Below are 72,089 nucleotides of genomic sequence, written 5' to 3' on the forward strand. Positions count from 1 at the left end.
AGTTTGGAATTGTTATAAAAGCACACATAACCCAACCTAACCTAACCTAAAGATCGATAGGTAGCTTAAATATATGATTTGGCCACCGGGCTAAATAGGACTATACATATACACTAAACTAAGTGACCACCGTGCGGAGTTGAACTGGACCCTTCGTGGGCCATAAAACTATTCCTCATCTAAAATATGACCGTCGCGAGGAGTTAGGCTATCCGGCAGTCAATTTTAAATATGATACCTTAAATTTTTTGGGACGAAGTGTTACTAGTGAACAGGTAGAGAGTTGGACCGCAGGCCACATGCGAGGATTTTGGGCCGATGTGTTACGACACGGTACAATAATAGACATCAGCACACTTTTAATCTTCACTGGGCTTAAAATACACATTAAAATAGCTGTGAAGTATGAAGTAAGCTGATTATTATACTTTTAGTATCCAAATTCACGCTACTTACTGTACTGTACTGTTGATGAACCTCTGCATTTGGCTACATCCCCTCCAAGTCTTCTTTTACATTCCAAAACCACGCATAGCCTACTATTGCAGACCTGCCAAAAGTCCTCAGACCGAATTTCAAAATGTCCCACAATATCTGTGTTGCACCACTACGATTTAAGATTTCACCAAAGATCGTTCCAGGTCAACTTCCATCTCTGCCCACTCCTAACTGTTCACAGCCCCTTGTATAATGAATGTTCCAATCTACTTGTTGGGCCAGCCACTCGCATCGGTGGAGCCTACATAGCCAGAACACTTCATTGTCATGCTGATCGAACCCTACATCTTCAGTTATTTTGTTTTCTTTGTCCAAAGATTGCACACTTTCCCCTCAGGGTTTTGGTTGCGTCAGGTTTGTCATTCGAAACGCTAGTGTTGCCACTTAGCGGCACTTCGGGTTACTGATGAAGGTTGCTTCTTAGTACGTTTGGGTGGCTTTGCAGAATTTTACCAAAGTGTCAACGCTACACGAGAATGATTCGTTTATGGCCGATCAGTAATATTTACTTTGGATACTGGATTCGAAATCCTTTGTGTCTTTCGCTCAAAATAGTATATTTTGTATGATGCTATCATAGAATGTGCTGCTGTTGATAAATTCAAGTTCCTTTTATTCCTTTTTAATGTTCTGCTGGTTCCTCAAAAGATTTTAGGTATACGATGATGCCATGACTTGGTGGTTTGAAGCCCTTCTTTGCCCGTAGGTCCACTGGTATATGTAAAAATGATAGTTCTTTCTGCAGCAGAGGACTTTTTTGCGTATTAGCGAACACATCCCGATAACAGCTACGCAATTGTCTTCTTACGTAACGTTATCTGAGTAAATCTGTACCGTTATTTTTCATGGCAATCAACAGAATCAAAGTCGAGCTACAAAAGTACAAAACTTGAAATCAATTTGTCCCGTAACCCTAGTCAGGGCTGCATGTTACAGTGGCGTGCCGTCCCTTGTACCTAACCGACTTGTTAACCATTCACGGCAAATTCCCATCCATAACGTTCCACCCTCTCCTCTCTACTAGTAGTAATCGATTTATCATCCAAGGTTGTGCCTTGTAATCTTTGTGTTAAGGGTCGAGCTGAGAAAATTGATCTTTGATTAAAGATTTTCTCTAGCTTTTGATTTGAAATGAAGCATTGAAAATAAACATGTTTTTGTGTAGCTTAAATATATTTGTATAAGAATGTTTCATATTTCTTTGTGATATGATGGATAACCATTTTACAAAAAAAGGAATCTCCTCAAATGAAAAAAGGATGCAAATGTGTGACACTTTGATAGATGCTTTAAAAATAAATTAAAATACAAACTATTTAGGTGATCATGTAATTTTATATTCGAATTATCTTGGATTCTGTTTGTTTTTACTTTCTAGGTTCAGACACAATATCTTATATACAGGGTGTTGAAAATGTCTGGAACCATCATTATATCTCGTGAGTGGTTAAAGAAAAACAACTGATATTTTGTGTACGGATATACTATGGTTTTACCTATCTTTTAGTGCCTTATGAAAATTTTTACCACTTATAGGGAACGTCCTGTGGAGGATGCAGTAAACTTTTAACTTTTAGTATTTAAACTTTTTACTGCATCCTCCACAGGACGTTCCCTATAAGTGGTAAAAATTTTCATAAGGCACTAAAAGATAGGTAAAACCATAGTATATCCGTACACAAAATATCAGTTGTTTTTCTTTAACCACTCACGAGATATAATGTTGGTTCCAGACATTTTCAACACCCTGTATAATAAATTTAGTTTCAATTGTAAATTTGGATGAAAAATTGTGTTGTTCAATTACTCAATTCGTAACTATTTTCTTCCAAGTATATGGCTGTTGGCTGCTATGTTGTCGAGTAAGTAAGTGTATCAATATTTTGACTTGTCCCGATTCTTTATTTTAAGATTTTTCAGTTAATAATAGTTAGATTGTTTCTATTAAGTATAGCTTATTCATATCATTTATACATGTTGGTACTTTTAAACGCATAAATACATGGGTCTTGGGAATTCTTGTCTGAAAATCAGTCTTATTTATAAGAACTTATTTTAGTACAATACGATGTCAACATATCGGTTATAGTTGAAAGGCGTCTAAATACTACCTATATGAGCTGAAACTGAAACACACAATGTACCTCCTAATATTTTTTCATAAATAATCCCCATAACTTGATCCACTACTGTAAACACTGACAATAAAACGGGCCAGAAACAGTTGTTTCCAACCTACATAAACCGCCCAGTGTATATGAACAGTTGCGATAGACCTGGCGCCGTGTACCGTCTTATCTGCGGCTTAATGAGCGACAAAGTCCATCCGATACTCGGTGCGATATCGTAGCGAGGTGTTAAACTTGCCTTATTCATATAGCCTTCAGTGCAGTATAAACCGTTGGCAGTACTGCACTTGGGTAAAGTAAGTGGGACGGGAAGGAGAATATATGGAATGGAAAAGATGCAATTTCGTTGGAGCTGAATATCTATGCTGAATTGTCTGGTTACGAAATTGACAACATTGCTGATTTAGGGAATCGTCTGGATTAGTAATCCCTGGACATGTTTTGATATCCTTTTTGAGAAGAGGGACACGATTGATCAGTGATCACTAACTCGAGTATATTGCTCTTTAAATTAACCTAACTTATCGCTTAATTGGACACTGAGATGTCAAAAGTATAGCTGAAATCGTTCAACCCTGCTTGTATCCTAGCAAAAGTATTGAGAAGTTGAAACAGTGTACAAGTAGACTTAATCAACCTCAAATTACTGGAAACCCAAAAATTTATGATTTGAGAACGTTTGTAAGCGTGTAAGAAACTGGCAACTAAAAAGTCCAAACGTTTGACGTTTGACCACAACAGACCTGATCTTCTTTAAAAATGCTCCTTTCTCTAAGGGTTTCTTTTATATATCCGTATACAGTAATACACATAGCAGGCATACTTTACACTATCTGCAAATTGCATCTATGTTACACTCTTGCATTCTTTGTTTCCTAACATTTCCAATGGTGTAAGTTGTTTGGTTAGTTTCAGTTAAATTTTTCGTCACACCCTTTACGATAACAAAATATGTTTAATAGAATTGGTTTTACCAATCACCTATAGGCCCTACACATACAGTATTTTCGTTCTTTTGATAGATTTGATGCTTTAGTCTAATGGGTTTACTGTTACTTAAAATGTTGAAAATCATATTCGTAGTCTACTTACGATAAGGATGATTGCGTATTTAACATTTAATTTAAATTTGTCTTAGAATATTTTGGATAACTTATTTAAAAATAAATAGATGCGTATTACAAATTATCACACTCTGGCCAATTTGCAGTTCCCTTTAAATCGTGCGACGGCCGATGATTAGGCTGGTACTATAAGGACGCTAAATGCGTCGCGTTAATGCGTCGCGTTAACGCCAAAGTTCGGCGCATAAGTAGTCCAGACTATACGGACGCAAAATGCGTCGCGCTGTTTTTGCGTCAACGCCCCGCTGGCCAGACTATACGAGCGCAGAAACCGCCACGTTGCTTCCCAGATCACTTTATTCCAAGTTGCCAATATGGATGCAGTGCAGATCGGTGCTGTAGGGTTTCAGTGTCTACTAGAGATGTATTTGGAAAAGACCAAAAGGTATGATATTTATAAATATATCAAACTTAGTTACCTGCTTCGTCCTTCATTTGGGGAGTCATTTCCTCCCAGTTGTCGTGCACAGCTGCTCCTACCTCCATCCAGCACTGAGCTTTAACATTTCTGTTTGAATATTCTTTTGACTGAACGTCATAAAGTGGAGGCCGCTTCTCTACTTCTAAGATGAACTTCTCAGTATCAAACATGTTGATGACTCTCACACAGAAGCACAATAACTACTCACTCAAGACTGCGACTGCGGGCCACGCATCTAGCGTCCGTATAGTCCGGCCCTAGCGTTGCGCAGCGCTATCTACGTCGCGCTGCTAACGTTTTTCCAGGGCTGGTCGCGTAAAATGCGTCGACGCCGAGTTTGGAGGGCAGCGTGCCGCGTAGACTGCGCTCGTATAGTCGCTCAAATTGACTTGCATTGCCATCCAAAATTAAAAATAGCGCAGCGTATTTAACGCGACGCATTTAGCGTCCGTATAGTACCAGCCTTAGCGCGGGCGGCTCAAGCGTTTTTATTGGTCGACGTCACTCGCGTGTGACCGCCTCAACCAATCAGCACCACGCTTTCCCGCGCCGGAAAATCCCTGAGCTTCGCGCGGCTATGCTAAGCAGTTCTATAAAGCGGGTATTTTAAGATTGCGCTTGGTCGATCTCCAGACCCTATCTCGCCATTTTTATGGCTTTGCGGCGTTTCCTCCCGTATTAGCATAACAATCGCGGTCTCGTGGATCCAGGTCAACCTTACAACACGCTCCTGTTCTTGCACATTTGCTTTACATGCAAATTGCTGTGCTTTGTATTTCCAAGATGGGTGTCGGGAGTACCGTGGCTGATGAATAGGGATTATTCAACGACTTAATTATTAACTCCGCGGGGACGGGGATTGCGGTTTGTATTAGATAGGTTTCGAATTCTTAATTTTCTTTTCGTGTTGTCATTAATAATTTAAAGGGCTTTCACACAAATTTGTATCTCGAATTATTTGCTAAAGTACTAGGTGGAGGCCAGTAAGAAAGTTGTGTTAGTTTTGGAGATAAAAACGGGCGAACTTGACAGAGACGTCATAAATAATAATCCTTAGGTAGGGCCTACTAGACAGATATCTCATTGTCAAGGGGGAGCTTATATCAAAGACCTGAGTAGCTTGAATATTGGGTAACTGTGGCTAGGTAACGTGACGTGAGATAGATCTCAAGGCTTTTGGCTTGAAAGAGTAGGTTTAAATCCCACCAATCGCCTACAGGTTTAAGCGTTTACCTGCGTGATAATGCTGCAAACCGGTGGTTCGTAACCACCTTAAGCCTAAAGGCCCACCTATCTCAACACCAAAACTTCGATAGTTTTCTCAGATTAGCAGAGTTTTCCCTGCATAGGCTGCATTTGAGGTATTTCCTCTCTATTACAAGCCATACGATGACTTTATTAAACTATCTCAAACACCCTAAAACACTGTTACCAACTTGTAATGCGTTGGCAGCTTGGGCTGTACAGTTTTGACCCACCAGGTTTTATCAGATGCTGACCGGCGGCGCTTTTTGAAGTGATTGACGTTGCCGGGTGCTCAATTTCGACGACACTTTCCATTCCATATCTGGTGAGCACCTGGGGCTGGCCATACAAACAGAGCACCTGTAGCTCACACACACACAAGAGGTTTAACGGAGGTTCAATTAAAGGGTTGATAAAGTGATCGATACGAACTCGACTGTCCGGTGAATCTTACTGTTAAAAGATCGCCAGTTATCTGATCCCTTAATTGTCCAAGAAGGAAGTCTTAATTAAAGTGGTTCCTCGCACGGAGACTTATTATTCCTTATCTACCGAGGATTTGGTTTGTTTTTCGGTTCCTAATTTTACTGCGGATCAAGATACTGTGATTATTCAGTTGTTTCAGGTTTAGTAGAGTTTTACTGTTCGAACGTGTGATACAATGCCAGCCTCAAGCTGCACCTGTGGATTAAGCTAGTAGTTTGGTAGTCAAATTCAATAAAAGTGTTTGGAGTATCCTAGCGCACACTCAATAAATCTTGGGTCACGGCAAACCTGTGTAGCTCTACCAAACAAATGTTTATTTGCTTTATTAAATTTGTATCCAAACAGATGCATAACCAAAATAAATGCAACGTTTCAATGCATGAATCTGTTAAGAGGCTGGGCTAGTGGAAATCAAAAATGAAAATTGGCCGCTAGGGCCATACTTAAAACGAGGATAAGGATGTAAAACGACTAAAATATAAATATTGGGGGTCATGCATACCAAGTGAATTTCCAGTTTATTCATTGAGTCTTCCAAACCCATCCATAAAAATGTGTACGATAACAAGAAACTTATGCATGTGATTTAATACATTTTTAAAGTCAACTATGAAATAAAGCGTAGATATTTATTAATCTCAGAAAACTTTGGAAAACGCTAAAAACTCCAAATGTCCCAATATAACCCATAAAATTACAAAAAAAGTAAATTAAAAGATGGGGAAATTAATACCAATAAAAATTACCTTTTATAAAACTGGGAGTAGAATGGAGATAGGATAGTTATAGTAGGACTTCCTTCAACTGCGTGAAACTGTTGTTTTAGTAGCGTAGTTATTCCTTACAATAATTTGAAATATTCGACATAAATTACTACACACAACTTATGAAACAAGACTGGGAAGGGTGGCGTCGTCCTGAAATCCAGCTACTAGGAGATCACGAATTGTGGATATTTATAGGCATGCACTGTGGATGCGATACTCCCTGGTGTGGATTAACGTCCGCATGAGTGAGTACTACGACTATCCGCAGTACTATCCTGATAATTAGACCAATTCGTATAAACCAAGGAAAAATGTGGTTCGGATTCCACTATAAACTGTAGGTCCCTTAGTTGCCATTAGCTGTATGGGATATTAATTAACAGCTGTGTCTAAGGAATGTCGGCCTTAGTCACTAACAAGACTACAAGATCGCGCCACTCATCCTACACTCATCTCCATTCATACTTGGCTTAAAATACCTACTATGTATGGTCGCCATTTCATTGAACAGTATTAACAGTATGACAGTCTAAGTTCATGCCTATTGAACTTTGTTCCCTGCCGTGAGATGATGTATTGTGTCCGATGATGTATTTTGACCGATGGTGGTTTGAACTCGATGTCAACCGTAATCACACACACGCTCCTGTAGCAAGCAAGTGAGCGGGGTCCAACCGTCAAAAATATCTTAAAATCAAAAACATTCTTCATTTTAACACTTTACACAGCACATAGTCTCTATAATGTAGATTATCTAATGATCTAGGCAAGTGATAAGTAGGTCCGCAATCCGCTTAGTCACTTTCTCGTCAATCACCGCTGAGGCAGGACTAAACGCTGCTTCCTCAACCTGGCAATTGATTACAACAAATATTATGATTGATTAAGGACTGATTGGTGGTAAGGTGGGCAGCGAGGTGGGCAGATGATGGTTCGAGGTTCATTACCTAACTGCATGGGCGTGACCCTACTACACCTTTTATCGGGGCCTGCTTCTAATTTGGGACATTGATACCACATCATTTTCTTCTCGAGTGACAAGCCAAGTGACTGGCTGATGTTCTTAATGTGTTTTTTTTTTCGATTGACGCTTTAAGGACGCTTTTGGGTGTTATTTTATTTGTGACTTGACAATTGGCTCGATTTGAATTTGAGACAAACCTTTATATGGATTATTGATGATGTTAGCTTCAGCAAATTTAGATTCAATGTTAAGTGATGGTTTAGTAATCTTTTAGTAGCAGAAATGCAACTCAATACCTGAAAGCTAAATTTAAGAAATTATACATTTAAAATATTGGACTTAAACTTCAAACTAAAATAGTAAGTAAAGGGTTGAACCTTTTGTCTGTGATTGAACCTCGTAATAGAGTGATTTCTTCAGTACTGAGGAGTTGCTTTTGAGGCTTAGCCAGTTGAGTAAAAAGCTAAGTATAATGTTAGTTAAACAGTGTAGCAATAGACTACACTGTTAAATGAATCATAGTAAAGTAACTCTCTAGAGTTAAAATAAAATAATCGTAATATCTTTTCATTTATTTTGTATGATTTGTTTGTTAAAACTTCTGGACCAAAATATGTTCATTTTTCAGCAGAAAATGATTACCAGAAGCTCTGCAAAAACAATTAATATTCTAATACTCGGTTTTCATATAATTCTTATGCATTAAAAAGATATTTTAACATTTAATGTGTTTTATAAGCCCTGGTAATAAACTGTTTTTGTACATCGGTAATGTGAATATTCCATTGAACAAAATACTCGTGCTAAGGCAAACTGCCCAAGTATGAGGAGAAGGAGCAGCAGGCGGTTTTGGAGACAAATGAGGATCGCTGATGAAGCCATTGAGCCAAACCTGATGCTGACGCTACTATCAATTTAAATACAACAAGGCTATTAGCATTTAGAAGCCATAATCAAGCTGTGGTGGACATTCAAGGTGATTGACGCACGGACCTTGCCTCTGTCCAAAACTACTTAACAGTCTCTCTACTACTGCTTGCTCCACATCTAGGAGGATGCGGTGGACATTCATGGTGATTGACGCACGGACCTTGCCTCTGTCCAAAACTACTTAACAATCTCTCTACTACTGCTTGCTCCACATCTAGGAGGATGCAGTAGACGTTTATGGTGATAGACGAGTGGACCTTGCCTCTGTCCAAAACTACTTAACAGTCTCTCTACTACTGCTTGCTCCACATCTAGGAGGATGCGGTGGACATTCATGGTGATTGACGCACGGACCTTGCCTCTGTCCAAAACTACTTAACAATCTCTCTACTACTGCTTGCTCCACATCTAGGAGGATGCAGTAGACGTTTATGGTGATAGACGAGTGGACCTTGCCTCTGTCCAAAACTACTTAACAGTCTCTCTACTACTGCTTGCTCCACATCTAGGAGGATGCAGTAGACGTTTATGGTGATAGACGAGTGGACCTTGCCTCTGTCCAAAACTACTTAACAATCTCTCTACTACTGCTTGCTCCACATCTAGGAGGATGCAGTAGACGTTTATGGTGATAGACGAGAGGACCTTGCCTCTGTCCAAAACTACTTAACAGTCTCTCTACTACTGCTTGCTCCACATCTAGGAGGATGCAGTAGACGTTTATGGTGATAGACGAGTGGACCTTGCCTCTGTCCAAAACTACTTAACAGTCTCTCTACTACTGCTTGCTCCACATCTAGGAGGATGCAGTAGACGTTTATGGTGATAGACGAGTGGACCTTGCCTCTGTCCAAAACTACTTAACAGTCTCTCTACTACTGCTTGCTCCACATCTAGCAGGATGTGTTGGACGTTCATGGTGATTGACAAGTGGACCTTGCCTCTGTCCAAAACTACTTAACAGTCTCTCTACTACTGCTTGCTCTACATCTAGGAGGATGCGGTAGACGTTTATGGTGATTGACAAGTGGACCTTTCATCTGTACAAAACTACTTAACAGTCTCTCTACTACTACTTGCTCCACATCTAGGAGGATGCGGTAGACGTTTATGGTGATAGACGAGTGGACCTTGCCTCTGTCCAAAACTACTTAACAGTCTCTCTCCTACTGCTTGCTCCACATCTAGGAGGATGCGGTAGACGTTTATGGTGATTGACAAGTGGACCTTTCATCTGTACAAAACTACTTAACAGTCTCTCTACTACTGCTTGCTCCACATCTAGGAGGATGCGGTAGACGTTTATGGTGATAGACGAGTGGACCTTGCCTCTGTCCAAAACTACTTAACAGTCTCTTTACTACTGCTTGCTCCACATATAGGAGGATGCGGTAGACGTTTATGGTGATAGACGAGTGGACCTTGCCTCTGTCCAAAACTACTTAACAGTCTCTCTACTACTGCTTGCTCCATATCTAGGAGGATGCGGTGGACGTTTATGGTGATAGACGAGTGGACCTTGCCTCTGTCCAAAACTACTTAACAGTCTCTCTACTACTGCTTGCTCCACATCTAGGAGGATGCGGTAGACGTTTATGGTGATAGACGAGAGGACCTTGCCTCTGTCCAAAACTACTTAACAGTCTCTCTACTACTGCTTGCTCCACATCTAGGAGGATGCAGTAGACGTTTATGGTGATAGACGAGTGGACCTTGCCTCTGTCCAAAACTACTTAACAGTCTCTCTACTACTGCTTGCTCCACATCTAGCAGGATGTGTTGGACGTTCATGGTGATTGACAAGTGGACCTTGCCTCTGTCCAAAACTACTTAACAGTCTCTCTACTACTGCTTGCTCTACATCTAGGAGGATGCGGTAGACGTTTATGGTGATTGACAAGTGGACCTTTCATCTGTACAAAACTACTTAACAGTCTCTCTACTACTACTTGCTCCACATCTAGGAGGATGCGGTAGACGTTTATGGTGATAGACGAGTGGACCTTGCCTCTGTCCAAAACTACTTAACAGTCTCTCTCCTACTGCTTGCTCCACATCTAGGAGGATGCGGTAGACGTTTATGGTGATTGACAAGTGGACCTTTCATCTGTACAAAACTACTTAACAGTCTCTCTACTACTGCTTGCTCCACATCTAGGAGGATGCGGTAGACGTTTATGGTGATAGACGAGTGGACCTTGCCTCTGTCCAAAACTACTTAACAGTCTCTTTACTACTGCTTGCTCCACATATAGGAGGATGCGGTAGACGTTTATGGTGATAGACGAGTGGACCTTGCCTCTGTCCAAAACTACTTAACAGTCTCTCTACTACTGCTTGCTCCATATCTAGGAGGATGCGGTGGACGTTTATGGTGATAGACGAGTGGACCTTGCCTCTGTCCAAAACTACTTAACAGTCTCTCTACTACTGCTTGATCCACATCTAGGACGATGCGGTAGAAGTTTATGGTGATAGACGAGTGGACCTTGCCTCTGTCCAAAACTACTTAACAGTCTCTCTACTACTGCTTGCTCCACATCTAGGAGGATGCGGTAGCCGTTTATGGTGATAGACGAGAGGACCTTGCCTCTGTCCAAAACTACTTAACAGTCTCTCTACTACTGCTTGCTCCACATCTAGGAGGATGCGGTAGACGTTTATGGTGATAGACGAGAGGACCTTGCCTCTGTCCAAAACTACTTAACAGTCTCTCTACTACTGCTTGCTCCACATTTAGGAGGATGCGGTAGACATTTATGGTGATAGACGAGTGGACCTTTCATATGTACAAAACTACTTAACAGTCTCTCTACTACTGCTTGCTCCACATCTAGGAGGATGCGGTAGACGTTTATGGTGATAGACGAGTGGACCTTTCATATGTACAAAACTACTTAACAGTATCTCTACTTATGCTTGCTTCACGTGTAGGAAATGCCTTTTGGACGACTACGATGGTTGTATTGTGGATACCGCCCGAGTCCAAAAGTACTTACCAGTCTCCCTAAAACTTCCTGTTTCAATCTTTGCATGTAGCTGAGGTATATTTATATAGAAAACTAAAGAAGAGGTAAATAATTACAATTGGTTAAAGGTCTACTTCACAAACCTTACAAACCAATTAATTATTTACATAAGCCAAGATATCTAACCTAGGATTGTAAATATATGATAATCCTTTTTCCTTTTCAAATCTCAGTATTATTACTTCAGTTTCATAATCGTGGCAGTTCATTTGGTAAAAGAAAATAGTCTACGTCTTAATAAAAAAAAATTCTTCGAACTTTGAACATGTGTCAACAACTGTTATGTAGTATTACCCAATGTATTGTCGTGCATTAGTTCCCCATTCCTGTTATATTTTACAAATTATATTATTGATCTTAGTGGAGGGAGGTCCTCAATTCCAAGAAAGTCCTCGTCACTTGAGTGGCCAACCTTTTATTATACATCGATTATGTCAACAGCGTTAGTTCTAACTCATCAAGTCTCGGGATAATCATTTGTCTGAAAGCCATTGATGAATGGATGATTCGCGAGATATAACCATGCCCTATCGGACAGAAGTCATGTCCTTTAGGGAAGAAGAGAGCACTGCTTTCTTTAATTTAATACCATACAATATGAACATTGTGCTTATTAAAAGATATTTATAAATCATTTAACCGGATTGATTTTTTGCAAGTCCAGACGTTAAAAGGGGGTATTGAACTTCCAATAGAAGACTAAACAGAAGTGGATTTCTACAACACTCGTTGTCCGTTCCCCAATACAATTCGCACTTCCACGTCCTAGCAAGATAGCTGAGACCAGAGGGGCGAAGGCCTAACGACTCGCTCTCGTGTCGCGGAGGCTTACACAGCTTCCCAGTCTCCATCTATCACCCGAGGAGTGCTTCTACCACCTCCTAAATTATGTCCTCCGCCTTCACTTGACTACACCCAGTCTATAGAAGGCTGAAACTGGTACACAAACTGACTTCGTTAATTGTCGACCAATTTCAATATTAGTTTTTTTATTTGAGTAATCACTTCCTAAGTCTTACAATATTATAAAACACTCAATTGTCTGGTTAAATTATAACTCTTCTACTCAATTAACTCTTACCCTGAGTCCTTCCCACAGCGGACCGTCTCTGATCCGATATAAACGACAACACCGACCTATAAAACGCCGGTTGCAGCGTGGGCGCCGACACTCACATAATTAGAAGCTTTTTTGTTAATGTGTCCTCTAAATTGGCCCGAGACGCTGCTTGATGCCCAACTTGTTTATTATCGTTCCAAACAACTCTATCAAGCCTTGTTCCCACTAAGTGATTTTTAAATGTTTATTTAGCAGGTTAATTGGCGCCGGTGGTTCTTAATCGATTTGGCCATTTCGTTGACTCTATGCATTTGATGGCTGCAATAAAATAATTGTGACGTAATAAATGTAGTTTAATTATTTGACGACAAATTTACCCTGAGTAAGCAATAGTTTACATGAACGTAGATGATAAATTATTACAACTCAGATTTGTAGCTCGTTTGTGATTCATCATAATTAGTACTAGCTGTTGTACCCGTGCTTTGCAACGGGAAGAGGACACAAAATAGAAACATTTTAATCTTTACATCTGTTGCATATAATAGTTACACATCCGCCAACGCTTTTAAAAACAAATTTCAACTTTTATGGCCTTAATAGAAACGTTTAAGTTATGACGTTTAAACGTTTAAACTGTTTAAACGTTACGAACGTTTAAATCTGGTAAGTAGTGGCTACCACTATTTTGGTTTTGATTAATTTTAAATCTTGTGTAGGCTGATATGAGAAAAACTGACCAAATCTTCGAATAAAACTTTCACATACGATTTACCTTCATCTCCCTTAATTACATATCTTTTTATTTATAATTGTCATTTTAAATTTCAATTTTGAAGCTGCAAAAATACTAATTATTAAATTTAAATGGATTTTTTTTATTTCACTCTTCATATTAAATTACAAATCCTTCCATCATCAGTTTCTTCACTCACAATAAATCATTAGCAAAACTAAGTCAGCTGTTATAAACTTTAGAAATATTGTTGTGCCTTATCAATACAGTCTTTTGAAATATTAAAGAAACTATATCTACCCTATAAAAAAATTTCAAACAAATAATTTAGCATTAAAGACAGCAGACAAAACTAATATGATTACCAAAGCATCGAGGACTAAAAAATGTAGGCTAATAGCAAATACAGTATATGAATCATTGCATCTCTGATTCTACTCTACAAAAATATCAACAAACAACTTAATATACAAACCAGTTCTTTTAATCAGTTCCATCGATCATTGCCTTAAATGTTCACACTTACCATTAAGTAAACATAGTAGGCCTAACAGATATTTCATTGATTTTAGAAACAAAAGTACACCGTGTACTGCTTAGTTTTATGATATTTTCCTTGGTTTAATTTAATCAGTGGTGTGGGAAAACACAAATAATAAATGTATCAAATAAAGTTAATGTGAACTGAAAGCTATGTTAAGATAAAATAAGAGTATTTTGTATTGCCATTTGATAATTAAATATAGTTACACATATACAACAGATTTTAGAACACAAAAATCAATGACGTACAATTTAGTTATTGATGATATTCTTTAGTTTAATTTTAGCATAGGTTTAGCAAAACACAAATACTAAATTTACCTAAATATACATATAAAAAACAATGTGATGTGCAAGTTATGTTAAGTCAATCTAACACATGTAAAGCAGTTCGGATTTATTTCAAGTAGCCTCCAAATTCATACAAAACATCTATACATTGTAATTTTCATACTGTTTCCATGAAAACATATCAATAACGTTGTTTTCATAACTTAGACGCTTTAAAAAATCCAAAGCACAGCCGGAGTTGATACAGCAACGGTTATAGAATCTGTTTTTTCTATAATCATTGACAGTTTTAGAAGAAATAATCCATGATAAAACGTTAGATTAAAATAAGCCCACCTCATAGTTAAGGAAAATATTATATTTAACTTCTTTGTATCAGATGTTTGAAATTATGAAATATGCAATTTAGCAGTTCTTCTGGTTTACATTGAAATGTCAAAGCAAATGTAAACAACCATTATAAGTGTTCTTATCGCAGCCATGGAGACCAATCAATATTTACTTATAAAATCTTCACCTCAGAACTTTTAAAGCCAAATGGGCAAAGCCTACGGTCAGTATCGAAATGTGAATAGTCCTATAATGGTCCTTGGTATGGTAACTATATTTTTGTAAAATTTTAGCCCAGTTGGTTCAGTAGTTTTTGCACCTATTAGTAACACACATACAGACAGACACCATTAGATTTTTATATAATAGTATAGATATTTTAGGTAAAACTCGGGAAAAACAAAATATTACTTACAATAACTTTTTAATGTATTATTTTCTTTGTTGTATTGTATGAAAATCAAGAATTCGTAATGTTATGTGTTTCGAGTCTGCAATGTTTTGCTGTCGATTATACTGGTGTACTTGATTTGATCCAAGGCCGCAATAGAAAGACTTTTATAGCGGGGCCTTCTTTGATCTCAATCAACACAACGTTTTTCCCTTGGAAAACAATATTTAAATAGACAGAATTTACAAAAACAACACACTCAATTAGCAATTATTCAAGTGCAATCAGAGTCCTAGGACGCACCAGCCGAGGAGATACCCTCGAAGTACAATTTTTATGAGTGCCGCCAGAAACTTGGAACGGCCATCATGAATTTTTATCTGTGAAGACTTAAGGCGGTGACACACTATCGATCTTTTCCCCGATCAAGACCCCGAACCGAGCAGGGAGAAGGGAGAAGGGAGATAAATATCAGCAAAATTTTACTCCGAACATTTCCCCGAACATGACCAAGACCAGACGAATTCTACCGAGCGCGGCAAAAGGAAGTTTGGAGAGAGATAGAGAGTGTGTGCGAGTGAGAGCGCGGAGGCAGTGCCGTGGAAGAGGTTATATCCTATTGATTTCTATTGGTTTTATTCATTGAAATAACGTTACAGAATGATAATTTTAATTGCCTTTAATAATATTTAATGTTTATATTATTTTTGAAAGAATTTAAGTCAACATCAATTACTTAATTCAACCTTAATATTATTGATATAATTGATTTAACGGTTTCTACACTTTCAACCTTGACCAAACAAACCACAAACATTACATCTTAAATGATTATAATATATAACGGCAACATATTACCCAACATTTATTTATTTTACCAATTAAAGAGTTTAATTGCCTTAATAAATCAGAACTATCAATGCTAGCGCAGGCGGCCGCTCGGTGCGGCGCTCGCGACGATGTACGGGGCAAAAATGTACCGTGACACACTATCGTACATCGGACCGTACATCGGACCGATCTTTTCTTTGATCTTTCGCCAAAAAACCGCCTCCAGAGCGCTCGTCTCCCTGCTCGGCCTGATGTCTTGTTCGGCGTCTTGATCGGTGTACGGACCCGTGACACACTATCGAACATCCTCCCTTCGACCTCCCTTCTCCCTTCTCCCTGCTCGGTTCGGGGTCTTGTTCGGGGAAAAGATCGATAGTGTGTCACCGTCTTTAGACTCCTAAACAACTTCTTTATAATAGCTATACCTCAGAAAGTACGCCCAATTTCGAGTATATGTATTCTAAATCCCTTCTTCCACCGCTACTAAGTGATTCAGAACAATTGATGAGGAACCCTGTGGAAGACAGATTTTGACGTACAAGTAGTCAACCCCCACGGAGCCAATAGCTAGTCTCAGCATGACGGCGTGTGATTGAGCCGTCTTTTTAATAGATCAACAAAAGTTCATTGATGATGCGACTCCATTACAGAAATGCGCTCCTGCCCGGGACAAATGTGGAGGTATTTATCAACCCTAAGTTTATTTACTCAAGGTCAAGTCGGCGATGGGATGTTCAATAAGTCACTGCCACGAAGATTAATCTTATGTCATCTCAAGGGTAAACATTAGAGAAATATGGATCCAAATTGTTATATTCAATCGAGGAAAGGCTAGATCCTAAAGGAAAACTGATTAACCTACCAAAGCACGAAAGGAGGTTTATACAGTTGTGTAGCTGAGTGGTTATGGTTACTCGCCTAGCAATCAAAGAAGCCATTTTGATCCTGAGAAAAGCTCGAAACCGATGGTTTAAAATCAGACCCAGCTAGCTTTGATCATTGGGATTATAGTAAAACCTCAACCATGGCAAAAAAATGACTCGTGTGATTTTGATTCAGTAAAACGGCTACAAAAGGAATATCGATGGTTTCTACTCTCATGTTCAGGTTAAAATAAGCAGGATTGAATTCCTGTAATGATAATGATAATGCGTATTATGAATGCAAGTTTAGTTAAGAATGGAGTAAGATGAGTGATGTATGATTTAACATTATCTCTGTTGATCCTTAGTTAGGTGTTTAAAATTACAGCGTATTCTATTTGATTCATACAAGGGCTCTAACTGATCACTCGAATTAAACCTCAAAAGCGATCATCAGACCCTGTTATTTAATATTTGCTACCTCACCATTATGAGGAGAGCCAGTAAGTATAATGAAGCTGCCTGCTCAGTGCTTAACCTTCAGTTTATTTTCACGTGTTCAATTTTTGGTAGTGCTTAAACAGTCAAATAATTGTTTAATAGGATAGTATTAAGAAATTGTAACAAACTTTATAGACATTGGTTGATAATTTTCCTACCACAAGGCTGTAACTCGGCTATCCGGCAAGAGAAAAAGTTTCAATGTCAGTTTAAAGAAAGGATCCTTCTCTAAACAGCTGGTCTATCAACCTATCAACAACTAGGGGAGAAATGAGAATTTCTACAATAAAGCACTCAAAGAGTGGTTCATTCATTCTTTTTAAACCAAACAAGCCAGCTACCAAACCACATTATATGGCATTGAAACAAACTTAAAAAAGGTTAGCGTCGGGTGCTATACTTTCTAAAAATAAAAATAAACTCTTTACTGAAATGAAGCCCAAAAATAAATTTGTGACTTTGACATTTTTATTTCTTTAAATTTAGCCAACAATAGTTATTTAAAAAAACTAGTGTTCATGTTGCTCGAATTCGAGCAATTGTAAAGTATTACAGGATTTGCAAACCAATAACTATCATACTAAGCTATCAACATTTCAACAAAAACACACCTACCTTCCCTGTAGCAGCAAACCTAGGTACTCATATTAAAATCAACTTAATATTATTTAAATAGGAAAAAATGACAATTTTCAGGGAATATCTTTGTAGAAATTAAGCCAGGTAAATGGAAATTCGCTTAGTCTGAAGGTTTGCTGCGGATACACAATTTTAATAACAGCAATGATTGTAGAATCTAAATTATTACTTATATCCATAAATTTATATAACAATTATTTCCTGTAAAATATTATTACAGCAGCTCAAAAATATTGGACAGACTCGGTCAACAAATGACGTAACTGAAAGAATCCAATACTAATGACATTAACATATAGTTTGATAGTTCCATTTAATCAATGTTTACATTCGGGCGAGTGACATATTTTATTTATGTTTATGATCCATACCGTTCCTGTTCTAATAATCATGCAGTATTTAATATATTTGGACCAGCTGTGTGGAGTTGTGAAATCAAAATTAATTTGACAGTTAGTTCTGCTTGTTTACATTTTAATTTTTGTGGGTTTGTTCTTTGTTACTATGGATACCATCAATAAATATTTCACTTTTAATTTCTGATAACAGCTGGAGTTCCATAACAAATTTTGTTTCCCATGTTAATCTTATGGATAAATACGAAACTTTAAAGGGCCCCAGGGCCTCACTCTCTAATTATTTCCCTAAAAAGAAAGTTTGCTGCACAACTTCACGTTAAGCTCTTTCCAATGACACCAAAAACATGTCAATCGGTTCAGTAGTTTCAGAGGAGTAATTGTCACAAAAAACCTGCTTGCGTATTAAATAAGTATAGATAGATACTTTTGTAAGGGCTGAACATGGCTAATCTACAAAGATTGCCAAATAAAAGTAAGCTGTCCAAGATTTAACATAAGAAGGTAAACCTCTACCACTTAAAAGGCTCCATAATCCCAGATCACGGTATTGCCACTTAAATAAAAGTCATTGGTGGATAGAAGGATTTGAACGTGAGACTCCAGGACAGAAGTGTTGCGTTCTAACTACTAGACCAATGCAAAAACTACATTGTATAGCATCGCTCCCGTTACTTCAAAATACGCTGCTGACAAAGTTGCTTCAAAATTTCGACAGATTCAGATATATATCTTTGACATAACCTCTCAGAAGCAGACGAGAAAGGTGCGAGATATCAGATAAACTCAATGTTATAAACGCCGTATTCAACACATGATAAAATCGAAATTCCAAACAAGAATATAAAAACCCTTATCTGCTAAGCTTTACAAGCTTATTGAAAAATTAATGCTGGTAAATTTGCGGATTAATAGTTGAGAACGATGTTCTGATTTTATCTTCAACAGTTCCGATCATAGCAGAATACTAAACGTTTGAGCTACACTAGCCACTAGGAGGTGGGAAACTTCTTCCTTGCAGGTGCTTTCCAAATCCTGTAGAAATATGTTAAGTTGAAATACATGTCATACAGAGACTCGAATGAGTCTCCTTCCCCATATTTTCCTGGGTATACCTCTAATATATGGTATATATAGATGAAGATAGGCAATGCTATTTTAGTATTCGAACACCTGTACTAGTTTTATTTCGGATTTCATAAGCCGCATTTCATCTTTCCCAATTAAACATTACTCTTACCCATTGCTGATTAGCGATACCCATCAAAATTATGTCAAAAACTTCCCATTCCACTAAAGGAAACGCAACCCAGATTAATTAAATAAAGAACACAACTAGTGACACAAATTGGCACATTAAATGGTCACTTAGGATCCTGAGACTGATCAGTTACAGGCTCCACAGAAGTTTGCCGCAGCGACATCAGTCAATGGAATGGCACTCATCACTTATGTGGTCTACCATAATGGATTCACATAGTTCGGTAGCCCCCACACGGCTTCATTTGAAATCCCGACAAATGAAACCGATAATTCTGCTCCTGGATTGTCCCCTCTTGTTGACAAACTAAGCTGATGTAGATCTGTGATATTTGCAAGACTATGCTCCACATCTGCAGACTTGCATGTCACAAATTCTTGCTTGATTCCCAGGAGGTTTCACCGATCAGCAATTCCTTGCAATTACCGGAGATTTCTGCATGTAAGGTCATTTTTACCTGCTTCTCGGCATGTGATGCAGATTTGTCATCGTCCAATTACGTTTGTCTAGTTAATCATTGGCATCATTTAAAGAAATTTGCTCAAAGTGGGTTTGCTGGTCGTGAACTTGTAAATAATTTCAAGTATGTTGACACAGATAATTGAGATAATGACAATGCTTCAGATGTTGGATTTATATTTCAGACATAAGTTAGTTTTATTTGTATTCCAACATTTTGGTTACTCACTAATGGTCATTGTTGCTGCTTGTTTAGTTGCTGTAGTTCCATATTATATTTTTAGGGAATAAGCTATTACCGTAGGCATCATGGTAACACCTAGACCAGGACCAATTTACATTTTCGTTATGGTGTACCTAAAGGTCAAAATCACCATCCGTTAAAATGCATATATATGTCCCGGCACTTTAGCACGAAATAAGTTTCGCTGAAATTTGGTACAAACGTGTTAACCTACCAAGATAGTATAGTTTCTGTTTATTGTAATAAGTTAGCCAACCAGCTTGATCAGACCATGTGAACGGTTTTTTTTTAAGTTGGGTTTTGTTTCATTTGTTACCCTCAAAAAAATGAATTTTCCCAATTTTCTAAACTATTTATAAGAGCTTAAAATAAATTAAAATAATAAATAAATAATAATAAAATAAATGTATGATTGAATATTTTTATACGGGTAATGGCTGCAAAAACATTTTAGAAATTGTAAATTTATGATTCCCATATTATTCTTTAAGAGAATAACTAACTAAACCGTTGTAGTTTGCTTGTTAATGGATATATTTTCACCGAACTTAGCAAGTTTTTTTTTATATCTACAATAATAAGCAGTTAATATTCTACTAAAAACACACTTTCTTACCCTCTCTGTACCAGAAAACCTAGGTACTCATTAAACCACTATAAACAGTAGGTTCCTTGGTTGTAGGAACATGTCGGCCTCAGTATAAGATCGTGATACTCATTCTACACTCATCTCCATTCATATTTAGCTTAAAATACCTACCCTTGTATGGTTGTAATATTATTGTAAAGTATTCTGGTATTGAATGTATAACCTAATGTTATTCAAATTGTATAAGTAAAAAACTAAATCTGGCGAATGGAAATTCGCTTATCGACGGTTTAATAATGTGGATTTTTTCTTGATTATTTATTAGTATTTTTAATGCCAGTTCCATAATTTTTACGTACTGAAAGGGAACGGTCTAAACCCTGATCTAGTAACTATCTAACGTCATTATTAATTCGTATCCTAACGACAAATGCCATCTGGGTTTGGAAACGATTTTACTTGCAATCTAACCAGTAACGCTTTGAAAGGCTAGTACTATTACCACTAGGCTACCCAAACATTCCCATCTATAAAAGAGGTAGTTTTTTAGGCAGGAGCATTTAAAGTTGTATGGATTAGTATTCGTAGATGGCAAGTATATTTCAGTTAATCGTTCTTTACTATATATTCACGTGGTTCAACACTTTTCTATAAAATCATCATTATAAAATGCCAACAATTGTTTGACAATGCATCGACTTTTTATATCGATTTTCATTTGAGCAATTTTAAATCGCCAGTGTAATTTTTAAATAGATGAACTGTCTTTCAACTTGTATTTTACTGTATGAATACATGTTTAGCTTTTCAAGGAGGTTTTGCTTTCAACTAGAACCGCTGACTTTTCACCAAATTCATTTTTATCCCTCACAATTTGCTCTTTTTTCGTCCTTCTCTCACTTCCAATTATTTTTAAAGCATTTTATTTGCTTTTTCTAAACTGGGACTGAGTTCGTAAACCTGTAGACAAAAGGCACAGTAAAATGTTGGATTAAGAGTTCTTTAAATTTATCTTATCCTTTCTCCAAGATTTTGATTACCATTTTTACCTCCAAGATCCCTTGATTTACCATTTCTACTTTCAAAACTAATCCAAGCAGACACAGCATTACTGCAGTCGGCACCTGCTACTTCTTGTTCTTTAAGTAGCTGAACTCTTAAAGTCCATGGAATATATACAGTTTACGTGTTATATGGATGCTATAACATCGTACCATATCAACGAGGCCCTGGCCTGTGAAGGTTTATTCTTCTGGTGCCCAGTAGCAGTTACGTCACCAATCGCCACAGGCCACTTATGATCGCTGAGTCGCGTGCTGGAAGCGTGCGTGTTGAGGGTTGCCAAACCACCACTAATAAATGGTTACTTAACCTGTGCTCAGCATTCAGATTTGTGGGCCTCCTTTTGACCGGTTATTAGTGTTATTTCGATCGCAAAAATTACATCGATGGTTTAACCAGCAGTTCTCGTGAATGAGGTCGGTTCTGGTGATTGGTTTCAAAGAAACGGATAATCGCGGTGATTAGAAGTGATTTTACCTATTCGAGTTGCGAAAGTGACGATTTAGTCTCACTCTTTTATTTGAATATGATAGGATTCGAATCGACAAACGTTACAGGATAGTTTCAATATGTCTCGTTTCGTTTGACACATTTAGGCCTAACTTGTTTTGATTCTTTGAACTAGTGATAGTATTCATAAAGATTCGTCGTGTTTTTACGTTGAAAAGGGTATTTTTACAGCCCATCTTGCTCTATTTGCATTCTGGTACCATTTCCTTTTTGCAGAATACTAGATGATAAATCAATAATATTACATTATAAATACATTTCAGAGTAAAAAGTAAACCATATCTATATAAATACTTCGCATTAGGTTCTTCTTGTCACACAAATGTGTTTGATGCCGAGAGCGGAACCGAGTACCACATTAATTTGGCCATTTTACTATCAACTGATATGCTATCTAACAATTTAGACGATATATAGTTACAAGACCAGGGTCCAGAACGTCTCCTTGCTGCACAGGATATTGTGTACATAACATGTTAATGTGTTGACACTGCACAAATACGTTAAACTTTATAAAAAAATAACTTTCAACTAATCAACAAACTTTAAGGAAACAAAAAGTACATAAGCGATAAACGCTGTAGGTAAAATGTTAGACCCAATATCCTCGCCATATGACGAGGCCTACGGATATATAAGAACAATAGCACAAATTGCCGGCCAGCCGCTACCGGCACCGCTCTGTTCCCACTAATCGTTTGATTTATAGATGAAATGAAATGAAATGAAATGAAATGAAATGAAATGAAATGAAATGAAATGAAATGAAATAATATTTTATTTCCCATTAATTATTTACAGACAAGTACATTGTATTTTTTTTCTTTTCTTAAATATGAAACAGCAAAATATTACTAACTAGATAACAAAACAAAAATTATATACTGTAGAAATAAGTAAATAAAAGTGTTAAAAAAAAAATACATTCTATAAGAAAGGAAAAAGTCTACATAGGCAGGGCCTGTGCGTAGACTGAGTTGCGAAAAGATTAATTTAAATGGGAAGTAAAAAATATATAAGAGAAAAAAAATCGTATAATTTAAACCTTTTTTTTATTTGTCTTGCTTGAAGCTGAATTTTTTTGAATGAGAAATGGATGGAGATACAGTGGGAGTTATATTTACATACAAACGACGGCCTAATGGGTTAAATACAGACCAATCATCAAGCTACCCGCGCGACTCGCTATCTCCCAACCGGTAATTATAGTCTTAACATTCGCAGTTATTCAAATTCGGGAAACACGACTTACCCGTGACCCACGGCCACGCTTGCCAACTGTGACAATCTGGCTTGGTTATCACAAGTACAGTCTATTCGAATTTTTAGTTCTACGCAAATGCAATTAGTTATCATTAACTTTTATTGATGAGAAAGTGGTCTACGCATATCTAATTTAAAAGTTGAAATTGCATTCTGGAATCTGAATTGTATTTTTTTCCAATGATGATGTATATATCGTACATTCATCCCTTGAAACTTAAGATATTTCTGTGTTTAACACATCACAAAATTGATGAAAACTATAAAAGTAACGGGTGTATTAAAAATTGAAAGTGTCTATAATAAGAGTTAACTCACACACTCCTCAGAAGAAAAGCAGGATCATATTCTAAAAGAAGAGTCACCGTTCCCATCTGCATTGTGGGTGTCAATCCTAAACGGTAAACCCGGAACCGACTCTCAAAAACAAAAATTCTGGAAAGAAAGAAGAGGCTGAAAGAACCTGTGAGAACCAAAGGTGGGTGGCGGAGGAGACATGTACGTAATTGGGGAGTTGGCAGCAAAAGAGGACTAATTTGAAGGCAGGAAGAAGCGACTGACTCGGTTCCCATGAAATGACTTATGTAGAATGGACAAAACAATGACATCCGAAGCATAAATCAAGCATTGTGATGCAAACTCGTCAGCCATCTTGGAGGCTGCGATTGGTCGGTGACATGCGTGTTCTGGGCGAACATTTCCATGGGAAGTGAAATCCACGTCAGCCGAGCCTCGTTATGCAGTATTGTCTACATCTGCAGCAGTGGAGCACCTTGGATGACCTACAAACATCTCATGTCACTGTCAGCAATGTGGTCAAACTAATACTGTAGCCTGCCGTGCTACACAACAATTGATAGCTTGTTAATGTGTCCTGAACTGCGCTCCTGCCGAGGCATGTGAGCAATTACTTGGTGTACATAGGTGAACCTTTTCGAGGATAAGGATAAATGTTCGATTCTGAAACACTGGTCAAGCCCAAAACCATTATTGGCAAGAACGAAATTCTTTCTTCCCATACATATATACTAGCTGTTACCCACAGGCTTCACCCCGTTTGACTTTATAAGAAGTATAAATAAAAATATTGATTGGTTATGTTAATCTAAAACTCCTTATTCACACAATATCAAAAATTATTTATTAAATTAAAAACATAAACATAACTGTAAACAATCCTACCTTGACAGTTCTAATTTTGTATCACAGCTGCTTGGTTGAAATTAGCAACTGTTAGTTGTCATAAATTTAGACAATTAATAGTGCTGCGCCCTGTTGGTACATCTTGCAACCTTTTAATGCTGTTGATCATCAGAGAATCAAATTGTTTAGTTGAAACAGCTGTTAAGATTCTATAAGGTTAACATGGGAAACTCCAGAGCCACTAGGGCGGAGCCCTTTTGACGGATCTGCACCAAACTTCACACAAACCATACTTGAATAATGCTTAATAATGCCTGAAAGTTTCATTACAGTTTGTTGAGAGGTTTCGGAGTCCATAACGTTCAAATATATATACAAACTTCCACTTTTATAAATATAGATTTTCAATTGACGTTCAATCATTAAGATGGGGACGCCACCTGTGTATTTCAACCCAAATATGAGTGAAGGGTGAGTGTAGAATAGAGTGGGCTGATCTTTGCAGCTTTGTTACTGACTAAGATCAAGGATGGATAATTAATTTATTGAGATGTATTGAGAATTTTATCCTCCTCCAAACCCTTACGAAATCAATCCATGTTGTATTGATTTGCAAAATATCTGTATTGTACTTAATGGAGTTATTTGATAACTTGGCAGTTGTGTGAACAAAAATTAATTTGCAAACAATGATAACTATTGAAACAGAAACACACATAATGGTTTCAATGACATTTCCAATTTTTACACTTACTAAAATTACATATATGAACAGGCGGTTCCAGGGTGTTCAAAAAAATTGCTTCATCTTATGTGCTCAATGAGTCTACATTTTACATTTTACATTTGTTGTCATGAGAGCCGAAGCCCCCTGACTGCTTACCCGGTACCTATCCTTCAGGACATACCCGGGCCCCATGATGTAGGCCGAAGCTTACGCATCAACCTTTAGCACATCATGGGCGGATGACTTAAGGTCATCAGGCTCGCCGGCTGCCGAAGCAGACCCTTCGGAAAGAGGGTTGCCCCTCAATCCTAACCAGGGATTCCGGCTGCTTGTTTAAGCGTCACTCCACCTGGGTTCCACTAGGTCGGAACCTAGAGGTCCATAGTAGAGCGCCCCGACGCATTTAGTGCAAGCAACACTCGGGACCTATCTCATCCCTGACAGGCAGAACCCGCCATCAATAGCCAGGAGGAAGGGGACCATCAGCACGCTGACAGGGGGAACCCCAACCTCCCATTTACACCGCTGCCCGATCGAGGCCTGACCCATTGCTGGGAACCAGAGATATCCAGAGCGATAGATCCCCAGATACCCCTGGCGGGCTCGGACCCAGCACCCGATCTACTTCGTTTGCCCGTCAGACCCAACATCACTGCCAGGCCATCAGGGTTTCCCAAAAGGAGGCAGGTATAGAAGTGGGACCCACCCGGATGAACCTATCCACCAGAGGTGGCGACACCCTTGACTCAATTGAGGTTCCGGGAAGAACCCCCCACACTCAAGATAACCATACCGTCCGTGCTCAGAGACAGGGATAGGTTTGCATAAGTACCTACAAACCGTTGCCCTCACACTGCGGAAAGTTACGTTGCCCTTGAGTGTCCCCGTGAGCTGCGGGTACTTGCCCGTTTTCACCTCCAGGAAAGGTTACTTCCAAAGTCGAGGATTTGCCCACTGAATGCTGGTCGCACACCACAAGCAGGCCGAAGCCCAAAGTACCACAGACACAGGTAGGTTAGAGATTATGATGTACTTCCATCTCTCCTAGAGCTAAACACCCCTCCATCCTGGATAAAGGAATGTCACTGGGACCCGATGCCCAGTCGACCATGTCTGTGGCCAACTTGAAAATGCCGATACCAACACGGAGCATTTACCTCCCCTCTGGGGGCTCAATGAGTCTACTACAACTGAATTCAATTTCCCTGAAGAGTTATGAGAATACAACTGAAGCTAGAAGACTAAACCTCAGACCCCCCGGCGACAGGCCAGACCGAAGCCGGCTCAAATCAGAAGGAATAACAGAAAATTAAAACGCTTTCAAACGATTATTGCGCTTGCGAACATGCCACCGAGTTTGAAAACAATCTGAATCGACGGAAACTGTTCAGGCTAAGCGGCGGCACTTTGAAGCTGCGGGTCATTTTTGAGGATCCCAAAAACCCGACGAAAGCTGGTCGGCGAGATTGGAATAAATTATAATTGCAGCTCGTAGGTGGCGCTGCTGTTGATATGTGTCGGAATTTGACTAGATCGTTGCTTCGTTCCTGCCAAGGTTGTTTGAGAAACGTTATAGCATTGACTTTAGATACAGAAAGTATGATTTTTATAATTTAACAGCATTGGATTTTACCCAAGGTCTTTTACTTAATAACGTTAACCTTTTGTCAGAGTGATATCATTTTTATAGTATAGCCTCTGGATCACTGATTTTTACAATAAAAGGTTTAAATTACCTGTATCCGTCAAGTGATCCTGGTTTGTAGTTAATTGACTACAGCCGTTTCATGTTGTAAAACACATCTTCAGGTCACACGTCTGACCTGAAGATGTGTTTTTACAACATGAAACGGCTGTAGTCAATTAACTACAAACCAGGATCACTTGACGGATACAGGTAATTTAAACCTTTTATTGTAGAGTGATATCATCATTAATTGATAGCCTAATGCCAAATGCTGTTTGTGTACGGATACGATCCCGTTTATGTTATAACCAGTAATATTCGGAGCACTAAAGCCATTATTTAGCACTTGGCTGCCCAGATAAGTGATCCGCCAATCAATTTATCAAAATCAAAATCGGTTCTTCAAATTTTTATCAATTAAGTATGGCTATTGTTTCAGCGACCTTTGATGACGATTAAATGTACTGTCTTGTTTGAGTGTATTTGGCATATGTTTTACAATTGATTACTATCAAGTGAAAAGCAATAGTTACACAATGTTATCGTTTTATTTGGTAAAGTAGTTTCAGAGTTTTTTAAGTGACAAGAAGTTATAGCAAACATTAAAAAGTGCACGCCATATACTATATTAGATAAATAGTTGTTCGTCATTCTACAGGAAAAACAGCCGTTTGAATGCATTTGTTGTGTGGCATTGAAAAAGCTGCTTGTTTGCATTAGCAAATTAATTTGAAAACAAGTTAGAAGTAGTTTTTAAAGGTTATCTTTAAATGAAAACTATTTCAGTTTTGTAACATAGTTTGTTCAAATAATATTGTGCACTATGACGAAAATATAGTTCATCGCATGGGCAGAAAGAGTCTTTTCAACCCTGGCTCATTCTTCGACCTCCACTTCGCCTCGTAAAACTCGATCTTGGGTCAAAAAGGCTCACTTTACGCCCTTGTGATGAAATATGCCATTCTTTTTATCTATTTTTTATCCAGAGATTTTTATTATAATAACTTGACATAAATCAATGAGGAAGTTAACAGTGTTTGCTCAACTTGAGAAATGATTTCTAGATTTAAATACACACAATCTTCTATTTCACTACTTGCCATATATGTAATGCAGTACAAATTCAGCCATGTCAACTAATAAATATTATCCTCCTTCTAATATGCCACTGCTGAGTATCAATACCAAATACTCATTTGTTTATGGAAGTTAGGTGCGGCTATTCACAATCCTGTGGAGGTATAGTATTAAGGATTGGTTAACTTAAGGAATTATTAAGGAATTGGTTAAATTTAAATATCAGCTATAGACTCAACTCATAAATAGACCATCTCATAATATCATCCAGCCACATTAATACACTACATTTTGAATAAAACCCCCCAGTTGAAAATATTTCGTCTTATTTGCTGGTAAGTAGCCTTAGCTCAATCTGAGACTGGGTTCGCAGAACATCAAAAGAGATCACATATCCTCTTCATCCTCGCCTTTCTCTTCAGTCTTCGTGATTCGACAGATGCCATCAATGAGCCGTCTTTGTCTTAGACCACGATCTTGCCTGAGCCACTTGTACTCGAGGCTCAATGGAGTTCTTGTTTTACGTCATGGTATTACTTTGACGCGAGCAGTTGGTCTGTATTAAAGAGTCCGAACATGCCTAATCTTTCCTCTATGATTATTAAACTCGAACCATGCGGATTTTTGTAGCAGGCTTTCTTAAATGCATAGAAGTCCTCGTCGTCTGAAAGATCGGGCTTTTCTTTGTTTTCTAAATCGGTGCAGCTCAAGGTGGAATCCAAACCGCCGGAAAATGCATTATCACACGGCCAAAAGCTTCGAAACACGTGTGTCTACTTATAGGGGTTCCCGTGTTTTCATTTTCAATTAACATAAGTATTTTAGACATTAGTAGAGTAATGAGTGTACAAAATGTGTAGTTCAAGTTTGAAGCTACGGTACCTTTATAAAAATAGAGTTAGTAAAGTCCCTCATGAAGTGTAGACCAGTTGAAAACAGTTTTATGATACGATTCTGCCCGATATAAATAGTAGCCTATATAGGTAGAATTTCAATGTCTATGATTTATTGATCGTTTTCCCTTTAGCAAAAATTATTTTAACTAAATGAAACTATATCTGTATAAACTAGTGCTTGCCCAAAGGGTAAAACACACTTACATATATAATCATGTTATTATGGTCATCTAATTTAAAAACCCTTGAATTAAATTTACTCCTAAAGGGTGAAGAGCTCTTATACGATATCTGTGTACTCAAACTTTACCGTAACCGTGAAAAAAAGTCAAATAACATAAGTTTTTACAATAATATGAAAAGTCTACTTGCAGTATCAATAACAGATGCAAACACTAAACATTTACAGGGCGAGACACAAGACCACACGTGATGTAGGCCAGAGGGTCTCCAGTAGCTGTAGCTCGCCGGAATGTCTTGAGTAATTATGAAACCTCTCAAGAGCTCTTGGCAAACAATGCTGCCTCTTTGGCAATCTCTTCATCTCACTGACGGTGTCGGCCGCCGCTCCACTCAGCGGGCCTACGTCTAATTATACCAGGCCACCTCCCACCTACCAGCATCCGACTACCAGCTACCAGGCACCATTGACCAGTACAGTACCATCTCACTGACGGTGTCGGCCGCCGCTCCACTCAGCGGGCCTACGTCTAATTATACCCGGCCACCTCCCAACTACCAGCATCCAGCTACCAGCTACCAGCCAACAGGCACCATTGACCAGTACAGTACCAGGCCACCTCCCACCTACCAGCATCCGACTAACAGGTACCAGCCAACAGGCACCATTGACCAGTACAGTACCATGCCACCTCCCACCTACCAGCATCCGACTACCAGCTACCAGCCAACAGGCACCATTGACCAGTTCAGTACCATCTCACTGACGGTGTCGGCCGCCGCTCCACTCAGCGGGCCTAAGTCTAATTATACCAGGCCACCTCCCACCTACCAGCATCCGACTAACAGGTACCAGCCAACAGGCACCATTGACCAGTACAGTACCAGGCCACCTCCCACCTACCAGCATCCGACTACCAGCTACCAGCCAACAGGCACCATTGACCATTGCAGTACCCGGCCACCTCCCACCTACCAGCATCCGACTACCAGCTACCAGCCAACAGGCACCATTGACCAGTACAGTACCAGGCCACCTCCCACCTACCAGCATCCGACTACCAGCTACCAGCCAACAGGCACCATTGACCAGTACAGTACCAGGCCACCTCCCACCTACCAGCATCCGACTACCAGCTACCAGCCAACAGGCACCATTGACCAGTACAGTACCCGGCCACCTCCCACCTACCAGCATCCGACTACCAGCTACCAGCCAACAGGCACCATTGACCAGTACAGTACCAGGCCACCTCCCACCTACCAGCATCCGACTACCAGCTACCAGCCAACAGGCACCATTGACCAGTACAGTACCAGGCCACCTCCCACCTACCAGCATCCGACTACCAGCTACCAGCCAACAGACAGGCACCATTGACTAGTACAGTACCAGGCCACCTCCCACCTACCAGCATCCGACTACCAGCTACCAGCCAACAGGCACCATTGACCAGTACAGTACCAGGCCACCTCCCACCTACCAGCATCCGACTACCAGCTACCAGCCAACAGGCACCATTGACCAGTACAGTACCAGGCCACCTCCCACCTACCAGCATCCGACTACCAGCTACCAGCCAACATGCACCATTGACCATTACAGTACCCGGCCACCTCCCACCTACCAGCATCCGACTACCAGCTACCAGCCAACAGGCACCATTGACCAGTACAGTACCAGGCCACCTCCCACCTACCAGCATCCGACTACCAGCTACCAGCCAACAGGCACCATTGACGGGTACAGTAGGCCTACCAGCATCCGACTACCAGCTACCAGCCAACAGGCACCATTGACCAGTACAGTACCAGTACCTACATGCTGCGCAAAATATGCATAATACGAATGTGTGGATCATGTCGTTCAAACTATCTGATAAGCGGTAAAGTCTTCTTACTCAATGATGACTCTTTGGCAACCTCTTCATCTCACTGATGATGTCGGCTGCCGCTTCACTCAGCGGTCCTACTTCGAAAAACCCTTCTCTTATTTTACTCGATTAGCATTTTTATAATTCTTGTATGTTAAAATGGTTTGTCATGGATTAATCATTTAGTATATAACTGTTACAATAACTTTGTAATATATACATAGAATTAGATGCAAACTTGCCTGCCAAAAATTCTGTTGCATATAAGTAACTGCATCTTGAAACCAGGAAAATGTTTAATTTCATATAAATAAAAATAACAACCGTTTGACTGTCAATTGGACCTCTCCAACAACTTTTATAATCTTACATAGGTCATGCTTATATTACATTATTGATAAATCTATTTGAATTTGAAAGTAAACTAATTCAAAAGACTTTCTGCATGATCCTCTACATCAAGTATATGATTGCTTCACTCTCATCTCACATAAGCAAATGTAACTGTGACTGGACCGACACTTTGCCCGAGCGGTAATAGGCGCCCTCGCCCAATAAATAAACACTCGCTCGCTTCCCAAATCTTGTTGTCTCGGGTGAGGCATGGCCTGTGTAATGATCCTATCTGGCTCACACTTCACACTTCACACTCGCCTGCTGATTATAGAGCGCTTCTAGCAGCTGCGCGATTCATTAGGTGCGATATAGCGCGGAGATGAATAACTGAATTAATATGGCTATCTGCGATGATAGTCGAGCCTCGAGGGGCAAAGGTGCGAACATTACGTCACCGGCTCCGTGGTGAGTTTGAGAGGCAAAGTGTGCTAGTGTGACGTAGAGGAATAAGTGGTGAGATGAAGACATGGACAAATCTCAAACATTTAAGTAATGACATTAAAACAAACCCATAGTTTTATTTCTAGGATCAGCAGATTTTGTGCGGGAAATAAATAATTATGAAACTTAACACACACATGAGATTCTCGGAGAGTTAAGATCCTGCCTCGGGTAGTGAAGGTAAATGTTAACTAAACTAAATGTAAATGGTAACTTGACTCCTCCTAGCTGGTTTGCTTGCTTTTTAATCTGTCTATAATACTTTAGTAAAAGTTTGCCAATGTTCTTCCCAATCTTTTGATGAACCTTCCAACTTTCTGTATAGTCTTTGCGTTCCTCAGTTCACCCCAATAAATCATATGATTTGTTTTAAACTACTTCAGCATTTATCCACCTTTTTCTTCAGCCTCCAGTGTCAATTCCTCCTTTTCATCTCCAGGCCAATGAAGCTGGCAACGTAACTTACGCCCTAGAAAGAGTGTCAGTCATGTTATAAAGTTACCATGTTTTTAATGTAACATTTTAAGTACACCATTTGCATTTTAGCGAATTTCCCATATAGGTAATAAGCTATTACCTTAGGTCTCTAGGTAGGACCTGGTCCCAGGACCAATTTATATTTATATGTATATTTTATATATGTGTCCGTTATCAGGATAACTCGACCAAAAATGATCCGATTTTGATTAAATTTTTATATAAACGTGTAAACCTACATTTTTTTCGAACGAGTTGGTGAACCAGCATGATCGGACTAATAAGGGAACGGGGTTTATAAGGGGGGATTTAGGAGGTAAAAATGGGTTTTCCCATGTTTGACTCTAAAACATAAAATGTTGCAATTTCTTTTCAAACCATTTTGTAGGGATTCAAAAACTAATAATTTAGTATATTGAAGAGTTGAAAGAGAACATTAAAAAAAACTGTAAATTATGGAGAATTTATAAACGGTTGTAGTTTGCTTGTTTATGGATACTTTTGATAAAATTTTGAAAATTTATTTATTTTATTCTGTACTATTATTATTTAACTATAAAACCACTTTGTTACCTTCCCTGTAGCAGCAAACCTAAGTACTCATTAAACTAGTTATTTGAATAGGCCTAGGGAATAAATATGACAATTTAATGGTGATATTCAAGTAAAACCCAATTAGGAAATGGAAAATCGCTTAGTCTGAAGCCTGGATTGTTTGAAAACATTGAACTACCAAGCACGACTATTGAGAAATTTACAGCTCTGCACTACCAATAACATCAAATACATGAGTTTAATTAATTTTCTGGGAAAATTTTACTCTATCTAACACCTTAAGCGTAAACGTATACAAATGAAAACTGAGAGTGAAACGATTATTCAGTGATAAAAGTGGTTTGTTTCGATATCGATGTCTGATCCATAAATTTCAAAGCAAACTTGTAAGGGAAAATATTTTCAATATATGATCTAAAGTTGTAAGTATACGCTTACGGAATTCCAATACAATAGTTAGCCCTACAATTACAATTCCTGAATCTTGGAAACGCCTAAATATTTGTTTCATTGCTATATGGATATAGCGCTGTGTTGGATAAGTGACCGAGGCGTCTGCATTCACAACCCTCGAATTTGTCATATTGTATTTGAATTCCCTGAAAACAAGCAACATAAATCATATATGCTTAGTACCCAAGATATCTAGTTTCAAAATCACCAAGATTACTTCAAAGCCTCAACTCAAGCGAAAGAAGAAAAGGAATAGTGTTTGTACGTTTGATTCTAAATTACAAAAGAATGTAATCTTTTATCATTCAAATTTTGAATTCCTCGATAGCCTGAGTTAGGGTTAATTTTATTCTTTTATCGTGAATGATATCGAATACGCCGCTAGAAGTAGGCCACCGCCCCCGACGGAGCAAAAAACTTCGGCGTTTTTGAAGGGTTAAAAAACTTGTATCGCGTTGCCTAGGGGATTGTTTTATTGAGCTGAAGGGGTTAAGGGTTGGTGTCGGATTTGCGTTGGAATGTTGCCTTAACATGGTCTGAAGGGGTGTAGGCACCGTTACAGGTGATCCTACTACCCTCCAATCTATAGGGCTGAGCTTTACTGATGCTTAGTTGTACTTTTTTGTGATATGAATAATGTCTTCTTCGGATAACTTGTCTATGAGGTTAGCAGTCAACGTTATGGCTAATTCCTGGTAATTTCTCTCAAATACACACATAACATATTTATGAGCATAAAATCAGTTTTCATCGTATACTTATGCCACTATATTGGTATTATCGTTCTAAGGGTAAGAATTTCGTCTCGCAAATTCTTAAAAGAAGCAGCAATCATACTAGTATTGATTTTAAACTTTCAAATAGGGTTTTAGAAAACTACAAAAGCACGACTTAAGTAATATCGTCTTTATTTTTCTCGGGACACAAAACTGCTTTTATCATTTTTCCTTTATATTCTTGTTTCTAAAACTCTAAAATAAACTTACTCCAACCGTCTCACAAAGGGGCTGTGACGAAACCGAGGAAGGCAATCGTGTAATTTGGTTCTAAAACATCGCGGCTAAATCAGCTGAAAGTCGGTTCCCGTGTCTGCGATAACTAACACATCGAGGTGTGGACTTGGCAAATTACCACCTGACTTATGGCCAGTAATGGCTCTCGATTGTCGATATTTTACCGGGTCGATCAGCTCCCATCGATTACCGTAGCTTGCGATATGGGTCGTCGACCTCCCCGCGGGGGCGGTGTTTGCGATTTTGGTATAATTTGGACCCTTTGTGTTTGATGCGGTTGAAAGCGATATATAAAGTCAATATTAAAGTTTGTCACAAGTGTTGCTACGCTTACAAACCACGTTTGGCAGCAAACAGTGCCTAAATGTTGCTATGTTCACCCTTACATTAACAGCAGGATGTACTGAAAGAATTGACTTAGACTAGTGCAAGTGGACTTCCTATTCAATTTTTACGAATTAAATCAAATATTCCAGTTGTGTGTTTTATGTGCTGTTGGTAACATTTGGAGTGGACTGATGGTGACTCATTTTGTTTATTTTCTTTGTAGTGCAAAACATTATTTTACTCTTTTCTGTTCGCTTGTTTAGTTACAAGATAAGCAATTATTAAGAACTGGATGTTTTTATTTGGTTAAACACGAATAAACAAATAAAATAAACATACATTTTATTTTACAAATGTGCATAGTGGTTTTGTTGACGTATAATATGGGCAGGGAAATCAGGTAAGTGTTGCAGACAATAAGCGAAGTATATTTTCATATATTTCATCTAAACGTGTCGGTCATTTTGGTTGCAAAAATAACAACATGTTGATTGATATGTAAAACATTCATAGACGCATACAAGTCCAATATATCATCGGTTCATCTTGTAAGATAGTCCAGACAAATTTATAAAACATGTGTATCAATACCACAGAAAAAAGAATACTCTTTGATTATACAAACGATGTTTACTCCGAGCGAAGTACGGTCCTGAGGTATTTTCCTAATAGAGGCGGTCCTGATAAAAAATAATAATAGGAAAAATCAACACACAGGTCACCACCAATAACCCTACATACAAACTCAACAAACCCATTTACTAAATAGAAACTCAAATAAGTATTTTTTAGCCCTCTCTTGTTGGATTATACCGAGTGAGGCCTCCGCCGCCGCTGTCGCCTAAGGCTTCGTCCATCTAATTTAACATGAAAGCGTACAGGAGCTGTTTCTCAGGGTTTTTGTAGCTATAAAATGAATAAATATTCAACTATGAATCTCATCAGGTCCTGGGGCAACCCATGTTCTTGATATTATTTAATCGTCGGAATATGGTCCGAGAGGACGCGGGTTTTTGTGGCGATTCTGTTGAAGTCGAAGAAGTAGTCAGATTTATCAGACATTCATCTGAGTTAACAAGCGAAATAATCACGTGCGATTAGAGCGGCGCAGCGGCGCTGGACTTGCAAGATCATTTATATGTGGTTATAAGACACTCCGTCTGAGGTCGGTACAAAATGGGGTTTTATTATTTTTATTTAGCTATAGTTTGTAAAATAGCAGGGTCATTTATTTATGCGGGAAAAAGAAGCTTGAGATGCTAGAATGTGACTAAAATTCCTCTAGATTTAGTTAATCTACACAAAACAAAAGATAAATTATGTTATTTTTTTATAATAATTTGTTACTCTACTTTATCAAAGTTATTTTTAACATATTCTGCGTAGAATAACATTTTTCCTAAATTGATTGCGATATTGGTTTTTATTTTTTGTATCGTAGAATAGCGTGTAGCAGCTAAGTAAGTAAAACTAATTGAGTTGCTACAAAAGCTATAACTTTATTTGTATTTAGAGTCAATTTCCACAACATTTTTCTTAATTCAACAATCACTGTAATTTGTTGTTACCAACAAGTGACGCCCAAGCCTTAACAAACTAAATTGGCGACTAACCTACTTTAAATTATGGGTGATAATGTTTTCAATACCTGTACACGAGGAAAAGACGTGTCTTCCGTTCAGTCTTAAATTAAGCAAAATCTTCTACAATGGTTGTAACTTAGCCCTCATAAACTACATAAAAACATAATAATTCACTGTCAGGATAGTTAATTAAACGGTTTTTTTATTTCCTGAACATTTTAAAGATAAGGATAATGTGAGTTTTGGAATGGACCGCCTCAAATATTGTAAACGTAATATTGTAATATTCCGGAATAATATTCTGCTCTAGATAAACAATTTTTGTTTAGTTTTATATGAAATTACAAACTGTTACAATTTTAAAATTGTTAAGATACTAAGAACGTATCCATAAATATTTTGGGGGTTGGCACCACTTCCCTAAAGTGTTTGTGATTCCCTCATGCAAAAATGTCACTGGCGTTTAATATCAACTAAAAGGTCAAGAGATTGGCCTACCATTTGTAATTTATGAATCAGTTAAACAGTTGTGACAATAAGCCTGCATATAGCTGCAAGGTAAATACAACAATACAAATATTAAAGAGGTAGGACCTACCATAGTTATGAGTTCTAAATCAGTAAAATATCTCAGACAATAAACTGTTTAATTGCACGGCAAATACCAGGTGCATAGCGGCATGGCACTCCAAAAAAATTGCATTTTTGTATTCATTTTATTAGTAATAAGCCTAGATTACAGTTGCGTCTGTCTGGCAAGCCTCTTGGGCGAAGGTAATAGTAATATCATTACAATGTAACGTCAAGTAGCTGGGCGTGTAGCTGAGAGGGCGCCTTCAGTACGACCCGGCGTTCAAGTCTAATCAATGAGAGCTTGTTACGTTGCGTTGCTACGCGTCACGTTGACTTATTGTGACTGCGTCACGATTGTGTAACTTAATTTGTAAGACTGCAAGCATAGGGTTTACTTGAAACTGCCTATGTATGGAGTTTTATCAACTCCATCTGGACTTACGATGTATCGTTCTATCGTTACACTCGTACCTGAAGTCTCATGCTCATGCATGATATTAACTTACACAAGTTACCTTCTGTTATGCTAATACGTAAGGATGATAAATCAAGTGCGAGGAAACTTCTGAAAGGGAAATCCTATTTTGTGTTAGTGACGTTTGACTGCGCTGTCAATCAAAGGCTTCCCTTATTTTAGAGTAACTTCTATGATTTGAGCTTAATTATTTGCTTTCTTTGCAAGGACCAGCAATAGTGTACAAATGCGTAGTTATATATTTAATTAAAATAGTTTCAAGTAGGTTAGATAAAAATACGTAGATAGTAAACACGAATATAAGCAGTCCTTTTGCATAACCGTATAGAAATAAATTAAGTTTTTTATGTTAGCCTCAGGATTACGTTGAATATATAAATTGGTTTAAATACCTGCTTCTGTGTAATCCAATAATCCAATCCTGTGTAATTTAACAAAACCCCAACCTATTCTGGCTCATTTTTCTACAATCTCTTGCCTCAAGACCTAAAAAATCTACCACCAACACGCACATTCAACATAAAACTTAAACAATACCTTGCTGATAGGCCCTACTATAAAATCTCAGACTTTGTGTCCGACCACACTTTCTCACGTCTCGCCTCGTGAAGGAAGAAGACCCTGCAGTTAAAAATTTACGATTCCCCGATCGGCTGATCGTGGAGAAGACGCCGGATGTAAGATGTAAGAATACAGTAGTTGCAAGGTCACGCAACTAGTTTCAACTTCATGAAGAAGCCATCTTCAGGCGTCCAGTGGATGTCAAAATCACTTCGTCAGAAGGTCGCCGAACACATATTGTACATTTACTCACAAACTCGCACACGAACACGAACAAAGTTACGTAAAAAAGGTACATTATGCGTAACGACGAATCTCTGATGACGTGATTTTTGACATCCACTGGACGCCTGAAGATGACTTTTTCATTAAGTTGAAACTAGTTCTGTGACCTTGCAACTATTGGATTAAATAGAAGCAGGTATTTAAACCAATTTATATAAATAAACTAAGAGTTGTCTTTAGCTGTGTAAATCACAAACATGTCCATAACATGCAATAGCTCAACAACCCTTGATTGCTTAACATTTGCGGTTTACGATTACAGTTCATACATTATTTATTAAGCTTCCATTTTGTTTCTATTCGACGAGATTCTCCGATGGCAGATCTGATCACTTTCATGCGACCCAGATTCGGTTTCTCACAGCGTTTTGGCGATTTCCCATAGTTTGGGGCCCGCGCCCTCGAGCCGTGGGGGAGTGTCGGTCCGATTAGAGTGGAATTTTAAAGTGGTGCAGGCAGCGCCCGCCGCGAGCCGACCGCGTGAGACACGCTAGTGTATTATAATAATAAAGGCTACTGTGCTACTGACGGTGACCGGCTCGGCTACCGTGTCCTGCTGCCGCGCTGTCTAGGGCTGCTGAGGCTGCTGGGACCAAGACCCCAGGGGACTGCTAGCTGATGCGTGGGAAGTTTAATTTTTGAAAGGACACGCTTTGGGGAGTTTAAGGTAATTTTACATTTGAATACACCAAATCTACCTCAGATGTAGATCGATTGATGTTAGAGAAGATTAGATAATACTGAGTAGTTTAAGTTACAATAATCAGAGAGATTGTAGCTGGGGACCCAGCTGTCTTTGATTGTTAAGCTTTGAATAGTTGGTACTAACTGTGTAGAGCCATCAGTAACAGTCAGTAACAAGTAACAGTAACATCTTGTTCCATTTTATGCTCGTCCTTCATTCATATTCAAATTAAAATACGCAGCATTTTGGTCCTTTCACAAAATGATATTAAAACTCTTATTTCCGTCCAATCTGTTTATTTAGAGCAAATCAAGAAACGTTTATTCTTTTGAACATTACCAAAATGCCTACATTAACCTACTGCCACTTACCCACTATAGCCTACCGTTCGCCTACTACCAACTGACTTCCGATCGACCACCAAAGTCTACACGGGATTAACCAACACCGACACTACAACCACCGGAAGTAGAAGTGTTGCCTTCGCCGGAAGTAAGAATCGTGACATCTGCGATAGTATCACTCGAGATAGACAAGTCACCGTTTAATGAACCTAATTGTCTCCTAGGTGTCCTTAATAGACCTCATAACAGCGCTTACAGCTGTTATGGAAATTACTCAGCCTGATTTGAACTAGTTTTTTTCTAATCAAGATTATGTTTTCGGTTTGTATTCTTTATTCATCAGCAGGAAGTACGGATAATTTGTTGGAATATTTTCACTTAAGTGGCTACAATTTATAGGTAGTTTTTGGAATTTCCTTTTAACAAAGCAGATTTGTCGCTTCGAAAGCTTGCGTACCTACTGCGCAACGTCCAGTCACCTGACCTAGACAACTTCAATGTAACCATCACTAACAAATTTTACTATAAAAATCTAACTTTAAATAACTAAACAAAACTATCTAGAAAAAGTAATCACTATTTTCTTTCACTGGGAGTTAATTCATAATCTTCATTAACAAACTCAAGCGCACTCCTTTCTTGGCGGTCTTGATTTACTTTCAGGATTTTATTGTTTATTTTTCATCTATACAGTGTACTACGGTATTCATTTGATGATTTTCAAGCTTTGGCAGCATACATGTACGACACTAGTGTTTTGTCTTGTTTGTACAGCTTACACTCACCCATACATATACGGGATCAGATTTCGGATCTTAACGTCACGGTACTTTGTTTTTTTACTAATCGCAAGGCGAAATGTCCGCAATCAACTCCAAAATAGCATACCTGAGCAGCTATCATGTTCCGTTACCTTAGTTAAACATGATTTCCCATGTCCAGCGACCGATATCATTGACCTTTTCCACGCGTGCAGTTTTCCTCTGATCTGTGGGAAGCTGCAGATCGAACCATCGACCTCCAGTGTCCGGACTGTCATGCGATACAGCAGCTCGTCGTGATCGCCGCCGGTCACCAGTCGCTTAATTGATGAGAACCAGGACGAGACACGAATAGTGCGAGAAACAACCAGTCAATCAGTGTTTAGAGAAGTAGTTAGCGTAGACAAATATTAAGGATATAGTTTTTACAAAAGCAAAATATGCAGCTGAATACATACTCTCAAATTACACGCATTTTGAGTGCAACCAAATGAGGACTATCAAGAGTTTTATATGTATGGAGGTTGTTACGCAGACGCCAGGCGTTACAACGTAAACGTTGCCATATGGTATACTGTACTCATTATGAGTCGTGCGCAACGTGCAGTGGTAAGCTTCTTGTGTGGTTCCCTGCAAGTAGGCATTTTATAACGACCTACACCAAATTCCTATCTGTAAGAGTACGATTTTAAAAGCCCAGAACCACGCCCTTGCACGTCTCACATAACCGACTATTTTTATGCAGCCAAATATATTAAACCTAAGTGATAAAACATTAATCGAGATTAATTCGTGCAATTTTCCTATCATACAGTGTTGTAAGCCATAGCATAGTCATGGTTTTGTAAGCATAGTCAGTGGGAAAGGCACTGATAGGTGTTTCCAATAAATACCCCTACTAGAGCAAACTTTCAGACTAAGCGAATTTCTATGTGCATCTTTGGATTTTTACAAAAATATTGTTTCCATAACATAACATCTATAACATAGAATAACATATATGTCAGGATATTTCCCTTTGAATAACAGATTAACGAGTACCTAGGTTTGCTGAAAATGGAAGACGGGTTTTTTTTGTAAAATGTTAGTAGTTTAGTAAGAAATCAATCGATTTCTTTACTTTAATTAAATATTCGAACATAAACAAGCAAACCACAACAGTTGACTTTTATTATATTATCTCCTTAATCAGTAAGCACATAAAACTCCTCAATATATTTGAATAAGTACTACTCATACTTTGTATTTTTTAAGCTTGCAAAATGGTTTCAGAACTAATTACGACATATTGGGCTTTGAAGTCTCAAAATGGGTAAATTCCATTTCCCCCATAAAATAACGGACACAAAATATATAAATATATAAATTTGAACAATTTTTTTCGCCTCTAGGGACAAATTATTACCATGTGTTACTACAGAATATAGTTGTAGTGCATGTATACGCTTTATTTGGTGGTCTTACCGTGCCACCTACTTTAATATCTTATTACCTATAAGGGGAATTCACTAAAAAAACCTTAGCCTGGCCATCCATTTTGACCTAATTAACATAGAGTACTTAATAGTTCAAAATATTAATTTAACAATACAGCTTTACTGCCTTACGTCATGCCGACACTTATGAGCCGAGTTGTTGCTCTATTGAGAAATATCGGCATTAACTAAATACGTTTGTAATTATTTGTTCAGTAGAAAGGTACTAATGAAATATAATTTGACCTGAAAATAATGTTTTAAAAATACAGTAAATAATGTAATATATTGTAGTTTGCCATGGAACATTTTGCATGATTGAGGATAAAACAGACTAAATTTTACGATTTGTAAGAGGGATTTTAAGAATACAGGTTTAATCACTGTTCTAAATTATTGCTCTATTTATCGATTGGTGGGCATTGAAAACCTAATTTCTTCTTGACTACATGTTAAAGAGTGACAAAAAATACAAAACAAGATTAATATTATTACGAACATATTATTAGCCTACTGGATTAGCGTTTATGATACCTCATGCTACATGGTAAATAAGATACCTAAGCAACTTATTAATTTACATCGTTACTCCTTTCTTCTTATTCCGTAGGTCACAGACCCTCATGTTGGTTCTCTTCTATCACAAATTCAAACTGTCTCTGTTCATTTAGATGTTTTCCATCTTCTCCAACTTCGTATCTTCAATGTTCTCACAAGCCCCTACAATGTTCATTCCCTCATAATAATTCATGATATTGTCTACTCACCTCGGTTGCTCTATGGCGGATCCATCTCGCTATATGGTGCATATCTCATTGTTTTCATTCATTTTCAGTGATATTAATTTAATTTGTATAAACAAATATATTGATTGAAGTCAGCTTTAAATATTTTAATTTGACAGTTTAAAGAGCAGAAGTTAAACAGGTTCTGCTCCCAAGATTCTTAAGTTTTATGATTATGAGAACACAGTAACTTATTGGTATACTAGCTACTGTACCCGTGCTTTGCAATGAGGGTTGGCTTTCTTAAAATTTGTAATATAAGTTTTCCGTTATTTGATTTTTGCTTACCGTGATATTTACATAATGAATTGCAGATAATGATTCCTGACCAAAGTTCAGTAGGTAGGGTACAACATAGGCCTGTCTATTTTATGTGAAATCATGTTTTTTGCTTTATACAGTAGGCCTAAACTATGTAGTGCAATAATTTTTTACCCATCAAATTATTATATGTAGGTTTTTTCAACTAAGTAAATTTTTAAGTAAGCGTATAATTTGAAAATAAAATACTATGTTGCAGCATTTTCATACATACATCACCACCTCATTTAATTTTTACTAGGAAGCCTTATAAGTTAGCCTAGCTTGAAAGAAAGATATTTTTCAAACTAAGAGGTCCAATGAAATTTTGTCCCTGAAATCAAAGGTGGATGTGTAACTATTTTATACAACAGATTTAAACATCAATATTTTGTCTTCATTGTCGTATCAGCCAGTGTTTAGCTCAGCTCAGTCAGTGTTTGGGTACAGCAGCTAGTTTAATTAATATATACTGTAATATGTACTGCTTCTCAATGAGTGTGTTGATTGAATAATTGAGCTAAATTAAATTGGTTCTATTAAACAAAAATTCACTCCGATGTATTAGTTTTATTTTCAGAATGTTATAACTAACATTTAACTAAAAATTTTAACATTTCGTTTTTATGATGAATATTACCTCACATCAGGTTTTGAATCTTGAGATTTTATAGTCAATAATTGTATATACCTTGTTTATTATGATCAATGGTACAATGATTGCCATTTTTTAATTGACTGGCAATAACCCATTTAATTAATTGATCATAATAATTTTTATTTGACCTATGATCGGAATTTCAATAAGTATTGTGAATGTTTTATTCATTTAAACTAAAACCACATTTTTTGTAGTTGGTGTCTACAGTATTAGGTTTAGTGAAATTTCAGTCGGATATACAGTAATGTTTCTGTGTAATAATGTTCATGCAGTGATTTTAATATTTGTAAAACGTTTTGTATCATTATTAGACTGTTAAATATAATGCGTAATGTTAATAAATATACACAAATGCTGGATGTTTTATAGTTTTAATCTATATTAAATTTATATTTTAATCTTTAAAAATGCATTTCCACACTTTTATGCTAAATTTCATTTTCTTCAATATACAAGTAAAGTAACTTTTTGATATACAGTACCGCCGCCGCAGCAATCCTACAGACACAGAGAACGAATGGATTGTACTAAAATATTACCTTAAACATGTCTGATTTACTAGCGAATTTCTATTCTTAATTGATTTCAATAACCTTGGTGCCAACATTAATAGCCTACCAAATTCATCCTATAATGCATGATAATATATGTTTAACAATGTATGTTGCCAACATCTTAACGAAAGTTAATATGGAGGATACTGAGAGGCGTAAAAGCCGTGTTTATAATGTGTGTTTACCCATCATAGTATAGGTAAAGATCTTTTTCATACGGGAAATCTAATTTTAAGAACCTTTACTTAAGCACTTAAAACATTTTAATTAATTTATTCCGTTGTTTGTATGCTAGCCTACAGCAACACGAGTGTTTTGAAAGCGCCTGTAATAGGTAGGCGGCCACTAGCAGTTTATACTTGCACGCAGGTTGCGTCGTGTATAAGCAGGAGTTGTGTTTTAATATTTGGACAAAAGTAGAGATCAAGTAAAATCTATCTAAAAAAAAAACTATTTTTAGCTGTAAGTTTTAGAAAAACCACCTTACAAGTGGATTAAAGCCAAAATTTTAAATTTTTTCGTAATTATATGGAAATCTTACGACATTACATCATGGTGGTAATTTAACGAAAGGCAACGAATCTTACCTTACCTTAGCCAAGATTTTTAATTTTGTCGAATTGTGGTAATTTAACGAAAGGCAACGAATCTTACCAAACCTTAGCCAAGATTTTTAATTTTGTCGTTATTACAGTATATGGAAATCTTACGACATTACATCATGGTGGTAATTTAACGAAAGGTAACGAATCTTACCTTACGTTAGCCAAGATAAGATCGATTGGGAAGTTTGTTTTAAAAAAACTGCTAAAGTACAATAGTAATACATTTTTTCATATACAGTACTACGCTTGAAAAATAATTGATTATCAAAGAAATCAGTTGTACGTGTGGGACCAGTTTCGACACACTTGTATGTATATTTTTTTCCATTTTACTCTAAAGCACGGATTTTAGAGGCACGGAATAAGTGCAAGATAACCATGTAAGCAATGATTTGTTGTCAACTATGTCACTCAAAAACATGTTTATGAAACCGTAAGATTGTTATATTACTTATCAAAACAAGACCAGCAACAAACTATACTAACAAATGCAATGTTTCGCTCTATTACACTATCTTACATATCGACAAATTAGTAGCTGCTGTACTCCATGGCCATTTACAGCCGCCACGGCGGGAATTCAACAGCTGTGATATTGCTGCAATTGGCTACACTCGAGCTGCCTAATTAATTCAGATTCCTCGAATGCCTGATTCAGCTTGGCTCTGTAAATCGACAAGAACCAATTACAATCTGGCAAACAGTGGCTGCCACGCTGGTCTTGCATTCCTTTACTGATGACCCCATATCTATATGTATAAAAGGCAAAGCCCTCACTGACTCACTCACTCATCACTAATTCTCTTACTTCCCATTTACCTAGGAGGCTGAAATTTGGTACACTGATTCTTTAGGCATTAAATAGGAAAACTAAGCTGTTTTTATTCTGATCGGACTCTCGGGCTCCGCCCCAGTGGCTCTGGAGTTCCCCATGTTAATCTTATGAGTAATCATATTTAAATGGAATTAATGAATCTAACAGCTGTTTCAATTAAACATGTTGGTTCTGTTCTATGATGTTTCAATCAAGGCGTATTACGCCTTGGTTTCAATAGCATTAAAGTTACAAGGATTACCAACAGGGTGCAGCACTATTATTTCTTTTACATTTATGACAACAGCTAATCTGCAACCAAAAGGTGAGTGAGCGTAGCGAACGAACTTCAACCTGGAGGCAAGTTAGCGTAGCGAACGAGCTAACCTGAAGGCAAGTGAGCGCAGCGAACGAGCTCCAACCTAAAAGTGAGTGAGCGTAGCGAACGAACTTCAACCAGGACGTGATGGAGCCATGCGAACGAGCTCACTTATGAAGTTAAACGGGGCAAAGCCCGCGGGTACAGCTAGTATATTATATTTAGGTCTACCAATGGATTCTACTGTACACTGAAGTCATACCAATAATTGAAGAAAAGTCAGTAAGACAACTTTTCAATGGTTCAAAACTGAATCCACTTATGTTCATTGGGCTTTTATCATCATCCATTTCATACTCATCCTTCACTCATCGAGTTAAATTAAGTGCACCCTGGTGTTTTGGCGTCTATCTAAAAATGTAATATTGCATAGAGGTTGCTGTGCTTGACAATGGAATAAAAATTCCAAATATTGCTGAAGGCTGATATTGGTATAATCTGGTAGTTTGGGGTTCAAACCTCAGTAGTTGTGGACAAAAACCGATAAGACTCTCAGAGGAGAGAGGACTTTCCACTATTAAAAGGCAAACTAAATAGCTTATTTAGTGTGTTTTATGGTAAAGATTCTCCATATTTATAGTATTTGTTTATCGTTACTAATTTGCAGTGTTGGGAAGTAGCGCGCTACAAGTAGCGACGCTACAGTAGCGCGCTACTTTTTTTGTAGCGTTAGCTGTAGCTACACTACTTTTAAGATTTTGTAGCTTTAGCTGTAGCTAGCTACATTTTTAAAGTAGTTGTAGCGGAATTTTAGCTACTTTTCTCGCTACATTAACATTTGTTTGAGATAGTGATTTTTATCATAACCTCAACCTTACGTGAAACAACCTCTTTCAGACTGAGATTTTCAAAAAAATTAGGCCTACTTTCTTGGCTTCAAACAGCTGGTTGCAGCCGTTTCATTCCCTATTACAACGTTGTGTGGACATAGAGGCCATTAAATGAGTGTTATCCACATTTTTGGCTCTCATTTCCTTAATTTACTACTCTATGATTACTGTCAGATAAAATAAAATCGCTAGATGCAGACGACGTTTAAACGGTACCGGTGACAAGAGAAGCTATTGAATTGAATGCTTGCAAGTGATTGACAGGACAGGGGAATTAGTAATCAATTTAGTTTCTTTATTATATCGATAATGCTTCAACTTGGGGTTTAATGGAAACCAACACACCTTGAAATAATGAGAAAGCTGGTCTATCAACCTTTGCTTCAGCTGTTGATTGTGGTTTATCATCACAAGCCCTTCCTTGGTTAGATTACGAAGATTTTTCAAAGGTTTACTAAATTAGCAAAGAGGAAATTACCTGATGAGATTTAAGATATGCCTAGACTACATGATAATTTTAATGAAAAAATCTCCATATAACATGAAACTTACATTGAAAAAATAGCATAGTTTGCTCCTGCTAACAGCTCTTGTATAGGACTGAGGCTATGGTTTAAGACGAATTCCAAACCAAGTTCAATTATTATGAATATATCTGTTTAGTCCTTGCAAGAACAAGCCTACTATAGCCAACTTGTTACATAGCCAAGTAGGCCTACATGTTATTTTTACTTTACAAATTTCATCATGTTTAAATTAAAAGCCGATTTCAGGATAAGTTGCTGAATACTGTTTTCTCTACCAACTAGGTTGAAGCACAATTTGCCCTATGCATAATGACAATAAAAGACGATTTCTTGACATTGAAAAGTGTTATTCGTAGAATAAGTAATTTATCACTTTAAAAGTTATAGCAATGTTGTTTTTAACATTAAAAATAAAGAAAGGCAATAAACTCCAATTTCAGTAGGCTAGGCTCTGTAACACAAAAAGTATTTTTAAATAATCTTTTTGCAGTTTTATTGGTCTTAATTGTTGATATAAAACATCTATAAATGAATCTATATTAAATTAATAAAATTAGCTTTTAAAATATAGTTTGGTTGTATGTCCTTTGAACTAATGAAAATTACATTTTAAGATGCTTAAAAATAATGCAATATTTAAAAATAATTACTAAATATGATGGGAAACCCAACTATTTGGTTCTGTTGTTGTAATGTTAGGTTTATAATGCCAACAAATTAAATACAATCTAGAAATAATTTGTTTTCCAAGTAATGTTAGATACAATACTGACATTTTTTTAAATGTTTGTTTAATAAAAATGTAGTTGCAATTAATTTTACATTTACCTAATGTGCGTGGAATAAAAATTAACGTCTTTGGAAAAGTAGCTAAAATTGTAGCTGTAGCTACATTTCATTGTAGTTGTAGTTGTAGCTAGCTACTTTTTCGGAACTGTAGCTGTAGCTGTAGCTAAGCTACTTTTTTGGAAATGTAGCAGTAGTTGTAGCTAGCTACATTTTAAAAGCAGCTTCCCCAACACTGCTAATTTGCTTACATAACAATAATTACTTTGGAATTCTTAGGCAATTCTCAAAAGCTGGTGAATTTTTCCAGGTTGAATCTGAGAGGGAAAGTGTTTTAAACGGGTTACTGAAACTAGAAACCTATACTGAAGTGCGGAAATCAAATTGCAAACTATGACAATGACGATCCATCAGAAATTGTGAAATTTATTTTACTGAAAAATATGGTCCTGCTACTTAGAAGACAGACCGACTTAGATTAGAGAATTTTATCACGCCGAATTAAAATATAGCTATCTTACTAATATAATACCCCCGCCGCAGCAAACCTGGAGACTAAGCGAATTTCCATTTGACTGAATGGATTTACACTGAAATGTCTACTTAAAAATATAACATTTATACTCGATTTAAATATAATTAGTTTAACAAGTCTTAGGTTTGCTGCATCAGGGAGGGTAAAACGTTTTTTTTTTGTAAAATGCTAATAGTTAGTAAGAAATTAAAATATTTTCCAAATTTGATCAAAATATGTTTATAAACAAGCAAACTACAACAGTTTACTTATTCTCCATAAGAATAACATGGGAATTTTAAATTTACAATTTTTTGGAATTTTCTCCGTAACCATTAGGCGCATAACAACGCTTCAGTGTACTAAATTATTTGTTTTTTTAAGCTCTACAACATGGTTTGGAAAGAAATTGCTAAATTTTATGTTTTTTGGGTCAAAAATGGGAAAAACCTATTTTTACCCCATAAAACCCCCCGTAAACCATGGTCCGATCATGCTGGATCGCGAACTCGTTCGAACAAACGTAGGTTTACACGTTTGTACTAAATTTCATCAAAATCGGATCATTTTTGCTCGAGTTATCGTGCTAACGGACACATATATATATATATATATGAATTTGAACGGATGCTGTTTTTAGCCTCTAGGGACCTCAAAACGAAAAAAAAATCGGTCCCGCTTCCAGGTCTTACCATGAGTAGGCCTACTACGGTAATAGCTTATTCCCTATATGGGAAATTCGCTAAAAACATAGTTTTCATATTTTTGATTTTTTACATTTACATGCTTATACCAGTTTTCATCAAAATCGGACCATTTTTACTCAAGTTATCGTGATAACAGACGCACACAAATTTGAACTGATAGTTTTTTTTTTTGTTTTTTTTTCGCTTCTCGATATCTCTAAACAAAACAGTAAATCAATTTCGGTGCTAGGTCTTCTTACCTTACGGTAATAGATTATTCCTTAAGTAGGAAATTTGCTGAAATTGTGTATTTTCTATAGATAAAGATAACTGTTATGCAAATTGTCAGATTTTCATCAAATTCAGTCAAAACATGTAAGCAAACTCCAAGTAGGGATTGAATACATGGAGATGGTTTTGTAATTACTAGTGCGCCTGTTGCTCGACATCAAGCATTCGTCAAGTACTGGTATTACAGAAGTTATTTAAAAATTAATAACAATCATGATTTTCAATGAACTTAAAAGACCCAACCAAAAGCTTAAGTAACTAATGGAATTACTCACGCTGGTAATACAATTTTTATGTAATAATACATTTTGTAAATATTTGATCATATCAGAAGCTGGCCCTTTTTTAGTGTGCTGAAAATTTTTCCCCACTTACCCATAGCTGCATAAAGATGTCCATATGTATAATCACCCGCCATTGATAATATAGCCTTCATGGTACCACCATTGTAGCCAGTATAATTACTAATGTCAGTAAGTTTTCTTTTTAATAGCAAACAGAAACCAAAAAATTACTGCAGGGGCTCACGCTTGTGAGTTAGTGGGTGGCGTCCAAGCTGAACCCTAGCTGGCTCATGCCCATCTTCAGTGGCAACACTAGTAACTCGGGCATGGCTCTCTTCCCTCTTCGGGGCCCGGAGTCAACTTTCCTTTCGAAGATGGGTTCCCAAATCTTTCTACCTTTCCTGGCCTAAGCTTGTGGCCGGGTGAACGGCAGGATTCAACCTGTGGTTAGCCCGTCACCACAAGTGTTCTGGTCACACTCTTGTATATCTTCTGGGTCCGACCTATTAGGGGATCCGAGGGGAAGGGTACCTTTTCTTTCTTAAATCTTACTATTCTAAGGGGTGTGGCCTGTTTTCCCTAATGTGGCAGCCCCACCAGAAGAGCCAACTGCAAAAGCGCCATGTGTAGTCAAGAAAAAAAATATTCCTGGTGGGTCCCAAGCACCAAGTCCCTGATCGGATGCCTAGAGGCCATTTTGAGTGGCAAAATGACAACAACGCAAAAAATGAAAGTCGGAGATAAAAGTGTAGGTCAGAGTGGGAAATGCTAGAGAAGCATAGTAGGAGGCAGAATTTAGAGAAGTCGCCAGTAGGCAGAAAGACGATAGAAGCACAAGTCAAGAAGCAACTACGGAAGGTAGTGAGACGGACAGGGAACCAGCAAGGTAAGGTAACAAAAAGAAAAGGAAGGCAAATTAAAGAAAAATAGAAATACAAATATAGAGGGTGATGAGGAAGAGCTTGAGGTCGAAGAGTGCCTACGAGGGTCTGAATTAGAAAATATAATGAAATACATGGACGTGGTTAGATGTTTTAAGTGCAACGTGGGCAAGAGCTGCATGGGAAAACAAACTTGCGGATTATGTGCAAAATCACAAGTGGGAGGAGTGTAAGGCCGGACAAGAGGACAAAAAGTGTGTCAACTACGCAAAGGAAGGAAGAGTGGCAAATCACACAGTACTATATGCAAGATGTGAAGTGTATCAGATGGCTGAAAAGTGCTACTTAGGGTCATTAAGCCAAAATGATCAATTTTAGACAATGGAATGTGGGGAGGTGTATGGAAGCCACGAGGCAGGTGGTCGACGAAGTATTGAAGCAGAAGGTGGATGTACTGCAGGAGCCGTACCACTTAAAAGGGGTGATTTGGGAAACACGAGGAGTCTGGTTCTATGAGGCTGAGGAAGCGGGAATATGGTCGGCAGTAGTAGTACTGTATGAGAAAACCAGGGGATTGCTGGAGAGAGATGTGAGTGGGAAATATCTAGTGTATGTCATTATGGAGATTGAAAACATAAAAATCAGATGCGTGAGCTTGTGCTGGAGTCACTCGCTTTTTTTTAGAAATCATAATTTTTATCACAAAATACATTTAACTGCTGTATTAAAAAAAGTACTTTAGCTTTGAAACAAAACTTTACAAAGGAATAATATTTTATACAGCATATTCAAACATAATTTTACTGGTAGGTAGGGAAAGCGACACAGAAAATTCTTTACCCCATTGCGGCAACAACCGTAACTAAATCTTGCAGTTCGGGGACACCAGTAATCATTTTCCGTGATAGGCGGAACAACCGTGAGCTTTTTTTGCTGTCTTAGCGACACCCCTGTTCTTGTCTTGCGATCCCGACAACAACCATGAGCATTCCATGCAATCTCAGTGACATCAATAATCGTCTCCCCCAATAACTGCAACATCCGTGAGCATCGGCAACACTGGTCATCATCTCCCCGAAACGGCTACATCTGTGAGCATATCTTGCTCTTGGCTACACCGCTATTCTTGTCTTGCGATAGCAGCATCTCCAAGATTGGGTCTTTAGTTATACCAATGTTTCCGATGACCGAGATTCAGATTACCGGATATTTGGGTTAATTCCTGGAGTTATCCAGGATATTTCAAGGTAATATAAAATTCCTGAAGGGTTTCCGGTTTTCCCCAAAAGTAGACACCATGGAGTCATTGACTGAAGCAAATCGTCCCTCATGGTATGCAGACATATATGGTGAGCGGAACACGGTGGCATCAGCATTAACATACAACGTGCTTGCATGGTGGCTTAAGACGGAATCTGATGGTGAAGGAAAAGTCTAATCTATATATTTAACTAGCTGTACCCGCGGGCTTTGCCCCGTTTTACTTCATAAGTGAGCTCGTACGCATGGCTCAATCACGTCCTGGTTGAAGTTTGTTCGCTACGCTCACTCACCTTTAGGTTGGAGCTCGTTCGCTGAGCTCACTTGCCTTCAGGTTAGCTCGTTCGCTACGCTAACTCGCCTCCAGGTTGAAGTTCGTTCGCTACGCTCACTCACCTTTTGGTTGCAAATTAGCTGCTGTCATAAATAAAAAAAAATAATAGTGCTGCACCCTGTTGGTAATCCTTGTAACTTTAATGCTATTGAACATCATAGAACAGAACCAACTTGTTTAATTGAAACAGCTGTTAAGATTCATTAATTCCATTTAAATATGAGTACTCATAAGGTTAACATGGGAAACTCCAGAGCCACTGGGGCGGAGCCCGAGAGTCCGATCAGAATAAAAACAACTTAGTTTTCCTATTTAATGCCTAAAGAATCAGTGTACCAAATTTCAGCCTCCTAGGTAAATGGGAAGTGGGAGAATTAGTGATGAGTGAGTGAGTGAGTGAGTGAGTGAGTGAGTCAGTGAGGGCTTTGCCTTTTATATATATAGATACGCTAGGCATATTTTTGTCATACTTGTTTAGGAGCGGTGGTGCTACCGATCACCATGTCCAAGGTGTCGTTAATAAGGTCCTGGCATGTAGTTTTGCCATCAAACAAAAAAACTTAGGAATTCCATCAGGGCTCTGCCCCAGTGGCCTTCAAAGTTCCCATGCTATTCTTATGGTGAAAATTTTTGTTTACATTTAAACAAATGAATACTTTGAAATTGACACTAATATTTGAAACAGCTGGTTATACTAAAATTGGAGACATTTTTAGATTGATGTTTCACTGTTTTAAACCCGTTTTTTATTTGCACAAAATCAAAACATAACCAAAAAACGTTTGACATAAGGGAGACTTTTAAGACGTCGACCAGGACGTCCAAGAGGAGGGGCCCAACGAACTTTAACTGGTAGACGCGAACGAAATACAAATACTGTAATACTATTGTCGTTGATAGCCGAATACAGCAAGCACCCTTCCGTGTTGGGTTTATAATCTCTCCAACAGCCGCCTGAAGATTCCACATTCAATTTAGGACTGTTGGTTAATCGCTGCATAAGCTGTTGATTTTGAAACAGAAGAGGGGAGGTATCAGATAAGTTGCAAATGCGTTGGGAGCAGAGAGTTTTATGTTAACGTTTTAAAGGTAAACGTTCGGATATATACCTAACATCAGAAAGAGACTGGAACAAGATCGGCCATTATGAAACACAGTTTGTCACAGGACATGGAAAATTTAAAGGCAAATTTATGGAAAATTCACCTGGTGGAAGAGGAATTATGTAGATGTGAAGAAATAAAAACCTTGAGTCACGTATTTATAAATTGTCGCTCAGGGCGGTATGGGGAAGGGAGTCGTGCTGTTAGGCTTTTGGACACATAATGTGTCTGGACGAGGATTGAAAGTGGCTGCAGCCTAAAAAGGAAGAAGATTTTCACGGGGAATTGGCCTGGCAAATAAGTCCCAGACTTAAGACAGGGGTGGTGATGGGAACGTGGAGTTTGCTAGCTACAAAAATTTACTGACTTGGTTGAAATGAAATATTTACCTGAGTATTTCCATAATTAATAAATTCAATAATTGATGGCACTGTTGTGTTTCCGAATTTTTTGTATGTAGTGAGGTTTAGATGCGTTGTTCGACCTAGCTAGATGTGTACCGGTACATCAAAGTGAAAACCCTGTACACATTTTTTTTTTTAAATACCTGAATTGACATTAATGCAACCTACTTCACCAAAACCATACATGAAACATCCTCTGTAGTAGTTAGTCTATTCCAAAACTTGAACACAGCTCTCATTCTCAACGTACTCATCTATGACACAATTTTCAACCCGATTATCGAAAACTTTTATACCAATAAATGAATTTCTGGTTTTCTTTCTTGAATTCAATAATATTCTTGAACCTTACAATATGTATAAGCTAACCCGATAAGGAATAATTATATGTTCCTTTGAAACTGATATGTCGCACTGATTTCATAGTTATTTCAAATTTTTTAAGGACAATAAAGCATATTTAAAATTTTTGAACAAAACATTTAAAATGTATCATAAATTCATCATTTTGTTGAAACTAAAAAAACTTGCCATGCAGTGGAGAATCAATTTAAAATCATAAATAATAATGTGTAAACATTTAATTTTGACAGTTTCAGTAGACCTTTGAATGCAATGTTAATATTAACAGCTGGTTCATTAAAAGTAGTGAAAAATTATCCATATGGTCGTAATGTAAACAAAACTGCTGAGTGAACTTTAAAGGCCTCTGGGGCAGAGCCCCAAGTAAATTTACCTCGTTTCTCTTTTGAGGGCTCGCCTACAGACCAATTACCTTTCTTTAGACACCCCTACCATGTTTCTACACTCAGCCGTTCTCTCAAATTAGCTGTGACAAAAACCCGATTTTCCTCCATAAGAATATATAACATGGGATGGGAATTTAAAGGCCACTGGGGCAGAGCCCCGAGGGAATTTACCACGTTTCTCTTTTGATGGCTCATCTACAGACCAAGCCCTTTCTTTAGACACCTCTACCGAGCTTCTACGCCCAGCCGTTCTCTCAAATTAGCTGTGACAAAGAAAAACAGTTTCAAATTAATATATAGATTTTATTGATGGATTAGGCTACGTTTTTACTTTACGTGTAATTTTTTTAACAATCAAAAGAAAGCACAATATAATGAGCCTTATGGTTGTTATATTGCAGATGCCCATGCAACTTGTAAACTGCCCATTTTCATTTTATGATTCAAATCAATGTCGGCATGGAGGACGGGGAGCACAACTACCTCTTGGGCCCACATCGCATCAGATGTTAACAGCGGGCCTGGGTAAAGGGATAGTAGACTGCAGGCACTTACCAGGCGCCTGGCCATAGATGGTATCTAAGGACACCAACTATATAGATGTGCAATGAACAACCTAACTCTGGATTATAAGCTTCGGGAGCTCAATCCCCTCTTTCAAAAAGCTGCACAACAGAGTTAGGGCTGTAAGCCTACACCAGGGTTAAGGATATTTGATGGTATTTTTCATATTATTTTAACAAATTGGCTACTTAAGAAAAACCAAAAGACTTTTTACAAATTTGAGTTTAATACTGAAGTAAAACAACAGAGCATAATAATGTACTTAATAACTTAAAACGTTATAAGTGCAATGACCATTTTATACATTTCAATAACAAGTGTACCATTATCACACAAAGTACCTAGGATAATATAAGTCTTTTGAAAAGTAGAGAAAATTATTAATTTAATCCACGACAGTTATGAAGTAATCCTAAGTAACCAAACCCAAAGTGAAGTGCGGACACTGGAGAACGCAATAAAAGATATTGTAATCATTATTAAATAATCATGAAATAATGTTTAACATTCATAAATATGACAATAGCAGAATATGTTTTGTGTTAAAAAGGATTACCTTTCATCAAGTCAGAAATAAGAAAATACAACCCCAAAACAAACAAAAAATCGTTTTGACAAAGTTGGAGAAAGTTACTTTTTCTTTTTTGTTTTCTGATGTGATTCTCCCTCGCCCTCAGTCCTGGGTTTCTGCCACTGCAGAGGTTTCCTGCGGTACATCGGCCATGGAGGAATTGTAACCTAAACATTAAATAAGGCTTTAAGCTAATTAAATATTTTTTACATTATATCAATAAGATGTGGCATGTTTGTGTTATAAATGGTTACTTAAGTGTCTGCCTAAAAAATCAATGATCAAAAGTTGTTAGAGATTGTGATACTAGACACAAAAATAGATATTGCGCACACCACATAAAAAGGGCCCAACACAAGAAGATGCAAGATAACTTCAGTGCTATGTAACTGACACAGCGAAGTTTGCTTGAGTTTGAATGGAACTGCATTGTATTAGCCTACCTTCTAACAAGACACAAAACAACAATGAAACACCTTAGAAGGTTTAAATTGTTAAGTAAGATACAGAATATTGCCTCATGACAAGGGCAAGCAAGGTCAAAAAAACCTTCTTTGCTTGCGCTGCCCATCATGTTGCATCCCCTTCTATCATGTCTGCAAGTACTCAAACACATTTAACAGTTCCAGACCAAGTGACAGGACCGATTGTTATGTTGAATCCTTTTGATATGGTCTTTTTTAATTTATTTAACCTATTACTTACAATGGCGGCTAGAGCGAAGCCTGCTCCTACGATGTACACAGTCTGCGAAAACTGCTGAATAATGTAACCCCAGACCAGACCAACTGCCTGTAAAAACAGTATAAGATTACATCATGGTTTTAGAATGGTTTTTTAAATGGTTTTAGAAGTAAAATTAATTACAGGAGACTGGGATGTTGGCGTCGTCCTGTAATAAAGCTACTAGGAGGTCACGAATTGTGGATATTTATAGAGATCAGATGCACTGTGGATGCGATACTCCCTGGTGCGGATTAACGTCTGCACTAGTGAGTACTACGACTATCCGCAGTACCATCCAGATAATTAGACCAATTCGTTAATACCAAGGCAAGAATGAGAGAGAAAATCACCGAAAACGGGACAAAAAGCGTTGCCAGGCGGGATTATACGGGAAATTTTAATACCAACCTAAACCCAACTTACAGCAAATTAAAGTATAGGACTAGCACAATATGCTGACATAGTTTAGTTTAGTTGATCCCCGATAAATGCGGAGGTCACAGTAGAACAACTTGTGTAGCACTGCACTACGACTCCGAACAGAGTCGCGCACACGCTGTGCCAGTAAGGCATGACTCAGATCGGAGTCGTCAGCAGTGAACGTGTTAAATGGTATTCTTAACATATTGGTCTAAATGGTTCATGTTGAATTTACACGTTCTTACTTTTTACTTAGGCCTATGTGTCAATACAGCCAACCCGACAGTTAAATAGGCTTTTTTACAGCATCATAAACATTAGTCAGATTATACATAATTTGAGAAAACTATTCTCCTCTGCGGAATTTATAAAACCTGTCTGAGAATTCTAACTTTATATCTTTTATTCCAACTTTTGTCAAATCTTTATAGACAATATACAAAGTCTATTTAACTTATACCCTTTCAGTGCTAGGCCAATAATTCGTATTTCGTAAGACTGTTTTGTTTGAGTTTTAATTCCATTCCTGATGAATTGTAACTACTGTATTGTTGTCACTATTTTATAAATTAGGCTAATTTGGAATAGTAAGACAATAACAAATATATGACAAAGAAAAGTCCGGGTATTTGTAGTAAACATTAAATAAAACGTTGTTTTTCTTGTAAATTTCCAAGTTTTCTTATCAATTTTTATGTTCTGATAGCATTGTTTGAAACCAAAATCTCATAAAATCAAAAGACAGTTTTGAATATTGAATTTAACCTTGATTTAGTTTGATGTTATTATAATACGACCATTTTAGGAAATAGTTATTTGTGTAACTAGTGGTGAAAGTGGCACTTTGCTGCACACGAGAGCAATGTTTACGCACGAGCCGCAGGCGAGTGTGGAATGATCTCGAGTGCAGCAAAGGCCTTTTTCACTCGTGTTACACATTATATTTTTCCTACAGTCACTATAAAGCATATAAATAATTAGTCTTTCAAACACTATGCAACACGTTTTTAGGTTCAGCTGGCAACACAAATGCTGCCCTAGAGAAAGTAGTACCCGCGGTCCATATCACTCCGCTATTTTTCCTCGGCAAGAAGTGTGCTCCGCGTTTTGAGAATATAGTTCCGTATGTTTTGTAATTTGAAGTGGTTTCCGCGCCTAAAAAAAATGCTTAAAAGGTATTTTCTTGTTTATTAAGATCGTAGGAAGGTTTTAAAAACGTTTAAAAGAAAAGTCAAGAAAGTTCAGAAATACCGAAACTATAAACACGAAATGACAGGTTAAATCGTAGTTATAATAGTCAATCAGCTGCTCATAGTATAATTATCTTTAAGTGTTGCCAACCTATTTCCAAGCGTACACGGATTACGGGCATAATGGAACCACGCTGTTTTGTGTTGTTTCGTTGGAATCCTGATGTGCGGCAAAGTATAAACCGTACGGCAAAGTATAAACCGTACGGCAAAGTATAAATATGCAGCAATTAGCAGCTTTCTGTACTATAAACAGTACAAGGAAGCCAACTTTGTCGGGTGACTGTAGGAAAAATACTTTTTTGGAGCAAAGCATCAGTAACACAATTGATGATCACTATTGTGGTAAAAATGAAAAATATCATCTAAATAGTCCGTGACTAACGTGCTGCTACCTTGTAATGCATTGAACAACCTGCTGTAGCGCTATGTGTTCGCAATGGTTGGTGTCAGCTTAAATACCAGTTTTTGACTCCTCAGTCTACAAGCACAGATAGCCGAGAAGGCTAGGGCGTGTCACTTGGCAAGTGACATTCGTTTGCTCGGGTTCTATTCCCGTCCTGTGTGGCAAATAATTGGTGACCTGTGTGTTTGTAGCGTGAACTACAACCACTGGGGCATAGTGAGGTGTTGATAATCCTTGGTTTGGACATAATATTGAACATTGTATTGTTTGACATAGAATTTTCAGCTAAAATGGTAAAATGGTATGGTAAGCAGCCAGACCAGAGACCTAGTTTTAACATTCATAATTTTCAGTTAAGATTCATATCAGAGTAAATATTTCTCAATTGTATCATGTATTCCTAACAATAAAAAGTAGTTTAACTAGTTGCTAGCCCTTATAATTCAACTTAATTATAAATTTCTAACAAGTACCGTGTAGTCAGATTTTTTAGGTTCACCTGTAGTACTAATAATGGCTTTTGATACTTACACCAAATAAGGTTATGATAATTCTTGAAAGACGTTCTGCTCTTTTCTGTCCATCAAAGTCCTGAAACAAAACTAAGGTATTAGACATATCATAACTAATCCATCTTAATAACCTCTTCATAAATCAAATTCCCAATAGGGAATAGCTTTAGCTAAATATGAGTGGTAAGACCTAGGTTAGGGACTGATTAGCTAAGTACATTTTGTTTCAGTCTTCAGAAGTTAAAACACCGTGTTCTCAAATTGTTATGTAGGCTATACAATTTTTAGGATGTGTCTTTCATAGCTTCCTACCTGTTTTTATAACATTTGGGAAAAAATACTAAGCCTAGATCCTATAAAGTACGGTAGACTCTCTCTTACCCGGACACCTTTTAACCGGACATCAATTTAACCAGACTACACTCAGAAAATCAGACTACAAGCAGAAATTACATCTCTTTAACAGACAATTTTTATCAGCACATCGGTTTAACCGGACTATATCGGCAGGAAGTGGGCGATACTGAAACGACTGTTCTCGTTGGAAAGATTTGAGACCAGTGACCTTGCTTCTAAACACAAAGCTCTCCTAAATTTAAGTCAACTACTGTATACAGTATGCATTTAAACGGTCCATTTTAATGAGTCTTTGGGGACGTCCGCTTAACCGGAAAATCTGTTATCCGGACTGGCCTCGGTCCCGAGGAGTAGATTTCACCTGTCGCCAATTATAATCCTAAGAAAAACACTTCAAATTACTATTTTAAAAATGCTTGCATTTTTTTAATTTAGTCATTTGAAGTGTTTTTTTTTCAGGAATTTAATTTTACAAAAACAGTCTGCAGGTGACAAAAACTAACAACTCGATTCATTATAACCTAAACTATACCTTCCTAATCTAACCTAACTTCAAAACACTTAATGCAGTCACAAATTCACATAAAGCACGACCTAACACCCTGACATGCCTATATAAGAACTAGCCTACGTAATAAGTCCACCATCTATAACTTCATAATATGACGAAACTCCTTATATAGAAAACATTATTAACTACAGAATTACTTGAAATGTTTCTATAGTCAACGACAGCCATTCCATTGTTACGGACGGGACATCCTGAAGAATTAACTATTAAATATAAAGAAACCATATATATATTTTTAACTCTAACTGTGCTTGTATGCTAATAGGTAGTGTCTACTAAATACTGATAGTAACCTGTATGCCACATAACTTACATTTTTTTAAACCTGTGAAGAACTATTAAAGGCCCGTTACGGACGGGACGAAAAAGAGACATAGGATAAAGTACATGAACTTCACGTTAAATTTCCTGTGAAACCTACTGAAATTAAATTTGATAAAATATGTGAATGATACACTTTTACCTTTATCTACAAAGTAATACTGTAGGTTTAAACTTTGGCATCTTTATAATAAGGGAAAATATATAAATTAACACAAGGTACATGTTACGGACGGGACGTTACGGACAGGACACCTAGGATAATTGATAAAATACACATTAAAAAGGTACAATAATTAATATTTTTAATCATCAAAGTAAAATTAACAATACTTTACAGTATTTGAGCTCAACTAAATGTCTCTGTGTGAGGTTATTATGTATTGGCCCTAACCAACAATATTATTCTTCTCATCGACCATGTTTTTATAGTCTAAGCATACCAAGGGGCTACCAAATACCGTAATTGATTGGCCCACTGAAAAATTGTGCTTTGTATTTAACTTATACGTTTTGCTTTTCATTTTGAATAATGTAACATAAAATATGTTTACTAGCAGAATTGATAATCACATTAATGCTTGATCAAGAGATGGCCAGTCCCTGAAGTAGTCTACAACCTCTAGTCCATTGAGTTTCTGATAAATGTAGGCCAAATTAATTGGCAAATTGGGATAAATCTATCTATACAATCTCATGAAAAGTGACATAAATAAAAGGTTGGCGGTGTTACAAAGTGTGATAAAGCATGATTTCTTTGAAGGAAAAAGTGTAACAGTTGCTAGTAAAACGGAGTCTATAGCCTAACACATGTTTAAAGCTAAGCATGTTCCTCGGGTGGAATCCTCAGACCACCATTTGCTCCCCTGAAGTTAGATTCTGGAGCCGCCCCTGTGTGATAATCACTGTCTACTGATAAGTTAACTTAGTTTGTTTTTATTTGTTAGAGTGGGTTAGGCCTACCAAAGTTTCGCCTTTTAGTATCTAGGCCTACCATCAATAAATAACCATAAATTAACTTAAGAGGTTATAAAAAATTATGAACATCTTAGCGTCCATGTATTAGCCTAGAGGTAAGTTAAAACTTAAGTCCTATATCACTCCCAATAGGCCTATTAACTTAGTGGCCTGAGCAGAGCAAAATGTCTAAAAGAGTAACCTGTGATTAACTTAAGGTTGGTTCCTGTCATTTATTTTATTACTGATTTATCGTTCCTATCCTATTCCTAATCGTGTTCTATTCACAAAAACGTATTACCGTACTTACAGTAATTTGAAAATCTTCTCAGATACCCGATACAGAACAACCTAACCTAAGACGAGCGTCAACAAACATCTAACTTATTGCAACGGGTAAAAATAATTTAATTTACTTACCATATGAGTTGGAATGGAATTAATTATATCCATTGTCTAAGTAGGTTTGAGCTTGAGCCAATCTCAGCAAATTTATTAACAATCTAAAGACTACGTGCAAAAGTTCGAGTTGTTGGGGTGAGGTGAGGAGAGGACACGTACACGAACACGAACATCAACAGTAAACATATGTTCTTTTTTTCAGTGTTGCCATAACAGAGAAGCTATAAAAAGTTTTAATACAGGTAGTAGACTATAAGTAGTTTGAAGCCCAGTATTAAAACATCGATTCACGTTTAGACCATTGATTATCAAAAAGCTATAATAAAATTACTTTTCCATAGATAGGCAAACAACATTTAAAATCAATACAATTTAATAAATAATTATTATTACAATATAGGGTGAGTTACCTGAATTACCTGAATTACCTCCTCTTCATCGATGACCAGCCTAGGCTGGATAGATAGCGTCAACGAAAAACAAAAATAAAAACTATACACATTTATATACATTTAAAACTGTGTGGTGGCGGTGGACAGCTAGTTCATCGCGCCAGCATACTTGAAGAACTCCGTAGTTGAGTAGAAAGGGTTCTCCAGTAAAAATTGTTTGATTTTATTTGTGAACACTTTTGTGTCAAGTTCTGTTATTTTACCAGGCAGAGCATTGTACATCCTGGCAGCTATGGCCGGGAAACTGTCTCTCGTCATAGTTAGTCTGAATGTAGTTTTAAATGAGTTTCCCCCCCTATTTTTTCTACATTTCTTAGGATATCAACTCCGGACCACGTCAGATCATTGTAGAGAAGTAATTACTTCATCATAGATAAAACATGGAGGAGTGTGTTTTATCTATGATTATAGCTTAAAAAGAGGTAAATAAGTTAGTATTTATTTACTATCAAACACAATTTATAATGTTTCAAAATAACTTTAAAAACACAGGATTTAACGTGCAATAACTTAAATAGGTTTTTGATATGGATATGGATCCACCATATCGGAACAGGTTTTTCTCAAACTTAAAGGTAGGGTTGTGAGTTGTGACCCATCGTTTCAAACTAGATTTTTCGTCTGAATACGATGCTGCAATCTGCTTTTAAAAATCTTGATCCATTCTAAAGTTATGAGAACTTTTTATAACTTTATTTTTAGCCCATTTTAACATTGTGTATTTACAAAGTTCTGTTAAGACATTTATTAATCTATTAATAATTTATTAATTAATCCATAATCTCAAAATAGTGCTAGATAAAGATAAGTATACACCATCCATAGTCCATTTTCACTTGGTTATGACAGATGTATTTTTTCTGCCATCTTGGATCCGCCATTTTGAAAATGTGATAAATTATTTTAAATATGAAGGTGGTATTGTGACCCATCATTTTGAATTACTTTTTTATGCTGAACTTATTTCCGCAATCAGTTTTTTGTTATCAAGCTTTCTTGATGAAATATTACAATTATTTCATTTCAAATGTCAATATTTCAAAAACAAAATGTGAAAATGAAAAAAGGATTGTGGCATTGAGTTCAGCATAAAACAGTAATTCAAAATTATGGGTCACAACACCACCTTCATATTTAAAATAATTCATCACATTTCAAAATGGCGGATCCAAGATGGCGGAAGTTTAAAAATTAAGTAATAAAGTCATTGTAATCAGCGTAGCATTCTAGTTTGAAATGATGGGTCACAACGCTACCTTTACATAAAAAAAAACTTTGTATCCAATATGGCGGATCCAAGATGGTGGTCAAAAATTTATACCCAGTCAAAATGAAGTACTTACTACTCCACAGTGATCTGACGTAGTCCGGAGTTGATATCTTAAGAAATGTTGAAAAAAAAGGAGGGGGAACTCATTTAAAACTCACCCTGTATAGATTATTTTCCATTAACGCGGACCAGCATACAAGTGTGCCTTTAACAAATTCGTGTTAAGAAATGGATTTGTAAAAAGTATAACTGTACAAAAGCCGAGTTTTTAGTGAAATATTATTAGTAGGACTGACTACTAATTACTCTACTGTACTAGTGTAGGCCTACTACATTAATATTGTCTAATAAATTAAATTCAAATTTTTTTAAATTAAAATCACATCGGCTGTTTAATAAGTCTAGCCACTTTATACCAAGTCCAATTAGCTAAATTGATTGATTTTAGATTTAGAAAATCCGTGGTCGTGGTTAGCCAATAGGTCAGGGTTATGGAGTGTTGGAGTAGGGACCTGGCTTCGGCTTGGGCTTTTCTTGGGGCGAAGAAGGTTGATCTCGATCGGACTTAGCCTTCAGAAGAAAATGAGAAGTAAAGTACAAATGGAATATAAAAAGCCTATTTATTCATGTTGAAGCTTTCCGGAATTGGTAATCAATTATAACAGGTCTAGAAACAGTCGTCGTCGACCAGTTCAGTGACGTGCGCCGGCCGGCCAACTATGTTAAATGTCTACAGTGTTCGTGTTGTGTTTGTGTTCAATGTATTTAAGAAGATTTGATGACATTCAATGAATGAAATATTTTAACGTTCTGTTTCGAAAATGACTACTTAGTACCGTAGTCGAAACTAGTCAACAGAAGTTCAACAGAGGAATTGTGGACGTCAAGGTACGTAACCTGTTATAAAAAGCCTAGCCCGAAGTAATATGTGCTAAAAGGTTCCGCGCTAGTTCCCTCTAGAACTAGGAGTAGAAGATGAGGGATTTTTAGCCATCCGAGATCAAAGAAGGAGATTTTTAGTAGTCCGGGAACATTGAGCTCGCCTGAGTCCAGCACTACTGGGCTTTATTAGGTGGTATAACTGTGGGACTTCATCAGTCTCTAAAGATCCCGGGCTCAAATACCACCAAATCACCAATGGATCGTATTTAAGTGATAATGGCACAACCCCTAGGTCTGGCCTGTGAAGCTGTGATAAACAATCTCATGCTAGAGTCTAGCGTTCTAGAACAAAATATTATTATTATAAATCTTTACCATTATCCATGGTCCAGGTAACACGTAAACTTACGGCAAGCCTTCCACTTCGTTTGAAACAAAAAGCTTATCAGACAAAACTTGCCACACACCAGAGGCAAGTTCTCCGAGAAAAACTTGACCGACGTCAAATTACGGCCAGTCTTTACCTCGTTTGCTACGAGAAACGTATCGGCCAAAACTTGCCACACACCCAATGGCGGTTCCAGGAGGGGGGCTACAGGGGCTAAAGCCCCCCCTTGGACCTTGGAAAAATAAATTTTAACATATATTTCATGCTTAAAACACGCAATGTTATAAAACAGACATAAATGTAGTTTTTATTGTAGTAAATAAGCGATGGCAAGAGTAGTATTAAGTTCCACATAGATAAATTTAATTTTGTGTGGACACAGTTCTAGACGTTAAAATAGCTTTATAAAGTCACCAAACTGATTTTAGGAGATATGGCTTCGTAGTCTACAGTAGGCTTATGTTTTGAAATTCACGAATGCAAATTCGTCATAGTTTAATTTTTTAATGTTAACGGTACTTGCTAATAGAGACAAATAACTGGTGAAATGGGATGTTTTTTGACAGTTAGACACAGATATAGGCATTAATAATTGCTTTAGAAAGTCAGTCATAACAGCTTTTAGGAGGATATGTCCGTAGCCTACAATATGTTTTGAGATTTACTCTTTCCAGCACGGAATGCAATCTCATAGTTAGTTTTAAAATTGTCTACTTATTCATGACAAATAAATGGGGAAACGAGAGGGTTTTGCAATCAGTTTTAGACGTTAGAAATGGCTTTAGAAAGTCACCAAACGGCTTTTAGGAGGATATGACCGTAGTCTACAGTGTTTTAAAATTCATTAATGCAGTCGTCACAGTTTTAATTTTTTTAATGTCTACTTGCTAATGACACAATTCCAAATTTTCCCGGGGGAATAGCCCCGGACACTCCTACTTTATTGGGGGGTGCCCCACACACCCCAAGCCCCCCGGTAGTCCCTCCAACCACATTCGGCAGTCGGCAGTCACTCAGTGAACGTGCACACTTTAATAACCACAAGTTTGTTTCTGTTAAAATGTGTTATGTTGCATAGTAACATTATTCCATTCAAAATTTGAGTGCTTAAACACAAACCTAACACAAAGTCACCCATTGGCAAGACTCTCAAAATTATTTGTACAATTTGACCATATACGAGCAGGTAACATAGACTTATGGTAATCAGTTATAGCACATTTTACAATTCTGTTTAATTTATTTTGCTTGCAACAAAGCCTGCATCGATTACGCATAATTGTAACGGTGTTTGGGCAGTTTGTTCACATAAATACCCTGTCTTTTTCAGAAAAGGGCTGCCATTATTTAAATTTTCCCCACACGATTAAATTGTTTTCCAATGAGTACCTGGTATTGAGAGAGTCATAGATGAATAACTATACGCATTGTACCTATTGAAAGTCGGGTTCAGTCGTCGTAGAAATAGACAATAATATCTTTGAAGCAATCTGGAGATACGTCTGGTATTGGCCCCCTGAAAATTAAAAAAAGACTCGATGGTTTTTGTTATTGTTGATTGTTGTGATGATTTCTGTTTAGTAGATTAAAAAAAAACGTCAGTAAAGTTATAAATTCCAAATAGTGGTGACTCTCTTCTGGAAAAGACCCAAAATACCTTCTAAAATCACAGGCAATAAAACAAAAAATGATACAATAATAAAAAAAGTGTGGAAGCTAAATGAACCCAAATATTATAAAGATTGTAGTCAAATAAAAAAATATTGAAAATAACGCAAGCAAATAAGGATTTATGAAGTTTTGAAAACAATGATTTAGATTCCCTTGGTTATCGTATTTTAAATAAGCATATTACAAATATACAAAAATTAATACTGCTATTTTTCAGCTTCCTTTATCTTCCATATTCTTAGGCCTTTGAACATTTAGTTACATTTATTTGATAGACAAAGTTTAAGAAGTAAAAGAATAATTAGAAAAATATATTATTCTTACAATATTAATCTGTGCTGGGATTAAACTTAAAAGGTTTGCTTAGATAGTTCCGATTTAAATTATTGCTTTATAAATCACGTTAATATGCTTCTTGTAGAAACTATACAAACCTATTGTGAGTAAAACGAGTAAAACCCGTCCAAACCACAAACCCACCATTTATTTTTTTTTATTTTTATGACTTTTAAATATTAGATAGATCTGTTATTTTATCATCTTATAGGTCTATAATTATTGTTACAATTCAAAATTAATGTTATTTCAGGTGAAAATGTCTAAATACACTTTACTGCAGCCAGAAGATGAGTGTATAACACCTCAACCCGCTCCGAGAACTCGGATAAGGGTAAACATTTTGTTTTAATTAAAAGTAATCTAAAGTATTAATTATTAGTAGGGAGAACCACGCCCTACAACCTGATGCGGCAAAAAGTAATACACACATGAGAACAAACCAAAATATCAAAAAGGAGGTTAACTAGTATATTTATTTTTGGTTGGTCGTACGAAACGTTGTACTCAATGATCCGGAAAACAAAAAAAAACCCTAGACACCTTATTAAGCTGAACACTCTTTTCCTCCTCATTCATCATTTTGTGCAATACACTACAAATACCGTGTTTAGCGCATTTCCATTTAGGGAAGAAGCTATTACCGTAGACAGCAAGGAAAGACCTATAGACCCGGGAACGACTTACTTTTTTCATTTCGATGTTCTCAGGGGCCAAAAACACTATTCGTTTAAATTTTTAAATTTAATACTTAGTTAGAATTGTTTTATATGTCCGTGACCACAACCACTCTAGTAATATTCGTTGGGTTTTGATGAATTTAGCATGAAGGTGTAGCAAAATGAATAAACTTAAATTAGTTCGCGAACCAGCAAGATCAGATCATGGGATCGGGTTGTTATAAGGTATTGATGTTTTTTTCTTCAACAAATATTTTTTCAACATGCTTACCCCTAAAACTTGGAATTGCCCAATTTTCGTTACAGCCATGTGAAGACCATTACCATTTTTTTTTCTTTTTTTTAGTTGAATCATTATTGTACAATTAAAGGAAACGGAGAAAATCCCCAAAACTGTACTTTTAAAATTCCAATATTATTCTTATGGAGAAAAAAAAATTGGCAAATTTAATAATCTCATTATGTATTATTAATATTTATCAACAACGTCATACCTTTCTCGTAGCAGCAAACCCAAGTACTCGTTAAAACATAATGTTTGGGTAAAAGGGAAATAAATAGGTATGATTTGTTCATGGAAATATTTTAGCTAAAACCCAATCAGCCAAATTCAAATTCATGCAGGGAGAATAATTTAAAACTTTGTTCGGGAGGAAATACAAACATTTGGGCTTCGTCTTTTAAACAACATCATTTTTATTTGGATTGATATCACTATCAGTGTACTATTATTGTTAATCACCTATCAATCATTGGCATAGGGACGCCCCTAGGAGCGTATTATAACCCAAGTATGAATAAAGGTTGAGTTTAGAATGGTGTGTGACGATCCGTGACTAAGACCAGCGGTTTCATTAGCCAGTAGCATTTAATCAAAGTCTAATGATCACTATTATAACATCTATAGATCTATTTTAAAAGCATCAAAAAGCCACAGACTCTCAGGATCGGTCTAGCGACCTTTTGATTAAGACGAGCGCTATAACCTACTGTTGGTACTATAGAGATATAAAGTCAATGGTACTATGCTATGATTCCCCCACCACAACACACACACTTACAATAAGGTTATATAATCTGTGTTTTCTTATTTTAGAACCCGGTTTTTAGCTTTTAATCATTTACCAACATTTTAACTAACATTATAAACGTATATGAATTTTCTGTCAGAAATTTTAGATGTTACATTCTGCTAGTAACCTTAACTGCTGACTAAACATGTTAACATGTTATAATTGGTAAATAATTAATTTAACAAAACTATTGTGTTGACAGAGTACCAGTATCCCGAGACCAATGAGACCTTTAGAGCGACCCAAGGCAGCTTCACAAACAGGTAATGTCGTTTAAAAGATACCCAAGTTAGCGACAAAAATGGTTTAGCAATACGCAGAATAAATATGTAGGTGACTCAAATAACTTACTTGATGAATTTTTAAAGTGTTATACACTGACGAGTCCTAGTTCATATGGGGAAAAAATTAAAACCAAAAAGGGATCGGAAGATAAAATATTTATTATGTACATTAACTTTTAAATACACAAAATATTAGAAATAACAAAAAGTAAAAATGATCAACAAAATAATTAGGCACCCTATATTAACTTATTTATCCTTAAAATATGATTTTCCAAAATGTTCCAGTAAAAAAGTCGCCCACAAAATCCCACAAAGATAACACCATCAGTGAGCGGTACACCAACACTTCATTCAGTCAAATACGATCGCCTAAAGTGAAGATCCAAACTATTCCAACCACTATGAAGGAATGTGGAACAGCTGATCAACAATCGCAGAAAACAGCTGAGAGAGGTAGTGAGAGAAAACAGGCACCTAAACCATCTCCTAGAACTCTGATAGAAAAGGAAAAATGCAATGTCATCAGCAAGAGACATTCACTTTATGATGAAAACAGCCGAAACGAGATTATTCCGTCGCATTTCAGCCTGAAACCACGACCTAAAACATCACATTGTTCACGGACAGAATCTCGTATGCAACAGCAAGTATTTGGTACTATCAAGAAAGTGTTAAGCCAAGCTGTAGTGCAGCAAGGAAAAATCGATGAAACCAATATTGAAACTATCATTAGCAGTATGAGAAGCAGACTAAACCTTGATGACGAAGATTTTACAGAAATAGACATAGAGGAAAAGCCAAGCAGAACAATTTTGCATAGGCCTGGTTTTGTGGAGAAAAGGTCTTCGATAAAAATCAAAAACTCAGTAGCAGGAATAATTCGGAAGGATGGTCCAGTTATTGTGCCAAAACAAAAACATTACAGGAAGATTTATGATCAGTTTGATTCACCATCAGAACAGTCCCTGGACCAAAATCGTTCCCAGGGTGATGATAGCTTTTCATTACCTGTTGATCTTTCTCGGACATCGCATGTAGCAACTAAAAGCAAATGTACGCAAGTATCGAACTTTTCAACTACTGAATCAAAGTCCGTTCAACACACAGATGGGCTTTCAGAACAGTTTGAAATGGGCGATTTTCAAACGAAGAAATCTGGTTTTTGGAGTTCTTTAGAAGATGCCAAACTTCAAGCATATGTTGAATCACTAATTCAAAACATGAAGACTCAAATAAACACTGACAGTTCAGATGTGAAAACTGAAGATGATTCCAAAGCAACTTCATCCAGAACCACCCGTGTCATAAAAAGCAAGCCAACGCATGCCTTGAAACAAAAACCACCAGTAACAAAAGAACCGGTCGTCAATACCAAGACTTCAAAACCATTAAAGTCCACAGTCCTAAAGAGCAAGCCAACAAAAACTGATGAACCGTTGGCTGTTGCTAAGAAATCAGCACTTCCTAAAACGTCATTTGATAAATGTGAAGAGGTGGAAGAAAGCGATGATAAATATCTACAAGTGCGAATCGACAGATGGGCAAGTGCTAGGTCGAAGAAGTGAATCTGGCTTAAGAAGCAGAAGTTGAAGGCTATATACATAATCGTGAGACAAAGCAATAAAGTGTATTTATTTGTTATTGTTTGAGGGTGCATTTCTTTATTCTTATACAGTTTAAAAAACCCCAGCCACAGCAAACCTACAGACTAAGCGAATTTCCATTAGCCTCATTTGATTTTCCATTAAATATATTTTTCATAACATGGTCCGATCACGCTGGTTCGCGAACTCGTTCGAATAAACGTAGGTTTACACGTTTGAACAAAATTCCATCGAAATCAAATCATTTTTTGTTCAAATTATCATGCTAACGGACACACACACATAGTATATAGAATGCTACGAAACTCTCTCCCGAAACTCCGTGGACATAATCCTTAGGTCTTAACCAAACAAAAATATTAAACTATGCCCATCTCGCTTCGATTTACGTATGTCAGTTTGTATGTATTTTTACATAACTTCCCATAACTCTGAAACTACTTAAGGTGCCAACTTAAAACTTGGTACGTGTATGATGACTAATAGGAACTATTTTTTCAAAGTATCAAGTTTCTACTTTGTATAATTTCAAAATAACGGCCGTTTTAATTTTTGCAAAGCCAAATAACTAAAAACCAATAGGATTTATAAAAAAGTTACATATGACAAAAAGGATAGAACTTTAATTTCCTTTACATAAATGTACCTGGGTATAGGGTCATAACACAAATAACCAACAAATCATACTCCCTCGGACACGAATAATGTTTCTCTCACGGAGTTTCGAAACACCCTGTATATGTATACTGTATATGAATTTGAACGGATGGTGTTTTTGGCATCTGGGGTCACCAAAACCATAAAGAAAATCGGTCCCGGGTCCAGGTCTTACCATGAGACCTACGGTCTTATGGGAAATTCGGTAAAATCAGAAACCTAAATGTATTTTCTGTCGGAACCTTTAGATGTGAATTTCTGTAGCAGCAAACCTAGGTACTCATTAAACGAGGCATGTTTTTTTTTAATAAGTACCGTTTTTAATTTCTCCGTTTCAGCGCTGCGATTGGCATTTTCGACGTTTGCGCTTTATATGGGCATCTATTGGTAAGCCCTAGCCGGAAATTCGAGAAAAATCGGCCATGTTTAAATCCGGTTTTGAGCATTCAAAATGGTGCCGCCAATTGAGACTGCCGCCGACTGTGCGGAATGGTACGCAAGTAGGTAAGGGCATTTAAAGGCGGCCCCACCAACGTTCATGATGAGTAATGCACTGGGTGGCGTCATTACTGTCCCCGTACCCAGTGCGTTGCTCATCATGAACGTTGGTGGGGCCGCCTTTAAATGCCCTTACCTACACGCGTACCATTCCGTCACTGATAATGTTCTTGCCATGCATGTCAGTAATCTGTCGATGATTTTCAATGTCTTTCACACCTTCAGCACTTAAAAATCTAGTTACAGCGCGCACTTTACAGTCGGCGGCAGTCTCAATTAGCGGCACCATTTTGAATGCTCGAAACCGGATGTAAACATGGCCGATTTTTCTCGAATTTCCAGCTAGGGCTTACCAATAGATGTCCATACACAGCGCAAATGTCGAAAATGCCAATCGCAGCGCTGGAACGGAGAAATTTAAAAACGTGCCTCGTAGATTTAATTGAAAATCTAATCAGGTAAATGGAAATTTGCTTAGTCTGCAGGTTTGCTGCGAGGGAGGTATTTTGACAGTTCTATTAAATAATAATACAAACATGTTTACTTTCAGGCCAGTGACGTTATTTGTTTATATTTATGATCCATACCGCTTTCTGTTCAAACATCCGTGGATTAATTTACGTGATTCGTGAGTTGTATCCAAAGACATCGATTCGTAAACACTGTTAAACATTTCTAGATACAAAATCCATACTTAAAATTTGTGATAGAATCTGTAGAAATTAATAAGGGCCGGGAGAATGGATTTTTAAGTTTCCTTTGTTGAAACGATGGTTAATTAATGGTCTGAGACATTAGAGGAGGGGGGGGGGGTGGTCTGCCGGAAGACCAGAGTCACAAAGACGGTGGGCGTAACTAGGGTTAATTCACTTGACATGGACAATTACCTCAGCCACTGGTGTTTATTTCTTATAGCCAGGTCTGTGGGGGGCGTCCAGCGTAGTAGGCTGACAGAGTGAAAGTAGGCTTACTTGCAC

At 37.3% G+C, this 72,089-nt stretch overlaps 3 protein-coding genes across 4 annotated transcripts; 2 read left to right on the forward strand and 1 right to left on the reverse strand.

Annotated features, from left to right (window-relative positions):
• The first annotated feature begins 17,128 nt into the window (after nt 1–17,128).
• On the forward strand, nt 17,129–32,439 carry LOC128988490 (uncharacterized). Its single transcript, XM_054409824.1, has 4 exons — nt 17,129–17,141; nt 29,673–30,603; nt 30,662–31,046; nt 32,350–32,439. The coding sequence occupies exons 1-4, from the start codon at nt 17,129–17,131 to the stop codon at nt 32,437–32,439; spliced, it is 1,419 nt and encodes a 472-aa protein (XP_054265799.1).
• Nucleotides 32,440–55,009: 22,570 nt separating this feature from the next.
• On the reverse strand, nt 55,010–61,469 carry LOC128990322 (signal peptidase complex subunit 1-like). Its single transcript, XM_054412655.1, has 4 exons — nt 61,333–61,469; nt 58,726–58,785; nt 56,098–56,184; nt 55,010–55,559 (listed from the first exon to the last, which is right to left on the reverse strand). Exons 1-4 carry the CDS (start codon nt 61,363–61,365, stop codon nt 55,452–55,454), a joined length of 288 nt encoding a protein of 95 aa, XP_054268630.1. The 5' UTR covers nt 61,366–61,469; the 3' UTR covers nt 55,010–55,451.
• A 3,934-nt stretch (nt 61,470–65,403) lies between these two features.
• LOC128990624 (uncharacterized) lies at nt 65,404–69,999 on the forward strand. 2 transcript variants are annotated; one of them, XM_054413097.1, is made up of 4 exons: nt 65,404–65,492; nt 66,567–66,647; nt 68,269–68,329; nt 68,639–69,999. In XM_054413097.1, exons 2-4 carry the CDS (start codon nt 66,573–66,575, stop codon nt 69,916–69,918), a joined length of 1,416 nt encoding a protein of 471 aa, XP_054269072.1. In that variant the 5' UTR covers nt 65,404–65,492; nt 66,567–66,572; the 3' UTR covers nt 69,919–69,999. The 2 variants fall into 2 exon arrangements, with proteins under 2 accessions (XP_054269072.1, XP_054269070.1); XM_054413095.1 differs by having other exon boundaries at nt 65,425–65,508.
• The last annotated feature ends 2,090 nt before the right edge of the window (nt 70,000–72,089 follow it).

Source organism: Macrosteles quadrilineatus, unplaced genomic scaffold (genome assembly GCF_028750875.1).
Source record: "Macrosteles quadrilineatus isolate MER2022 unplaced genomic scaffold, UCM_ALF_1.0 Scaffold_3__2_contigs__length_128488019, whole genome shotgun sequence".
NCBI classification, from domain to species: Eukaryota; Metazoa; Arthropoda; class Insecta; order Hemiptera; family Cicadellidae; genus Macrosteles; species Macrosteles quadrilineatus.

What these genes read in the sequence shown, in the direction of transcription:
- LOC128990322 (XM_054412655.1), bottom strand. Translation starts at nt 61,365, where the DNA reads ATGGATATAATTAATTCCATTCCAACTCATATG. An exon ending in TTATCATAACCTTATTTGGT is followed by an intron (nt 56,185 to 58,725) that starts GTAAGTATCAAA and finishes CTGTTTTTACAG; the next exon opens with GCAGTTGGTCTGGTCTGGGG. An exon ending in GCTTCGCTCTAGCCGCCATT is followed by an intron (nt 55,560 to 56,097) that starts GTAAGTAATAGG and finishes TTTAATGTTTAG; the next exon opens with GTTACAATTCCTCCATGGCC.
- LOC128988490 (XM_054409824.1), top strand. An exon ending in AGCTACCAGCCAACAGACAG is followed by an intron (nt 30,604 to 30,661) that starts GCACCATTGACT and finishes TCCGACTACCAG; the next exon opens with CTACCAGCCAACAGGCACCA. An exon ending in CATTGACCAGTACAGTACCA is followed by an intron (nt 31,047 to 32,349) that starts GTACCTACATGC and finishes CTTTTTCTTCAG; the next exon opens with CCTCCAGTGTCAATTCCTCC.
- LOC128990624 (XM_054413095.1), top strand. An exon ending in CTCCGAGAACTCGGATAAGG is followed by an intron (nt 66,648 to 68,268) that starts GTAAACATTTTG and finishes TTGTGTTGACAG; the next exon opens with AGTACCAGTATCCCGAGACC. An exon ending in CAAGGCAGCTTCACAAACAG is followed by an intron (nt 68,330 to 68,638) that starts GTAATGTCGTTT and finishes AAAATGTTCCAG; the next exon opens with TAAAAAAGTCGCCCACAAAA.